The sequence below is a fragment of the Chiloscyllium punctatum genome, chromosome 30 (assembly GCF_047496795.1).
Source record: "Chiloscyllium punctatum isolate Juve2018m chromosome 30, sChiPun1.3, whole genome shotgun sequence".
Lineage (NCBI taxonomy): Eukaryota > Metazoa > Chordata > Chondrichthyes > Orectolobiformes > Hemiscylliidae > Chiloscyllium > Chiloscyllium punctatum.
The window spans coordinates 64,617,096-64,689,184 of NC_092768.1; positions in this window are offsets into that span (position 1 = coordinate 64,617,096).

The window sequence follows — 72,089 nt, forward strand, 5'->3', positions numbered from 1 at the left end:
TATGACCATTACTTTCAGTCACAATAATTTCCCCTAAACCATTTCCTTACTATGTTCTATGTTCCATGTACTCTATCATTTTCCTCCACCAGACTCGGTTTTCCTTGTATTGTTACAAAGTTCTGTGAAGACAGAACTGAAGTAGTGGCTTCATAGTTCTGCCATTTCCCTGTTCCCCATTTTCCATTCTCTGGTTTCAAACAGTCAGGGAACTACACTTGTTTTCTCATATTTCTAACATTGACATAATTTAACAAGCAAATACAGTTCACTCTTATAACCCTTATGAATATTACTCTTCAGAAAGTCATCCATTCCTGCCATAAACTGCTCAATAATTGACCTTCCACACCATACACTCACAGGGGCATAGACACTGTGCCGACAGAAATACAGTACGATCTATACTAGTCCCACTTTCCTACACCAGACCATAGCCTGGAATGTTATGACACTTCCAATTGCTGGTCCAAGTGCTTTTTAACGATTGTGAGGTGATCATTCCCCTCTCTGGAAGTAATCCCAGAACCCCACACCTCGAGGTGAATAAATGTTTAAATCATCTCTGAACCTCAAACTCTTCACTTTAAAAGTGTGCTCCTTTGTTCTTGACCCTCTCACTAAAAGGAACAGCTGCTGTCTATCCACCCCGTCCATGACTCTTATAATCTTATCTTTCTGAACCACTGACTCCTCAGATTTCTCTGCTCCAAAGTAAACAACCCGAGCTTATCCAGTCTCTCTCCATAGCGGATATGCTCCATCCCAGGGAACATCCTGGTGAATCACCTCTGCACCCTCTCCAGTACAATCACATCCTTCCTGGAATGTTGTTCCCGGAGCTACATACAGTATTCCATTTTGTCCGAACCAAAGCCCTGTATTGCTCTTATAATCTACAACGAGAAAGTGAGGACTGCAGATGCTGGAGATCAGAGCTTAAAAAATGTGTTGCTGGAAAAGCGCAGCAGGTCAGGCAGCATCAAAGGAGCAGCAGAATCAATGTTTTGGCCATTAGCCTTTTCAGGAATCTGCCCGAAACATCGATTCTCCTGCTCCTTTGATGTTGCCTGACCTGCTCCGCTTTTCACAACACATTTTTAAGCATTAACCTGTCCAGTCACATTCAGGGATGTGTGGAGAAGCACAATCTGAGCTTCCCAGTGTGCTGCCATTCATTGAGTCCTCCCCTGCCTGGTTCCTTCTCCCAAAGTGCATCACCTCATATTTATCAGGGTAACATTCCATCTGCCATTGATCTGCCCATCTGACCATTCCATCTGCATCTTCCTGTAACTTAAAGCCTTCCTCCTCACTGCGAACCAACCGGTCAATCTTTATGTCAAACGTACACTTACTTATCACACCTTCCCCACTCTCCACCTAGCCCCCTCCACATTCACATCTATATTTTGTTATGAATAACACAAACAATAAGGGAAGTAGCACTGATCCCTGTGGTACACCAAGTGATACTGGTCTCCAGTCACACAAACAGCCTTCTCCCACCACCCTCTGTCCCCTGCCACTAAGTCAATTTTCGTTGTAACTTGTCACGTTATCCATCATATTGTGAGATTTTACTTTATTTTTCAGTTTCCCAGGTGGAAATTTGTCAAAGGCCTTCCTACAAAACTAAATAATCGACCTGCTCAAACGAATTCAATCAAATCGATTGGATGTGACTTCCTTCTGATAAAGTCGTGATAATTATCCCTGATCAAACCTGATGACTCTGATTGGAGTTCGATTTTCTCCTTCCCTATTTTATCCAGTAGTTTCCTTAACAGTGATCTAATACTCAGTCGTCTATAGTTCCTTAGTCTATCTCTCCCACCCTTACTGTGAAGTGGAATCATATTAGCAGTTCTCCAGTTCTCTGGCACCTCCGCTATGGTCAGATTCTAATTAAAATATTCAGTCAGGGTCTTTCCTCCTTCGACCCTGTGATACAACTCATTCAGACATGGAGATTGGTCCAAATTTGTACAGAACAAAGCCTCAAATCCTTTCTCATGTTTTACATCAATCTGTTCAAGAGCTTCCCAGTCCACCTTCTTGAGTTTTGTACCTGCCTCCTCCTTCTTCTAAGTAAAATAGATGTGAATGTCTCATGTAACAATCCATCAATGTTCTCCAGCTTGACACACAGATTGCCACTTGGTTTCTAATGGACACTAACTGTTTGCTGATTATTCTGTTCTACTTGTCCGTGTGGAATATCGTGGGATTCTTCCTTATCTCACCTACTTGTTCTTCTTCATGTCCCTCTGTTATTCAGTCCTTTCGATGTTTCTAAGATTCACCACAATCAACTCTCATGTTTTGAAATTCGAGATTACAGGCTGAGGTTCCCCATCAGACAATCTTGCCATTTTACGGATTAATCTGGCTGATACCTTTTGCAGTTCCTCTGTAGTCAGTATGTTCTTCCTTAGATTAGGACTCCGAATGATACACAATATTCTACGTTTAGTCTCACCAAAGCTCGATGCAACTGGTGCACGACATCCTCTAACTTCCAATTACATTCACATGAATGTAAACCAAATTTTTACTTTCCCATTTGCATATGTTCTTCCCAATACTTCTCCCTTAAAATTTTCTTATGAACTTGCTGTGTGAGTTCTTTAAAAAAAGCTCATGAATATCCAACTATACGTTATCCAATGGTTCATCATTGCCTATGTCCACAAGAATCATCTTCAAACCACTCCAAATAATGTTTGACACATCTGGTTTTCCTTCCATCGGTACATTCTCACACTCCCCAGTTATGTTGTTACCTTCTAAATATCTAGTAGCATGTTCTTTGTAATCGAGTCCAACAGATACCCGACTGCGGATGACAAGATAACTGGTCTGTAGTTCACCATTCTCCAAATTCATCCTTTCTTAAACTATTGGACAATATTTATAACCTTTGCCTTATCCAGATTGGCTAAATGCCTTTAGGGAATGTGTCGGAAAATAAAGTGAAAATCCACGATGCAATCAACATGTCTATTGCTGCTTCCTCTGAAATTATTGTATGAAGTACATCTAGTCTGTCAGATTTATAAATACTCAATCCAGCTTTCTTTTCAAAAATAACCCCAACACTGATAAGAATGATCTTAGACTTTACTTACACAAGTCCCACGGTCACTTGGTATTTCTGGGAGAATTTCTGGACATTCTTCCATGAAGATAGACACAAAGACACTGTTTCTTTTCCCTGCGATTTCTCTGTTCTCTGCAATAAATTATCCTGAACGCACACCAACTGTTCCACATTTGACCTTGATTTTATTTTTTTCATACATCGATAGACGCTTTTTAGCAGTCTTTACGTTTTTCTTTCATTTGCACGCATTTTCTCTTTCTGATTTTCTTCTCAGTTTCTTGGTCAGCCTTTGCTGGGTCCGACATTTCTCTGAATCCACTGGCTTACGGCAACACTTGGCATTTTTCTAAGCTGCCTCCTTTCAGCTAATAGGTAGATGAAGGTGGGGTTGAAAGTGATAGTCAGAGAGGAAGGAGGGTGGAACAGACTGATAGGGGGGAAGGTGGACACATAGGAATGTTCAAAAAGGCGGTGCTGATTTGGAAGTTTTGTGTAGGATAAGGTGGAATTAGGGGAAATGGGGAAATGGGGAAATCCATTATGATCCCCTGTGATTGGAGGGTCCCATGGCAGAAGAGGAGGCTTTCTTCCTCCAGGCTTCTAGTGGCTTGGATTTGGCGATGGAGCAGGCCCAGGATCCTCATGTACTTGGCAGAGTGGGAAGGGGAGTTAAAGTGCTCAGCCACAAGATGATGGATTTATTCAATGTGGCTGTCCTAGAGATATTCTCTGAAATGATCCACAAGTTGACCTCCTACCTCACCAATGTAGAGAAGACCACATTGGGTTTAATGGATGCAGTAGATGAGGCATTCTGACTCCCTTCGTCACCTATCACTTTCAACTCCACCTTCATCTACCTATCACAATCCAAGCTACCTCCCCCCCCGCCGCACACCCTTCCCATTTATCTCTCAGCCCCCTTGGCCAAGAAGTTTCATTCCTGATGAAGGGCCTATGCCCGAAACATTGATTTATCTTCTCTTAGTATGCTGCCTGACTGTGCTTTTCCAGCACCACACTCTTCGACTCTGATCTCCAGCATCTGTAGTCCCCACTTTCTCCTCACACCTTCATGGCTTGCATGACTCAGATTTACAATGGTTACTTCAAATAAAACAAAAACTGTCGTGTACTCAAACAGCATAAAAGAAAAACAATACATTGTGGTCATTGTTCCCATAAGGTCCTTGACAGCAAAATTTTCAATTAGCTCTTCTGATCACTCAACACCAATTCCTAAATAACCTGATCTCGAGCTCAGTGCTCGACATAATGTAAATGTAAACCATCTCACACGTGGTTATGAAATCCAGTTTTCCCAGTATTAGCATTCAATTGGGTTAACACAGTTTAGATATAATTTAAACAGTACATTATAACTGAACTACCCACAAATGTGTATATCATTTCCTATTTTATAACATGTCCAACATTTGTATTGCAGCTTTCACTTTGATATATAACTCCCATCAATGTTTGCTCCTCCTTGTTGTTTTTGTGCTCCACCTTAATAGATTCCGTGGAACCTGAGCGACGTGGGCTCTGGGGAGATTAATGGTAGAGATCATCTCTCTAGATCATTTATGATCTTCTCAAACTTTAATTTCTCCAGAGCTCCCATTATGCTGATGGAGTAGAGAAGGACAATGATAGTCTAACAATGCTCTGTTTCCCCGAGAGAGCTGAGACAGCTCTAAGCTGGGTGGTAAAGTGTGGCTGCTGCTGTACAGGTTCTTAGTGAGATGACATCTGGAGTAGTGTGTACAGATTTAATCTCTTCAATGAAGAAAGGATGTTGTTATACTGGAAGCAACTCAGAGATGGTTCCCTCAACTGATTCCTGCAATGAAGGTGCTAGCTTTATCGAAAAGATGATCAGGTGGACCCAGTAGCCATTGGAGTTTACAAAAATTAAAGATGATCTTATTTGAACATAGATGACAGAAGGAGTCAACAAATGAAGCGAATTATGCAGATAGTGGAGGAATCCATTCCGTTCTCCAGCTTGTTACACAGGAACAACATGAGGATACTCAGTCCTTCAAGCCTGTTACATCAAAACAGGAAGAGGCTATTCAGCCCCTGGAGCCTGATATACATTTACAGAAGAAGGTCAATCAGCCACTCGAGCCTATAACAGTAAGCCATGCTGCACCAGTACCCTGTTAAACAGCAACAGGATCAGTCCATTCAGCCCCCTCAAGTGTGTAACATAGGAACTGGAAGAGGTCACACAGTGACTGGAGATTGTTACACAGGGATAACAGGAGGCCGTTCAGACCTACCGAGACTATTGCAAGGGAATTGGATAAGGATAAAAAAAAACTATCTGAGAGTTCTTTCATGAGAAAGGAAGAGGCAATTTAGACAAGTGTCTGTTGTATGGGAACAAGAGAAGACCAATCAATCCCTCTGTCCCATCTCTGGGATACATGAGGACACCATTCAGTATATCCACCTGTTATGGAGAAGTATGAGAAGACCCATCAGTCCCTCAAAATGTTACACAGCAACAGGAAGATTCCATATCTCCCAATCTTCTAAAGCATCAACTTGAGGAGGTCATTCTGGCCTTGGACATGACAAAATGGGAACTCCAAAAAGATGTCAGCCCATCGCGTTTGTACACCAGCAGGATGATGAGTCCATTAAGCCACACATGGATCTTTCACAGCAATTGGAGCAGACCTTTTAAAGCCTTGTGCCTGTTAAACAGGAATTCAAAGAAAACGTAAAGGCTGTCGAAAGGGAAGAACTTATAATAATGGTATACATTAGGGACTAAAGTGTAAAAATAAACTATTATAAATTAAGGCTAATTGTTAGAGTCCATTGTTCAGGACATTTGCAAAGTTAAACTACAATCCGTCAGAGTCAACATGGTTTTACAACGGATAAATCAAGTTTGAATTGTTTGCTTGAGTTATTTGAAGATGTCACAAACAAGGTGGATCGTGGGAGATGGAACATAACTGGTCTTCCTGAAGGCATCAGATATGTCGCTTCTACAAAGAGTAAATGGTAAGATCAGACAACATAGGTTTAGGGGTAATTTATTAGCTCGGATGGAGGATTGGTTAACCAAGAAAATGCAGTCACATAGAATAAATGTGTCATTTTATTTTGCCAAATGCAATTTGTGGGGTGCCATTGATTTCAGTACTCATGCCTCAACCATTTGCGATCGATGGTATTACTGTACTCGGTTGATGGGATAGAAAATACGATGCCAAATTTTCAGTTGACACTAACATCGGTGGGAAATTACTTCGGAATGATGATGCAAGAGATTTTAAAACTACATGGATAGGTAGGGTGAATGGGCCAACATTTGGCAAGGACACTTTAAGTGAATAAATATGGGGCTATTCAAGTTGGCCAGTATAATAGAAAGACAAATTATTATCTAAATGGAGAGAAAGTTCAAAGTGCTTAGGTGCAGAGGGATCTGGGTGTCTGCTTTTATATCACAGAAAACCTGCCTGCGGGTACTGCAAGTAATGAGAATTGCAAGCATAATTTCAGTGTTTACATATAAAAGATAGAGTAGAAAGGTAGGGAGTGTTGGTGTAGCTACGCAAGGCATTAGTGAGGCTGCAACTGGAGTACAGTTTGGGTGTCCTGCAGAATGAGGTATTTGCATTGGAGGCAATTCAGAAAAGCTTCATTAGATTGATTCCATATTTGAAATGTTTGCCTTATGAAGAGAAATTGAGCAGTTTAGGCCTATACTCTCGAGTTTATAAGAATGAAAGACGATCTCATTGAGGTCTGTAAAATGCTAAAAGTAATTTAAAGTGTAGCTGTGGAGTGGATGTTTTTCATGTGGCGCAATCTACAACAAGAGACTAGAGTTTTAGGATGGAGAGATGGCACGAAAGTGGAACAGAGGCTGCGTTGACATCAGCCTCATCGAGCGGTTGGATTCCTCACAGATGCTCCTTGTTATTATTCAACCCTTTCTGTGTTGCAGAGGAATGGGAGAGGACTGGGCATCATACAGGAGCAGGCACTCAGGATAAATCAGTCTCAATCAGTTAGAGGGAATGTAACCAGTGGAGTCACAAAGTGACCATCGCTGGGTTCTCAACTATTTACAGTCTACATTAATGATCAGAAGGATGGAACAGATATACAGATGCTGAGTTTGGTGATGTCGCTGTGGCAAGCAAAAGATTAAATTATCAAGAGAGGGTGGAGAGTATGCAAATAGATTCAGAGAGGTAAAGGCAATAGATAATAGTTTGGCAGGTGGAATTTAACATGATATAACCTGTAATTCCATATACATGAATAATGGAAGGAAATATGATACTGAAGTGGGGAGGGATTAGAGGACATAATGATATTGGGTACTGGAGGTTTCCCGCAGACCCGTTCAGACATGGGTGGTTTTGCTCCATCCCTGATTGTCTGCTCCCAGATACTCCAAGTGACCCCATTGCTCTCTGTACACATGGAATACTTTGATGTTGTTGATTGGTGGTGGGGATAATGTTTTGAAATGTGCATCAAGGGGACAGCCTTTATGCAAGATATATTCATTTCTTTCTACATGGAGACATGATGACGATGGGAATGGCTGACGGCTTCTGAATGAAGAGGCCATGACTGCTGCCAGGACCATGGGATGTATTCACCAATACTATATACTGTGATGGGCACACTGTAAAATTAATAGAGAGAGAAAGCTCCTTCGGTTCTTCTACCTCTCTCTATTGACATGGGTACTCTGCAGATGTCATGTACACCATCGGGAATCCCTCTATACTGGAAACACCCGGCAGTTCCCTGCTGTGGGAGAAACAATGTATTAACCTCATCCATTATATATATCCTCCATCACCCAATGGTGACATTGATGTTGAGATACTGGGAAATGATGGATATGTCACCCGGTCCTGCCTAGAATGTTATGGATCATCGAAGCTGAATGACAGTGTGACCCTAACAGCCACTGGCAGCACCATCCTCCCCTGGTGTGAAGCTGCAGATCGTGTTGAAGGAGGTGACACCGCTCTATGTACAATCAGTGTCCTCTTACACTCTGCTGCTGAGTTATTTGAAACTTGGGAAGCTGTTCCTGGAAAACCCCGTTTGGATACAGCAGATCCCCTTCCCCACACACACTCACTCTGTGGTTTCAGAGCTTCCCCTCTCTGCAGCCTCTGCTCCATTTGGTATTCATGTTGCAGACCCAGATGCTGTAGATACAGTCTCCATGCTCCATTCAGAGTTGGGTCACCAAATCCTCAGGTCTCCCTGAATGTCTGAGGCAGCTCACAGCACAACCTCCAGCAAACCATCCCCAGCACCTCCATAAAATTTTCAATTACAGGAGCCAGTCAGAAACCCCTTGGTACAAATGTTGTGGACCAGATCGATTCCCGCAAAATATTTTAAGAAGGCCGTTTAGACCCAAACCTTTCCTTATTTTGAATATAGATGTGAAGTGTGCGTTCCGGATACGTTGCGACTGGTCAAACCACTCGACATGAAGCCAAATATAATTTATTCAAATGCTTCAGTTAAAATACATTCAAAGAAAAGAACGTTTTGGGAATGCTTATATGTTGGAACTCTTGCACAAACAATAGGTACTGTACCTTCTTGGTTTACACTGCTTGGCACAAAGATATATTCAAATACAGATCCTTCCAACAGTTTTCTAATCCAGGAGGAAACAACATCAACAGAGATCTCAGAGAAAAGCAGCTGGGGATCATGTATTGAAACTTCCAACCCTTTTGGGATCCCCAGCAGCTTCTGAATGTTTCAGCTAAAAACAAAATGAGAAACCGTGGTCAGGGAGAGCTGGCCACTGCCCTTCCATTGTTACCACCGGTTTAATGAAACCTAAAATCTCAATTATTTACTTAAACTGATTTCAGACAGCAGTTCTGCACCTCTGCCTTTAAAAACTCTCTCCACAACAAAAAGACCAAAGAGAAAATAACCTTTTTACAGTGATAGTATTCTCACAACTCCATCTTTAATAGAATCATCCATCAATATACAAAGGTGGATTCATTTTAGACCACCTAACCTCACTCTATTAGCAGACTGGAATGAATATGCTTCACATTGACTCTGAGCTTACAAATGTTGACAACTAGTTTCGATTTCAGTCATTTTACTCCTGCCACAGAATGCCTTTGTCTTTCTTCATCCAAGTCTCCACAACGTGTCAAAACGTAGGTTTTCTCGCCCTGTCACCTGTATAATTTGAAACTGAATGGCAGCAATAATAAGCTCAATCGAAACAGACTGGTATTTTTCTCCCTAAACTTCTCCAAAAACTTTAAGGGGTCACAATCAGTGGTAAAGATTTGTCTCATGTATGTTATTCGCAATTTAAATGCTGAAATGTTGTAACGCCAACACCAAGCTCAAGGCCTCCTTCCTCATTGTGGAATAAATCTGTTGATATTTCCACTGGACACTCCAACCACACGTTACATAATGGAGCACTTCTCATCTCGCCAATAGTCCTTCTGAATGGTATAGCTCCTCATGTCTCAGCATGAAAGGATTACATACTTCTGTACATCTTAATGCTCTAACCTCTTTACCTGCTACTCCTGGCCTATGCCAGTAAACCTTACTCTCACAGGTATATGTTTTAAAAAGATCTCTCACATTCTTCTCAATCTCTCACAGAAACCAAACTTTGATTTCTGAACTCAATTATCATCATCAGCCATTTCAGCTTCTAATCTTGCCATTGTTACTCTCTGCTCTTCCACACGAGTTCTCACGACTGCAGGAAGTCAATTGTTGAACTTCTCCAAAATAAGAATCTCTCTAAGAGTGCCATAGGTTTGTTCTGTTTTTAATACCCTTACCCACCTTTCAAAATGACTTTGTTTGATCCTTTTAAACTCAATGTCCGTTTAACCAGGGACCCTTTTTTAGATGCTGTCTATTGGCTTCTGGCCCAAGCTCATATGGATTTCAGATGGCTTTCTTCACTACCCCATACTGGCCAGATACCTCCTCCGATAGGGATGCAAATACCTATCAGCTTTGTTTGGATCAACTAAATCCACATGGTCACTGGGCACTGCATTTGTTTAGCCACTTTCTCAAATGAAATTTAAAAGGCTGCCCCATCCTTCTCATCGAATTTAGATAATGCCTGGATGTATTTAAACAGAACCCTATTAGGCCATTGGTTACAATAGGGTTGCTCAACCTCACTATCCTCCTCATCCTGCAGACTTTCTACCTTCATTACCGCCGTCTATGTCAACTTTCCACCTCTAATTGCTAACATTTTAAGTTAAAACTCTCTGCTTTTCTTCTGTCCTTTCCTCTCTTTCTTCTTCATTTCCTTTTCTTTTATTTCTACTTTTCATCATAATTCAAACTGTTTCAATTCCTTCTCATGTTCAAAGTGCCTCATTTGAAATTGAATTCCAGCCGTTTCCAAAGAGTCTGATGGCGGTTCTACCAAATGCAATTGCCGAGCTATAGCTGTAATTATCTCTCATTTCCTCACAGACAAAAGCAAACCCAACTCCAGTTTGTCTGCCAATTCCTACAGCTTCCCATTCATTACCTTTTGTAAAACCCCCAACTTTACTTCTTCCACAACCAGAGAACTCTTAATGACTGAAAGAATCTTTATACACAAAACACTGTTTAAACCAACCGAATTCAATATGCGTAACAAAAGACACTAACAACTACCATACACGACCTTTGAACCCAATAGTATCCTGGTGCATACTCTCCAGTGTCTGCATGAGCTTATTCTGGATTATCTGGTTTCCTCCCACAATACAAAGATATGCATGTCCGGTAAGTTGGCCATGTTAAATTGCTCATAGTTTTCAGGGATGTGTGGGTTATGAGCCTTTGTCGGGGTAAATGTGTAATAATAGGTTAAAGGAATGGGTCTGGCTAGGTTACTCCTCGGAGGGTCGGTGTGGACTTGTTGGGTCGAATAGCCTATTTGCCACTGAAGGGATTATAATTCTAAACCCAATATGGTATTATCGATTTAGAACCAGCAAAGAGACCCCAGTTTGCTACAGACCAACCAGACTGCCTCAAACTATTTTAAGAGGGTTCCTTGGATGCCAAACCTTTCTTATTTTAAAGGTAGATGTGAAATAAGTGTTCCAAATGTGATGCTATTAGTCAAACCACTCACCATTAAGCAAAACACAACATATTTAAACACTCGAATGAAAATCCATTCAAAATGAAGAGGAATTTAGACTAATTTAACTATTGGAAACCTTAACCGAATAATGGATACCGTATCTTCTACAAATGAACTGTTCCAATATACCAGCATCCCTTAAACACACTCCTTTGCATAAAGGAACATTCAGACATACATTCTTGCATACAGTTCTCCAATCCAGGAGGAATCAGCATCAAGTCAGGTTTCAGACAGAGAAGCAGCTTGGGATAAGTTTTTAGGCCGTTGTTACTACTATTTATTAAAAACCCTAAAAGCGTCGTAAGTTATTTACTTGAGTCATTTTCTGCAGGCAGTTTGGACGTTAAGTTCTTTTATTTAAAAAAAGGAGAAAATAACTCTTTTTAAAAAGTAACAGCATTGTCACACAATTTAGATGCCTGGTCTTTTACTCTAGGGGCTTCCTCGTGCTACTGATCACAAGGTCTCCTGAGAGGGACAACTTCAGGTACAGACCAAGTTACAAGGTTGTATCTCATAACTTCTGAAACACCCCTGTCCGTGGACCATCACGTGGGACATACAGGGAAGTGAATAACAGCCTGACACACACCATTTCACTGTTTCTCAGCTTCACAATGCCAGCACTCCATACACTAGGGAGCCAAAAGCAAAGGCCAGGGAAAGATGCAGAGGGACAGAAAGATTCACATTTAACACAGAAACAGCCAGTTAATTAACTGAAAAATGTTGTGGAAATATGGAGAAAAATACAGGGCAGTGGGACTAACTGGAGAAGTGAGATCTTCGAGAGAAAATCTTACAAGAATGACAACATTGAATAAAGGCATTGTCTGATCAGCTGAAATGGTTTGTTACATCAAATTCTGAATCTACATCACAGAACACCACAAAAAACATAAACTGGGACAAGATGAGAGCCCAGCATGGAGAGCTGTGCAGACCATGCTAGTGTGTTGCTCAGTAAACTGCACTAAATGCCCAGCGTAGAGAGTATTGCAAACTTTACGATCATATGCGAACCATACTCGCATCAGATTACTGCCGACAATGGGAAGATTTGCTGTGTGTGTGTTCATCAGAAATTGAGGGAGAGTGCGTGTGTATGCGCGAGTCGCATGGTTGAATGCGAAACTCATTGTTTGAGAAGGAACGCACATGGAGGAAATTATTTTAAATAAGAACAACGGCAGGCGTTCTGTTAAACGACAGAGAGAGAACGAGAGAAGTTTCACGGACAGATGAGGTAAAGTGTTTGAGAATGTTAAAATAAAGGCAATGCCAGACACAATAGCAATATACATCGGCATTCACATGAATGACAGATGGATGGTGAGTTTGGTGTGAGGTCGAATCAGATTTGCGTCGGCAGGTTTGAAGCCGGGAGTGTCAGCAGCAGATTATTAACTTTATTAAGACGGTATTTCATAGCTCAAGGTTCAAACAGCAGATGGAATAAACCAGTGAGATATATTCTGGGCTGGTGAGTATTTCAAGTTCGAAATGGTCAGGGAATGGTGTCAGGAATCAGCTCATGGTCAAAGGGATCTCGTACAGTTGTGACTTGTCTGCTCCAGCAGCAGATATTGGCCAGGGATGGGATGGAAACAGTGGAAGGAAGTGAAGTTTGTAACCGGAACAGTAGAGAGTGACCTCCATGCTCTTAATATGTAAATAACAAAGGCAATGATACAATAAATTGTAGTTCGCAGCTGGAACTGAGTAGGTCAACATAGAGACCCATGAGTAACAATGCCAGAGCAGAGAGGGAGACAGTAAGTGAACACATTCATTGATGTAGTTATTAGTGGCCTGTAGAGTGAATATATGGATTGAAAGTTTCAACAGGAAAATAATAGTGACAAGAAGTGTAGACTATATGAAAGAAGAGTAATACAGTTATCTGGTCAGTGACACTTACCAGGAACACCAACGATATCCAGGAAATGATAATAAAATATCGAATAATGAGAAGAGTGTAATAGATCCGCAATGATAATGACAAGCAATAAAATGCAGAAAGATACCAAACATAATGTGATAAACTCCTCTCTATGGTTGGAGCATGCCAGTGTAATGTTCCCAGATTCTGATACATTTTTGGAACATTCCAATCTAATGTTCTCAGATTCTGATCTCTCCTTCCCCTCTGTCCAAATCTGCTGATCCCTATAAGTGCTGTGATGCTCCGATCATGTTATGGGATAACACATTGAACGGCGCACATTTATCATTTAAATATGGAAACCTTCCACTGGAATAATTAGAATCCCTGGAGATTGGCATTGGTCACAGTCAATGAACAAACTCTGGGAAACTGAGCAAAGGCTACAACAACGGATGAATGGGCACCGCACAACAATCAACAGACAGGAGTGTCCCCTCCCAGTTGGGGAACATTTCAGTGGTCCAGGACGTTCAACCTCGCACTTTCTGGTGACCATCCTCCAAGGCGGACTTCAGCACAGGCAGCAGCGAAAGGTGGCCGAGCAGAGGCAGATAGCTAATTTTGATGCACATAGGGAGGGCCTCAACTGGGACCTTGGGTTCATGTCACATTAGAGGTGACCACCATTGGACTATATACACACACACAGGCACTCCTATACTTACACATACATACGGACACACATGTACTCAGACATGCATACAGACACTCACACGCACCCTTACAGACACAGGCACTCCTATACACACACATACATACGGACACACATATACACAGACACTCACACACACCCTTACAGACGCACACACTCCCACACTCACACAGTCGTCCTCTCAGATACTTTGATCATTCCACACTCATGCACACACATATACACTCTCTCTCACAGACACTTACAATCCCCCACCCCAGACACGCACACACACTCCCACACTCACACATGCACCCCCTCACAGACTTAAGACACTCTACATCACTACACACACATATACATTTTATTTCACACTCACAAACCCCCCAATCCAGACAGACACAGACACACACACACAAACCGACAAAGACCCACATGCACACATTTATTTTGCGGGATGAATTTGAACCTGCAGAGTTATATTGTAATTTGTTCAAAAACTGAGCAAACAGGTTCAATTAACAAGTTCCACACATCATTTTTCATATAACTACAAAAGAGAGCATTTTCTGGGTTTGGATGGAATGGATGAGGGTTGCTGAGGGATGGATCATAAATCTTCAATTTTTTTTTAAACTTGGATATGAGAGTATTAACACAACACTGCAGGGGTCTATATATGTTCCACACTGTTTATGAAAGAGGCTGTTATAATATAACAGATCGGCTGCATAAAGAAACGTCGGGTGGGCAAGTTTCTAGATTCCTTATTGACCAGTATGAGGCTACTCCTGGTTTTAAATGCCTTGCTACCAAATCCTTTCATAACCTTGAGACAGAGCATTGAGACTGCTGCTCAACAACAGGCCGAACCAATTCTGTCCCTCTGGGCCTCTTACAGAGGGAGAATAAAAGGCCATTCAGCCCATATTAGCCGGTTGCTACTTGAAAAGGTGGTAATCTAGAATATTGGCGCATTTTGCCAACAAGGAGAAAGTGAGGACTGCAGATGCTGGAGATCAGAGCTGAAAAATGTGTTGCTGGAAAAGCATAACAGGTCAGGCAGCATTAAAGGGGCAGGAAAATTGACGTTTTATGCTTTTCCAGCAACACATTTTTCAGCACATTTTGCCAACAGAATCATTCAAAACAAAGAGATGTGTTGCTGCAGCTGTATGAGGTGTTAGTGAGAGGGCACCTGGAGTACATTGTGTTGGTTGTGTTTCTGCAACTGAGAAGGGATGGACATCCATCAGATACAGTTTAACAACTGCTCGTAATCCACGGGTTGCTGTCTCATTTAATGTCTCGGGTCTGTTACACAAGGACAGGACAGGAGGCCATTCAGCCTTTCCAGTCTATCACAGAGGGCCACGAGGAGCCCATTCAGCCACTCGAGCCTGTTACAGAGGGGCAGGATGTGTTTCGTTAACTTTCTGTTACACATAAATATTAGTTTTAAATTAGTTGTGGAATAGGAAAGACCTGATCTAAACGTTAAAGATCTAACTTTGAACAAGGCCAATTTTGAAAGTGTTGGGCGAGCCCTGTTAAAGGCTGATTGGAATACCCTATTCACAGGTAAAGGGATGGTTGGAAAATGCAAGGCCATCAAAACCTGGTTTCAGTGAGTCCAGAGGCAACGTGTTCCTTTTAGTGAGAGGGGCAAGGCTGGTGGGTGCAGGAAGTGCTGGATGGTTAGATATATTGATGCTCTGGTCAAGGTAAGGAAGGAGGCATATGTCAGGTAAACAGAGCTAAGATCAAGTAAATCCCGAGAGGTGTATCAGGGCAGCAAGTGCATAGTCAATGGGGAAATCAGGCCAGAAAAATGTGGACATGAGATGGATTTAGAAATAGGGGTAACGAGGCATTGAAGAAATTCTACAAATCCTTTAATGGCAAAAGATTAACTAGGGAGAGAACAGGGCCCCTTAAAGATCAGTAAGGCTACCTATGTGTGCAACCACACTAGATTTGAGAAATACGAAACAAAACCTTCTCCTCAGTATTTAATGTGGAGGAGATTACAAGGGTGAGAGAATGAATAAATATATAGTGATACATTGAAAAGTGTCTATATTACAAGGAGGTTTTTTGACATTTTAAAACACATAAAGGTGAACAAATCCCTGGGACCTGCTCAGTTGTATCCCAAATGATTGTGGGAAGCTCGGAAAGAAATTGGCCAGCATTTTGCTGATGTATTTGTATCATTGAATTTCACAGGTGAGGTGTCAAAAGACTGGAGGGCTGCTAAAATACTGTCATTATTTAAGAAAGTAAGGAAAAAAACAGGTAACCAATGATCGGTGAGCCTGACGTCAATGGTGACTAAAGTGTTGGAGGGAATTTTGTGGGAAAGGATGTGTATGCATTTGAAACGACAAGGACTGAAGAGGTCTTTGTACATTGGAGATCGCGTCTCACTGACTCGGTGCAATCTTTTGAGGAAGTGATGAAGATGATTGATGAAGGCAGGAGAGTGGATGTTGGCTTTATGGAATTCAGTAAGAAAACCAAAATGGTCTACATGGTTGACTGGTTAGCAAGGTTAGACTGGCTCGGATCCAGGGAGAACTCGCCATTTAGATCCAAATTTTTCTTGAATATTGGAGACAGGGCGCGACAGTGGACATTTGTTCATTAAACTTGGAGACATGCGACCAGTGGCATGCCACAAAGATCAGTAGTGAGTCCACTGCATTTTGTCACTAATACAAATCATTTGCATTTGAGTATATGAAGTATAGTATGTAAGGTTGTAGATAATTACAAATTTGTTGGTGTAGTCGACAGTGAAGAATGATCTCTCAGACTATAATGGGACCTTGTTTAGGTGAACCGAGTGGCAGATAGAGTTTATTTTATTTAAATGTGAGGTGTTGCATTTTGGCAAGACAAATCAAGGCAAGACATATCGGTAGGTTCCTGTGGAAAGCTGAAATCAAGGAGAACTCCATAGAAATGATCGAATCCCTACAGTTAGGAAACATGCTTTTCGGCCCATCAAGGCCACACCGACCCTCTAAACAGTATCCCACTGGACAAACACCTGCCTTATCCCTCTCAGCCTGCAATTCCCAATGGTAATCCACGTCCCCTACATATCCCTGGGTACGGTGCGCAATTTAGCATTTCCAATCTACCCTTACCTGTATATCCTTACACTGTCGGAGTCAAACATAGCAACCGGAGGAAACTCACGCAGACACGGGGAGAATGTACAAACTCCACACAGCCAGTCATTCAAAGATGGAATTAAACCCAGGTCGCTGCCCTGTGAGGCAGCAAAGCTCGCCTCGTGGTGCAGGTTCTCCGTTCCTTGAAAGTGCTGTCACAGGTGGGTGGCGCAGTGATGAAGGCACTTGGTGATCTTCCCTTTCTTGGTGCGTGCTTTGAGTCGAAGCATTTGCATGACATGTTAAATCTGTACAGGACGTAGGTTTGGTCACTTTTGTAATATTGCCTTTAAATCTGGTCTCCCTGCTGTCGCGAAGGCGTTGTCAAACTTGAAAGGGTGCAGGAGAGATGTAAAAGAATGTTTGCAGGCTTTGGAGGGTCAGAGTGACAGGGAGAGTTTGATTAGGCTGGGGCAATTTTCAAGTGTTGAGGCTGTGGGTGGACCTTAAAGAGGTTTATAAAATCATGAGCGGCATAGATAACGTAAACAGTCAATGTCTTTTCCCAGGATAGACGAGTCCAAAATTAGAAGACAAAGGTTTAAGGTGAGAGGAGAAATATTTTAAAAAGGGACACGAGGGACAACATTTTCACACAGAGACCGCTGTGTGTATGGATTCAACAGCCAAAAGAGGTGGTGGAGGCAGGTACAGTTACACCATTTAAAAAGCATTTGGATGGATACATGCATGGGAATTGTGTCGAGGGAGATGGGCCAATTGCTGGCGGGGGGGGGGGGAGAGAGATTAATTTCGGATATTTGGCGGTATGGATGACCAGACGGAACGATCTTTTTCCGTGCTGTACATCTCTGAGAGTCTATTGACTCTTCAGTGTATAACACGGGAACAGGAGGAGGCTATTCAGCATCTGAATTCTGCCAGTCGGCTTGTTTGCTTCATTACTGATAGTCAAATACAAAAATACATCAGTCAGATTTTGATGAAGCTTTACAGAAACAGTAGAATGGCCTTTCATCAAGAAAAGCTGGAAAGAATGTGAAGAGGCCATTCAGTCCCTCACCTCCATTCCACAGGAGCAGCAGGTGTGCACAGAGCTATTGGAGCCTGTTACTCAGGAGCAGGAGGAGGACATATATTTTTACAAACTTGGGATCAGGAGTCAGTCATTCAACTGCTTGGAACTGGGGCATAGGGACAGGAGACAGTCACTCAACTGTTCGAGACTGGGACACAGGAACAGGAGGAAGTCATTCAACTGCTGAAAACTGGGGCACAGGGAAATCTGGAGGCTAGCGAGGCCCGAGGATCCTGTTACGCAGGAACAGGAGGAGGTGACTCAGTCCCCACCAGTATGGGACACTGGGAGAGAAGGGGAGTTTGCTTGGAACAAACAGAAATATATGAATAAATTGCATTAGTGGTCCATTCAATCCTGCCGCACCATTCACTAAGACCACGTCTGATCTGATGGTGATTCCCTCATTCCATTTTATGGAGACTTCCTCTCTGCAGCCTCTGCTCCATTTGTTGGTCATGTTGCAGACCCAGATGCTGTAACAACAGTCACAATCACTCATCCAGAGGGTCGGGTCTAACTGGATGAGTCAGGACTTGAAGAGTCCAATCACAAGAATTAAAACACAAAATAAAGGCATTACCAGATGTTTAGTTCTCTCATATTCGCAATCCAAGTCACATAACCAGCCAATCCATTACATATTCAGGATGGAGCACTGTGTAGATCCGGCTAGTGTCTGCTGAATGCAACCCAGCTATGTGCAGAGTGAAACTCTGTGCAGCCCACACCAATGCTGGATCTATAATCCTGGGCTAAATGTCCAGCGTGGGCGGCTGTGCAGACCGCACTGGTTCATTAATATATAAACCCAGGCTGTTGCATTGTTCGACAACACTGTGTTAGATCACTGCCCATTGTGGGGAAATATGTAACCAATGCTGAAAGTGACAGGATGTGCAGTTCCCATCCATTTACAGCTCCATATCTCTACTGTGCCTTGTCAAGGGGTGCTGCGAATGTGAAAATCACTGCGAGGAAGAGATGTAAATGGAAACAATTTAAATACCAATAGTTCTGATTAAGGCGCATATCACTCTAGTATTTAAAGATGAAATAGCTGAGATAATAACCAATGGGATTTTGTAAATGCTGCAAACAAGTAAGAGGGGGTGGTAATGTTATAGCGGTTGCGCTATAAGCCTTCAAATAATCAGTGGGAATTAGCAGAACAAATATGCAGGGAGACTGGCAAGACTTGCAGGAGCAATAGGGTTGTCATAATGGGTGATTTTAATTATCCTAACATAGACGGGGACTTCCAGAGGGTTAAAAACTTAGATGGAACGTAATTTGTTAAGTGTGTTCAGGAAAGCTTCCAAAAACAGCATGTATAGGGTACTACAGGGGAAGGGACAACTCGACCTACTGTTGGGAAATTGGGTAGGATAGGTGACGGACGTAAAGTGGGGTGTATTTTGAGAGAAGTGACCAGAGCTGTATTAATGTTAAAATAGGTATGGTAGGGATAAAATTGGTCCACAGATTAAAGTTCTAAATTGGGGCAAGGCGAATATTGTTGGAATTAGACAGGGGATTTCAGGGCTTGATTGGAGTCGTGTATTTCCAGGTAAAAGGATCCCGGGCAAGTGGGAGGGCTTCAAAAGTGAGATAGCTCGAGTTCAAGGTCTGCATGTTCCTGTGAGGGTGAAGGGAAAGTGAGGCTGGAAGAGAGAACCCTGGATGACAAGAGATATTGAGGCTCTGACTAGAAAAAAAGGAGGCTTCACTCAGGTACAGGCAGCTGGGACCAAGGGAATCCCTGGAGGTACACAGGGGATACAGGAGTTTACTGAAGAAGGAAATCAGCAGGGCTAAAGTGGGCTATGAGATAGCCTTGGCTGATCAGATTAGGGTGAATCCAAATTCAGTATAGTAAAGAAAAAGAACAACTAGAGAGAGATAGGACGCCTTAGAATCTAAAATGGGCATACATGTGTAAAACCTCAAGAGATGGGTGAGGTCCTCAATTTCCCCTCTGTGTTTATCATGAAGAAAGACATGAAGACTTGCGACATTTGAAAGGTTAGTTGCGATATCTTGGTACTGTCCATATCACAGTAGAGGTGTTGTTGGACATATTAGAATGCACAAAGTCAGATAAATCTCTTGGTCCTGACCAGATATATCTAAGAACACTGCACGAGGCGAGAGAAGATAGTTCAGGGGCAAGGTCCCAGAGTACTGGGCAGTAGCAAATGTTGTGCCCTTATTCAGAAGTGCTGAAAAGAAAAGCCTGGGAAATATAGACCAGTAAGCTTAACATCTGTTTCGGAAACCACTAGAGAAGGTTCGGAGATATTAGGTTCGGAGGTATGCATTTGCAAAGACAGAGTTTGACTTGGAGCAGTCAGCATAGCTTTGTGCGTGGCAGATTATGCCTGCCAAATTTTGAAAGAGTTTTTTGAGGAAGTGACCAGGAAGGTTGACGAGGGCAGGTTGGTAGACATATTCTATGTGGATTTCAGTAAGGCCTTTGATAAGGTTCCACATGGTAGGCCAATCTGAAAGGTTAGATCACATGGACTCCAATGTAAACTGCCAAATTGGCGACACAGTTGGCTTGACGTTATGAAGCAAATGGCTATGGTGGAGGTATGCTTGTCGGACTGGAGGCCTGTGACTAGTGGAGTGCGTCAGTGGTCGGTGCTGGGCCCATTGCTGTTTGTTATCTATATCAATGATTTGGACCAGAGTGCACAACGCAACGTTAGTAAGTTTGCAGATGACACTAAATTAGGAGACATCATTTACAGTGAGGAACGTTATCAGAAATTGCAACAGTACCTTGATCAGCTGCGGAAGTGGGCTGAGAAATATCAAATGGAGTTTATTATTGATAAGTGTGATGTCTTGCATTTTGGAAAGTCAAATCCAGGTAGGAGTTTAATGACAAATGATAGTGCCTTAAGGCGTGTAGTGGAACAAAAGGACGTCGGAGATCAGGTGCACGGTTATCTGAAATTTGAGACACAGATACACAGGACAATGAAGAATAATGTTGGCACATTGGCCTTCATCATCGCATTGAGTAAAGAAGTTGGGACGTTATGTTGCAGTTGTACAGGATGTCGGTAAGGCTGCAGTTGGAGTATTGTGTTCAGTTTTGTTCACCTTGCTCTGGAAAGGATATTATTGAACGAGAAAAAGTGTAGAATAAATTGACAAAGATGTTTCCTGGGCTAAAGGCTCGAAGTTTTAGGCACAGATTGAACAGGTTAGAACTTATTTCTTTACAGGTTAGAACTTTGGGTTCTTGTAGAAGTGTAGCTCTTATAAAATCATGAGAGGTGTGCATGTGGCGAATAATTCAAATTTTTTTCCCAGGTTTGGTGAATCGAGTACTAGAGGACATCCATTAATGTTTGGAAATGATAAAAAATGTAAAAAGGAAACTGAGGGGCAACCTTTTAACATAGAGTGTAGCACGCATATGGACTGAGCTGTCAGTGAAGTGATTGAGGTGTGTACAATAACAACACTGAAAAGGCATTTGGATAAATACTCAGATAGGAAAGGATTAGAGGGATACAGAACAAGGACAGGGGAATGGGGTGAGTCTGGATGGACATTTTGTTTGCCATCGACCAGCTGGGCCAAATGGCCATTCATACTGGCAGTCTCGTGCAATATGACTGTAAAGCTGTGTGTTTTGGGGAGGGGACAGGGTGGGGGGTGTACACCGAGATAAAATGTCATGGAAGGATATGTTCACAGTTTCAGAATGCTGAAATGAATTCATTCCGATAGTATCATGCAACACGGGTCAGTATTTCGAAGAATTATGAGTGAAAGGGATATTGCTGTGAGTTCAGGCGATGGAGAGTTTTGGATGAGCATTTGTTCTGCAGCTTTGTAACTGGGAATGAGGACAGCAGAGTCTTCGCCTCACTGGGCTGAATCTAACAAAAACCTGTCTCAGTGACATTTTCATTGATTGTGACAGGGATTGTCTGCACGAGGCCGAGCTAGTTTCCTGGTGCTATCTAACCAATCTCACCTCATTAACTACCCACCCCACCCCATGGTGTCCCTTTCATTCAATGCCAGCCCGATTCTCCCAACTATCGTGACTGGAGGTAATCACAGTCGCCCGGATGCCCCTGGATATTCCGTGATCCCTGACACTGGTGCCATCTTTAAAAGGCCAATGGGCACACGGTTGAGCTTTCTCAGTTTGGAGCTGCCCTGCACATTTTCCCCGAGCATGGCAGCGAAGGGGAAATTACACCACGATTTGTCAACAGTAGCACGGAGGTCCTGGTGGATGGGCTAGTACAAAGGGGACCATGCTCTTCTCAAAGGGGGCCACACTACCAGACCCACCCAGCATGGTCTGAGCTCACCACCCAGATCAGTGCAGTTTCTGGGGTCTGACGAAATGACAAGTAAAACAGGACAAGCATCAATAAGGTTCCCCATTCTGTCAGGATAAGGGTCACCATATTTTCTCTGCTCCCTCACACCCGCTGTATATCTGTTGTTGCACCGATCCCCGAACAAGTCTCATGCTCCACCACTGACACTACTGCATGCAGCACCTTCCATCTCTTTCTGTTTTGCCTTTCGAATGCTCCCCACATTGTTATAGAATATTCTAGAGAATGTAAATTATGTAATGTTCCAGGTATTGTTCCAACTTATTTCCAGTTTCAGTAAAACGGCTGTGCCCCAGTGTGTAACACGAACGAGGATGGAGTAGAGATGTCCGTCTTTCAAATCACACACAATTAAAATCCATCATGAGGCCATTCAGTACTTCAAATATGCTTCAACATTCAATACGTTTGGGGGTGATCTGATGGTTTTCTCAGCTCCATGTTACAGGAACTTTCAGTCATTCGACCCCCAGGTTCCTGTTACCGAGCAGACGATTCTCAGACACTTCATACCCCGGGTTTCTTCTAGCATGTGTTCAAAAGGCATTTCCCATGGGTACGGACTCTCTTTACAATATATTTCATCTGATTTATAAATTCATACAACAGTCAGCAGGCTTTCCACAGACGAATCAAAAACATGCACTTATTTTATGGTTATCGCTATCCAATCACAATTAGTCATTCTGGTAATTTCACTGGTCTCACCTTATTGTATTCAGCCAAAGACAACTTCCAAACACTTGTCTCATGATAAAATATAATCTCTAGCAGAGAACATTTTTGTCTCAAATGCACCTTTTTCCTTGTCATTAAAATTTCTCTTGCCCTGTTTCTGCGACTGATTCTGTGTGTAACAGTTGCACAGTCTCCCACTCAGTTGGCTGGATGGTTGGTTTGTGATGCAGAGGGAGGCCACCAGCGCAGTTTCAATTCCCCAAACTGACTGAGGTTACCATGAAGGGGATGTTCTCTCAACCTCACCTATTCACCCGTGTGGGGACCTTCAACATAAACCACCATGAGTGGTCTCTCTAATAAGAGTTATTTGGGACTCTAATCTATCAATATTAGCATTTTAATTTTTTAACGATTTTTTAAATTGAAAAATATATTTTTATTATTATATTAAACCAATAACAAAACAACTCTAATAACTGAACAAAATTACACCCATGAGCATGTATATAAAAAATAAGTTAAAGTCTCTAAACGGACAGAAGAAAAACAAAAATAAACAATAAATAAAAAATAAATAATACGGCTCAGCATAACAAAGTGAAAGCTCTCGTCCTTCGATAGCATTAACTGATAAACATTCGTAGGTTCATAATTTTTCATATTAGATTCATTAGACAATATCGTCATGGCTATATAAAAGCCCTTTTTAGAGCGGCAGATAAGCCTGTATCGCGTTAATCCAAGAAGAGTTGCCATATCTTATATAAATCTTTGCTTTTCGGTGCATCATGCTGGTGAGAAAGTCCAAAGGGATATTCACCATGACGAGCTTACAACGACCCAACAAACCCGGGGGGGGGGTTTCAGGTATCCGACACAACAGAATATTTTTCCTAGCACAGGAAGTATTGGGAAGATATTACATGAGTATTGTGCAAACAAGTGTTTACTGTGGAAGAGGATATGGAAGATATAAAATGTAGGGAAATAGATGATGACACCTTGCAAAGTGTCCATATTACAAAGGAGGAAGTGCTGGATGTCTTGAAACGGTAAAGGTGCCTAAATCCCAGGACCTGATCAGGTGTACCCTAGAACTCTGTGGGAAGCTAGATAAGTGATTGCTCGCACTCTTGCTGAGGTATTTGCAATATGGATAGTCACAGGTGAGGTGCCAGAAGACTGGAGGTTGGCTAACGGTGTGCCATTGTTTAAGAAGGGTATTAAGGACAAGCCAGGGAACTATAGACCAGTGACCCTGATGTTGGTGGTGGGCAAGGTGTTGGAGGGAATCCTGAGGGACAGGATGTGCCTGTATTTGGAAAGGGAAGGACTGATTAAGGATAATCAACATGGCTTCGTGCGTGAGAAATCATGTCTCACAAACTTGATTGAGCCCCACACACTAATACCACTGCATGGATACAACACTGTGGTCAGACCCCCTCCGGACATCTCACCCTTCCCTCTTCCCCTATACCAGCATTAACAGCAGGGACACCCACTCCCATCCTCACTCCGTCCCTCCTCTTCTCCCATTCCAGGAGAAACATCCTGGAATAGGACATAAAGGGCCACGCAGGGTGTTAGAGTGCCCGATATCCGTTCCCTCACCCTCTACCTCGACATGTGGGGAGGATCCTTGAAAGATCCAGAGAGGACCAGGAAACCTTGTGTGGAGATTCTGAAACATCGACGTCCCACCAACCAAATAAGCAGCAATGTTCAGTAAAGAGCAATTCTTAATTTAAGCTTGCTGGCAGTTCCAATTTCATCTCTCTCACTTTTCAGGCTTAGTTAAAAGCATTAATGAAAGACTAAAAATAAAAACAATGTTTATGCTCTTCAGTAAAAATGTTAAAAAGAAAAAAATAAACGATATAAGTTCATTTCGAAAAATCTAAAACATGATGTTCATTCAAAATTATGGACAATCCTCGTAAATACTCGACATCATTTCTCTCACTAAATCTTCTTACCAGTGTTTGTATTCTAGCATCTGCTTCTTTAATTTCAACGGAATATCGTGCCCTGCTATCAGATGCTTACAGTAAATGTCCCTTCCTCTCTGAACTTTTCGTAAACTGTCAATATATTTCCAAACAACTGGATGTTCCACATAAAGTTAGCATTGTCATCTCCTGTGGGCAGCTTTTGCATTATTGTCTGTTTTGTCGTCATTGTTTAAAGTTCTTTCATATAAATTCCACATTCCAACTGTAAAAAACGGTGGACGCCGACCATTTCCTCTGTGTAATCTTCTACCTCCATAGTTATCCTCGAACCAGTTCAGCAGCGGTTGCAATTCATCTGGAAGTGCATCAGTCAAACGTTCAATAGCTTCATGAATGTTTTCAATGTGAATAAATGCAAGACCAATTATCATTTTAGCTCTGAAACAAAACTCTGAGTCAATGTTACACTAACTCAAGTGTCTTTTTAACATTTTTACTAAAGGGAATAAACATTATTTTTATTTTTATTGATTTGATTAATGTTTTTATCGAAGCCTGAAAAGGAATAAATATGAGCTGCGCTGAAAAGTTCTGCGCCTAAATGGGGCTGCGGCAAAATGGGCTGCACCAAACAGGCCGCACCAAACAGAATGAAGTATCCAGTAAATTACACAGAACAGGAGGACGCCATATAACCATCCCAGGCTGTTATGCAGAAGCAGGGACAGCCTGGGTAGCTGTCAGGAAATGCAGAGTAGAGATCATTACTCATTTTGTGTTTGGAAAGTTGCAACGAGTGGAATTCTTCAGGGATCTGTATGAGGTCATCAACAAATTACAATCTATTCTAATGAACCGGATGAAGGAGATGGGGCTCAGTTTGATCATACACCAGGATAGTCATTCAATAAGATGTCAAATGGAGACAGAGCATCTGCAATGGGATACAGACAGGGGGAGGGTAGAACGTCTGCAATGGAATGCATACGGGGGGAGGGCAGAGCATCTGAAAGGGGATACAGACAGTGGAGGGAAGACTGACTGCGGTGGGATACAGACGGGGGAGAGCAGAGCATCTGCAATGATACAGATGAAGATGGCAGGACGTCTGCAATGGGATACAGACAGAGGGAGGGCATAGCGTCTGCAATGGGATAGGGACAGGAAGAGGGCAGAGCGTCTGCAATGGGATACAGACATGGGGAGAGCAGAGCGTCTGCAATGGGAGACAGACAGGGGGAGGGTAGAGCACCTGCAATGGAATACAGAAGGGGGAGGGCAGAGCATCTGCGGTGGGATATAGACAGGGAGAAGACGGAGCGTCTGCAGTGTGATACAGACGGGGGGAGGACGGAGCGTCTGCAATAGGAGACAGACAGGGGGCGGGCAGAAGGTCTGCAATGGGATGCAGACAGGGAGAGGACAGATCATCTGCAATGGGATACAGACGGGGGAGAGCAGAGCGTCTGCAATGGGATACAGACAGGGGAAGGGCAGAGCCTCTGAAAGGGAGACAGACTGGGGAAGGGATGCACGCCTGCAATGGGATACAGGCAGGGGTAGGGAAGAGTGTCTGCAGTGGGATACTGATGGGTGAGGGCAGAGCCTCTGCAATGGGATCCAGACAGGGGAAGGGCAGAGTGTCTTCAATGGGACACAGCTAGGGGAAGGCAAAGCGTCTGCAATGGGATCCAGACAGGGGAAGGGCAGAGTGTCTGCAATGGGACACAGCTAGGGGAAGGCAAAGCATCTGCAATGGGATACAGACAGCGGAGGGCAGAGCGATGGCAGTGCATCTACATTGGGATACAGACGGGGAAGGTCAGATCGTCTGCTTTGGGATACACACAGGAGGAGGGCATAGCGTCTGCATGGGATACAGACAGGGGGAGGCAGAGGATCTGCAATGGGATACAGACAGTGGAGGACAGAGCGAGGGCAGTGCATCCACAATGGGATACAGACAGGGGAAGGGCAGAGCGTCTGCCATGGGATACAGATGGAGGAGGGCAGAGAATCTGCTATAGGATACAGACAGTGGGAGTGCAGAACGTCTGCAATGGGACACAGACTGGGGGAGGGCACATCAACAAGCAATGGCATACAGAGAGAGGATAGCTGTGAGCAAACCTTCAGCAGAAAAAAAGCAGTATAATATATATATGATGGAAATTTTCTATTTTGGGGAAAAGACGAAACAGCAGAAATTTATTTAAATGCAAGGAGAATGCAGAACTCAGTGGTACAGAGGGATTTGTGTGTCTTAGTACATGGATCACATCAAGTTAACCTGAAGATGTAGCAAGTGATTTGGAAGGTAAATGTCGTGATTCTGTTTCGTGCACGGGGTGTTTGATATGATCTTAGCGATGTTTTCTGCATCAGTACAGGGCATTGCTGAGATTACATCTGTTGTATTATGTGCAGTTATAACTGTCTAAACTGGAAATAAAAAAAAATTGCTTTCGAAACGTCTCAAAGATTTTTCTCTTTACTCATTCTTGGGATGAAGGCATTACGTTATGAAGAATTAACAGTTCGGCCTGAGAGTGAGGGATGTTTTCTTGACCATTTTAGACCTTGAGAAGAGTGTAGTTGGTGAATACCGGATGGATATTTCTTCTTGTGTGGAAGAATAAAACTGGGGAAATACTTTAAGAATAAGTCAGGTTTAAAGGAAAGGTCATTGGACAGAAACATTGAACTGTAAATTTTCTTCCTACATGCTGACAGACAAGCTGAGCTTTTCCAGCAATTACTGTATATGTTTAAGAATATTCATTTTAACACAGACATTGTGAAGATATGAAACGCTTATGTTTAAATTATGCAAGCACATACTAATACATCGTCAAAACAAGTAGGACCACGAATTGTTAATGAATATATTCTGCAATAACACATTGACCTGGAGTCGAGAATGCGATGCAGTCACATAATTCAGACAATATTCAAGAAGAGCTCACTGAGTCCAGTGTGGGACTGATAACGTTACTGATTTAACTTACAGACGGAAAATGTAACCTATCTGTGGAGAAACATTCTATTGCTCCCTTTCTGTTTCCCTATCGCTCATCACAGCAATGTGTGGAGTGAAAAATCGTCTTTACCACTAATGGAGGATTCCTGATGAGGATTCATTGGAATCTGCCCATTGCCTGAAGCAAAACAATTCAGCCAAATTCAACTGTTTCATGAAGAAATCCCATTGTCAGAAGGCTGTGCAAGCAGAATAACTACAGAACTAATTATCTGACACGATGGTGAGGAGAACAGACAGGAGATTCTGTGGCTGCAAATGGGAATCTGGAATGGTGTGTAGCCTCCCACATGCCCAGGGAACAGGATGTCTCAGAGCGGCTGCAGAACGTTCTCAACGGTGGAGGGGTGGGGGGGTGGGGAAGCAGCCAGAAGTCATTGTGCACATTGGTACAAAGGACAGAGTGACACAGGTAGAAATAGTGATGATATCCTGCAGAGTGATTGTAGACAGCTAGGGGAAAGGATAAACGACAGTGGTAATATCCAGTTTATTTCCACTGCTCCGTGCTAGTGAGGGTAAGAACAGGAGGATATGACACATGAAGGGGTGGCTAAAGAATTGGTGCAGGGGGCAGAGATTTTTGCATTACTGGGATCTTTTGTGGGGCAAGGTGACGTGTTCAGGAAGGACGGGTTGTACCTGAACTGGAAGGGGACCAATATCCTGACAGGCAGGTTTTCAACTGCTGCAAGGGAGGGTTTCAACTAGATTGGCTGGGGTTGGGGAGGAGTGGGATCCTCAACAGCAGGGAGGCAAGTGCGAGGCTGGAAGGAGATACAGTATTTAGAAACAGTAAAATGAAGAGACAGGTCAGGCTAGACAACGACATGGAGCAAGGAATGCCTGTTGGATTAAATTGCAACTGTTTCAATGCAAGATGGTTGACAGGTAAGGCCGATGAACTCAGGGCATGGATCGGTGCGTAGGACTGGGATATTATAGCCATTACTGAGACATGGCTAAGGGAGGGAAAGCACTGACAGCTTAATGTACCAGGGTACAGGTGCTATATGCGGTACAGAGATTGTGGAAGGAGGAGACGGGGAGTTGCATTTTTGATTAAGGTGAGGATCACAGCATTAATCAGAGATAAAATAAGTGGTGGATCATCCTGTGAGGATTTGTCCGGGGAGCTAATAAATAAGAAGGGAATGGTGATAGGATTTGGATTGTACTATCGGCCCCCAAATAGTAAACGAGGATTTAGGGGAACAAAAATATGTAGACAGACTGGGGAGACTTGCAGGGCCAATGGGATTGCATTAGTAGGAGATTTTAATTTTCTTAACACAGACGGGGAATGACACAGAATTAAGGACTGAGATGGGGAGTATTTATTAAGTGTGTTCGGAATAGTTTCCTCAAGCAGTCAGTAGAGGGTGCAACTTGGGAAGGGACGAAGCGTGACCTACCCTAAGATCTAGAGCAGGGCAAGTGACTGAGGTGACTTGCAGGAGAGCACTCTGGGACCAGTGACCATAGTTCTATTAATTATAAAATAATTATGGAGAAGGACAAAACTGCTCCACATGTTCAAGTTCAAAGCTGGAGCAAGGCGAATTTTGATGGAATTAGACAGGAGCTTGTAGAAGTTGGTTGGAGGAGTTTGTTTGCAGGCGAAGGGACCTCCTGCAAGTGGGAGGACGTTAAAAGTGAAATGTCTACAGTTCAAGGTCTATATGTTACTGTGAGGGTAAAAGGCAAGGTTGGTAGGAAGAGGGAACCTCGGATGTCAAGAGATATTGAGGCTTTGACCAGCAAAAAGGAGGCGTGGCTCAGGTCCAAGCAGCTGGGAGCGAGGGAATCCCTGGAGGTGCACAGGGGATACAATAGTTTACTGAAGAAGGAAATCAGGAAGGCGAAAAGGGGGCACAAGATAACCTTGGCTGAGAAGATTATGGTGAATCCAAAGAGGTTCATTAAGTATATTAAAGTAAAAAGAATAGCTAAATGAGAATATGACCCCTCAAAATCCAAAATGGACATGCATGCCTAGAACCGTAGGAGAATTGCGAGATTCTCAATGAATATTTCTCCTCTGTCTTTACCGTGAAGAAATACATTAAACTTGGTAGGTTAACAAAGGTCATGGTGTTATCTTGGGGTCAGTCAATATCACAGGAGAAGACGTGTTGGATGCATTAGCATGTATGAAGGTCGATACATCTCCTGGTCCTAAACAGTTGCATCCAAGAATACTGCAAGAGGCTACAGAAGAAACTACGGGGACGCTGGTTAATATTTATGCATCATCATTAGCTACAGGTTAGTTTCCAGAATATTAGAGAGTACCAAATGTTGTGCCATGATTCAAGAAGGGAAGCAAAGAAAAATCTGGGATCTATAGACGAGGAAACCTAACATCTGTGGTAGGTAGGTTACTTGAGAAGACTCTGAGGGATGAGATATACATGCATTTGGGAAAATACGGTTTTTTTTAGAACTAGTTTTTGATTCAGATTCCCTACAGTGTGGAAACATGCCATTTGCCTCAACAAGACCAAACGACCCTCCAAACAATAACCCACCCAGTCCCATTTCCCTACCCTTCACTTGGAGGTCGCCACTGATGATGTTACCTAGCCAGGTAATGAAACGTCTGGATATCAAACCTACAGCTCAGCGAGCAAACCTACACCTTACACTATGGGTAACGTAGCATGACCAATTCACCTGACCTATACATCTTTGGATTGTTGGAGGGAAATGGAGCACCCAAGTGAAGCACACACAAACACAGTGAGAATGTGCAAGCATCACACAGAGTGTCACCCGAAGCTGGAAGCAAACCCGGATCCATGGCACTATGAAGCAGCAGTACTAGCCACTGAACCACCATGCCAACCTTGCTTTATTTAACACAGTTCAATGACACAGGGATAAAATCTATTCTGCCCTTCATCCATGATGCACGTTCCAATATCACATACCATGGATATTTTATTCTCCACTGAAAATGTCATATTTTATTATTTATTAGTTTATTATTATTAATTTAAATAATTATTAATAGTTGTTTTTCGACTGGAAAGATTGCATGGCTTTGTGACTGAAAGATTATGCCTGTAAAATTTGTTTGACCTCATTGATGAAATGAGCAGGAATGTTGATGAGGGCAGGGCGGTAGACATAGTCTGTATGGTTTTCAGTGAAGCCTTTGATAGGTTGGTCTGGAAGATTAGAATAGCATGGAATCCAGAAGGAGCTGGCAAATTGTACACGCAATTGTCTTCATGGTAGTACGCAGAGGATAATAGTGGAAGGATGCTCTCGGACTGGAGGCCTGTGACACATTAAGTGCCTCGGGCTCGCTGCTGGGCCCATTGCTGTTTGTTATGTATAACAATGATACTCTTGCGAATGTACAAGGCATAATTAGGAAAGTTGAATATGACACTAAAATAGGTGGTATCGTGGACAGTGAGGATGTATGTCAGAAATTGCAGCAGGAACTTGATCAAACTGGAGAAGTGGGCCGAGGAATATTTTGACTAAGTTAGATCAAGGTAGGAGTTTCATGCTGATTGTTAGGACCTTAAGGAGTGTAGTTGAGAAGAGGGACCATGGAATTTATGTCCACCGTTCTCAAAAAGTGGGGTCATAGTTAGACATGGGAGTGAAGAAGGCTTTTGCCACAGTAGCATTCATCGGTCAGAACATGGAGGAGAGCAGTTGAGAAGTTACGTTGCAGGTATACAGGACGTTGGTGAGGCTGCACTTGTAGTGCTGCGATCAGTTTTAATCACATTGCGATCGGAAGGCTGATTTTATTTTTGAATGTGTGCAGACGGATTTTGCAAAACTGTTGTCAGGACTCAACAGTATGAATTATAGGGAGAGATTGGACAAGCGAGGACATTTTTCTTTAGAGCATAGGAGACTGAGAGGGATCTTATAGAAGTTTACATGGATAGAATTGAGGAATTGAAGAGGAGAGGGCATCAGTTTAAGGTGAGAGGGGAATGAATAAAAGGGAAACTGATGGAAAATGTTTTACACAGAGCGTGGTACACAAAGGGAATGAGCTGCCAACAGAAGTGGTTGAAGCATTTATATTAACGATATTTAAACGGCATTTGGGCAAGTGCATGGATAGGAAAGGACAAGAATTCTATGGGCCAAGTGCTGGGAAATGAGTTTAGTGTAGTTGGATATTTGGGTTAGCATGGACGTTTTTGGGCCAAAGGGCCTCTCTGCCTCTCTCCATGATGTAGGACTTCATGACCCTACAAATAGAACAGCATTTGGGTCAAACTCTCATCTTTCCTTTGGTCATCAGTTCGAATCATATTTGGACAATGTTCTTTCAAGTTAACTTTGCTTTTCAGTTTGCTGTCAACAATACGTGTGTATTTGTGTGTGTGTGTGTGTGTGTGTGTGTGTGTGTGTGTGTGTGTGTGTGTGTGTGTGTGTGTGCGCGCGCGCGCGCGCGTGCGCGCGATTCTCAGTATTTTTCAAAGGGAAATATCTATGTACATATTTGCAATATCCTCTCGTCATTCCTCTTTCCATCATAGTTTGAGCAATTTTGTTTTGGTCATAAACGTGTTGGTTTAGTAAGTTAAAGAAATCTGCCTAACTTGTTCCTAACACTGATCCTGGCACACTCTGAGAACTATATCATTGGCCATATCACCAAACTAGTTATAAATATTTTTTGTGGCCAGTGGAAGATTGGGGCTAGAAAAGGGTGCAGTAAGCCAAAAAATCACAGGGAGCTATCGACTCAATCAGCCAGTGTCAGTGTCGAGGAGTTCGTTGGAGTGGATTCTGAGGGATAGGATTTACATCTATTTAGAAAGATAAGGTTTGATTAGGATCAGTCAATATGGATTTGTGTGATGGAAATCATGTCTAATTAATGTGATTGAGTATTATGAAGAAGTGACAAAGAAGATTGAAGAAGACACTGCGGCATACATTGTCTACACAGACTCCAGCAAGGCATTTAATACGGTACCTCATCGAAGATAGATTACTAAAATTAGGTTATATGTAATCTAGGAAAAGCTAACCAACTCGATACAAAATTAGATTGAAGGTAATAGATTGTTTTCCAGACTGGAAACCTATGGTCAGCGGTGTGCTGAAAGAATCAGTGCTGAGCTCACTGCTTTTCTTCACCGATATGAACAAATTTGATGTGATTATCAGAGGCATGGTTAGTAAGTTTACAGATAACATCACCAACGCGGTGCAGTGGACAGTGAAGAATATTATCTCAGAATATAACGGGATCGTTGACCAACAATGAGCCAAGGAATGGCAGATGGAGTTCAAATTAGATATTTGTGAGGTGTGGCATTTTGGTAAGTTAATGCAGGGCAGTGCCCTGGGGAATGTTGCTGAACAAAGAGATCTACGGGTGAAGATCCATAGTTACTTGAAAGTAGAGTTTAGGTCGGTAGAGTGGTGAGGAACGTAGTTGGCATGCTTGCCTTCATCGGTCAGAACATTGAGTATAGGAGTAGGGGTAGCGAGTTGTGCTTGTATGTAGGTGAGGACACTTTAAGAAGACTGCATACATGTCAGTTGATTCTGCTAAAGGATGGATGTTGCTAAGCTTGAAAGTGTGCAAAAAAGATTTACAAGGATTTTCTGGATCCTGAGGGTTTGAGCTACAGGGAAATAATGAACAAGTTGAGGCTTTTTCCCCTGGACTGTCAGAAGCTGAATGGTGACATGACAGAGGTTTTAAAAAGTCCTTAGGGGCATGGATAGTTGGAATGGACAAGATCCTTTTTCCCAGTGTAGGGGCGTCCAGAACTAGACGGCATCGGGGAAGGTGACAGGGAAAAATCTTAGAAGGGACCTGAGGGGAAACCTTTTCATACAGAGTCTGGTGGGTGTACTGTCAGAGGAACTGGTGAAAGCGTGTACAATTACACATTTAAAATGTATCTGGATAGGTACATAAATAGGAAAGGTTAAGAGGGATGTGGGCAAATGCTGGCAAGTGGGAAGAGATCTGTTTAAGATGCCAGATTGGTGTCGACAATTTGGACAAAACGATCTGTTTCCACTCTGTATGATTCTCTTATTCTCACAGCGGGATGAGGAAAAATTCTAAAAGGGCCTTTCGAATGGGAATTCTCTTCCCCGGAAGTTTGTGGTGCCTCTCTGATCACAAGTACTCACAGCTGAGTTAGTTAAAGATTTGACAGAGAAGTGAGTCACGGATGATGGGACACAGGCAGGAAAATGCGGATGAGACCACAATCTGATCAGCCACAATCTTAATGCCTGGTGGAGAAGGCTCAAATTCTCTAATGACCTACTCCTGCTTCTCAGTCCCATGTTTCTGTGCTCCATTCAACCCCTCAAATCTGCTATACAGGAGAAGCTGGAGTCTATTTACTCTTATAGCATGGTGCACAGAAACAGAGGAGACCATTTCATCCCTCTGGACTGTCCCACTCGGTTATGGAGATTTGCAAAATGTAATTGGAAGACCCAGGCTAGATATGAAAGAGGTCGGTCATCTCTCTTTACAGAGCTTCCCTTCTCTGTAACTTGTGCTTCATTTGTTGAACATGTGGTCGACCCAGATTCAGTGTGAACACAGCCCCCAAATCTCATCCAGCGATGGCTCACAAAAATTAGCTGGTCTCCCTGATTGCAACATTCCATAAAAGACTTTCCAGAAAAATAACACCTACTAACTTTCCAATAACAGAATGGGAGAGCATCAGAAACAGGGGCAGGTCATTCACATCCCAAGCCTGCCTTGCCCTTCACTCAGATCAAGGCTGACCTGCTCCAAGTCTCAAATCTTCCTTAATATCCAAGTCTTCTTGAAAACTTCCATAGAATACAGAAGAAAGAACAGTACTGATGTGGAGATGCTGGTGTTGGACTGGGGTGTACAAAGTTAAAAATCACACAACACCAGGTTATAGTCCAACAGGTTTAATTGGAAGCACACTAGCTTTCGGAGCGTCGCTCATTCATCAGGTCATAGTGGAGGGCTCAATCCGAACACAGAATTTATAGCAGAAATTTACAGTGTGATGTAACTGAAATTATACATTGAAAAATTGATTCTTAAGCGTTTATCTGTTAGAATACGGTGATAGTTTGACTTCTTTCATCTGTAAATCACAAAACCTTTTTTTAAAAGTTGCATTCTCAGGTTAGCTGTAAACAATGGTGATAGCTAGACAATATGTCGAAGGTGCTGGCCCCCTGTGTTCTCTGTCTATGCCATGATGTTTAGTTTGATTCTAATCTAAAAAGTGAGATAATGGAGTTTTATATGAATTAATGCAGTTTTTGAGCTCAGAATTCTACATGCATGCAGTTAAAACCTTCAGCCCTCGACGTTGTGCCATTTATCCTACTCTAAGATCAGACTAACCTACATGCTTCCATTCACCTTGTTCCTTGTGCCTATCCATGAGTGTCTTAAGGGGTATGGGTGGGTTGCATTTCGGCGAGTCGGTGTGGACTTGTTGGGCCGAAGGGCCTGTTTCCACACTGTAAGTAATCTAAATCTAAGTATTTGACTCTACTACCACTGCTGGCGGTGCATTCGACACACCTACTACTCTTTGTGTAAAGAATCTACCCTGATATTTCCCCTAAACCTTCCTCCAATTAACTTAAAATTATGCCACCTACTGATAGACATTTCTGTCCTGGGAAAATGTTTCTGGCTATTCACTCTCTCTATGCCTCTCATCATGTTGTAAACCTCCAGTGAGAAAAGCCCTCACTCCCTCATGGTTTCTTCATAACACCTGCTCTCCAGTCCAGGCAGCATCCTGATAAATCTCCTCTTTACCCTCTCTAAAGCTTCCTTATCCTTCTTATAATGAGGCGACCAGAATTGAACACAATATTCCCTGTCCGGTCTGAGCAGGGCTCTATCGAGCTGCAGCATAACCTCGCGGTTCTTAAACTCAATCCCCCTGCAACTGATAGCCAACACACATACGCCTTCTTAACAACCCGATCAACTTGGGTAGCAACTTTGTGGGATCTGTGGACACGGACCCCAAGATCCTTCTGTTCCTCCACACTGCCAAGAATCCTCCCTTTTACCATGTATTCTACAATCACAGTCGAGCTCGCAAGGTGAATCATTTCAGTTTGAACTCCATCTGCCGCTTTTCAGCCAAGCTCTGCATCCTATCGATGTCCCGTTGCAACCTGCAATAGCCCTCCACAATCTGTACCACTCCAACCACCTTTGTGTCATCGGCAGACTTACTAGCCCACTCTTCAACACCCGTTTCCAAGTCATTTATAAAGGTAACAAAGAGCAGAAGTCCCAGAACTGATCCCTGCCGGACACCACTGGTCTCTCTCAGTGATGTAGCTCTCCGTGTAATAGAATTCCTGACGTTCACTGTCCTCTGTTTGAAGAAAACGTTCTCTGCTTCTGCACCATGACCTATTGAGATGAGAAAAAGAGGTAACGCAGGGGCTCAGGTAAGAGAGACCGGCCCTGAACTCAAGGCAGTATTTGACTGAGAATGATATCAAAGAGCCTGAACAAAATCGCACTTACTGAGAATTAATTATGACGTCTACACTTTTTGGAGTCATTCATTGCACAAGGGAAGATGATTATCACTGGTGGGCATCAATCACCTCAGCCGTGGGACACATCTGCAGGAGATCCTCAGCGTAGCTTCCTCAGCCCAGGTATCTCCAGTTTGTCATCATAGAATCCCTACAGTGTGTGGAAGGAGACTATTCAGCCCATTGAGTCCAAACTGAGCAGTTTCAGTTCCCTACAGTGTGGAAACAGGCACTTCGACCCAAACAGTCCACACCGACCCTCCAAAGAGTAACCCACACAGAGACATTTCCCTCTGACTAATGGACCTAACATAATGGACAATTTAGCATGGCCAATTCACCTGACCTGCACATCTTTGGATGATGGGAGGAAACAGGAGCACCTGTAAGAAACTCATGCAGACAAGTGAGGAATGTGCAAACTCCACACAGACAGTTGCCCAAGGCTGGATTCGAACCTGGGAGCCTGGTGCTGTGAGGCAGCAGTGTTAGCTACTGAGCCACTGTGCCAGCAGAGAGGGGGCATTCACTGAAGTCTACAAAATTTTCAGAACAAGTTGCCCCTCTTCAGGTCTTGAAACAGTCTGTGACCATGTGCAGCAAGACTTGGACAACATTCAAGATCGCGCTGTTAAAGTCTGGGTAACATTTATGTAACAGAACTGTACATTTCCAAAGTAAAAGGAGGAGTTCATTCAGCAGCTCAATCTGGTTTCACAAGAAAGTGGTGAAGCCATTCATCCCATCAAAATTACAGGGCAAGAAGAAGGATAGACCATTCAGCCCCTCCTGCCTGTTGCACAGGAAGGTAGGAGTCTGCTCTCTCCCACTGACTTTCTAGATGACAGCAGCAAGTCAATTCCCCACACCCGTAGTGCATCCATTCTGTGTTGAAAATGCCGCGGTCTCCTCAATTTCTCTTCCTGGCTGAGAAAGCTCTTACACAGTCGCACAGTAACAGTTCCTCTCTCCAAAGAATCCGTTGACAATGGAACATTACCTTCCTCTACATCTCAGCGACTATAAGAATTGCTGATGGAGTTGATCACCACACTCAGAGACGAGAGATAGAGGGAACATAACTCACGGTAAACAGGGACATCCCGTAATAAATATGATATTCAGGAATATGTGAAAAGGGGAAATGGTAGAACAACTTCCCATTCTGTTTTCCTTTCAGTCCATCATCAGCAATCTTTTTGCTTGCTTTTCCTTTCTCTGTCTCTTTCTCTCTCTCTCTCTCTCTCCTTCTCTCTCTCTTACACTGTCACTTTCTCTCTCTCTTGCTGGACATCATCCACTCAACACAAACCTCCCGCTCACTCTTCCTATCATCCCTGATATAATAATATTATTTCTCAGTTGCATTCAGTTTTGATAGGTTCACTGAACTCGAAACCTTATTTGTGTTTTTTTTTTCGACAGACTGCCATACCTGCTGGGATTCTCCAACATTCTTTCAGACGGTGGAGAATTTTATTTCAGATCGCCAGCATCCCCATTTCCTTGGTTATTTCACCTTTAATGTTGCTGTTTTGCGGGATGCTAGCATCACTGGCAAAACCAGCATTTGTTGTCCATTCTAACGGCCCTTGACCACGCGGCCATTTGTCAAGGCAATATGGAGGCAACCACATTGTTGTGGATCTGAGGTGACACTTAGTTCAGACAGGGCACTCATGTTAGGTTTCTTTACCAAAGGTTATCAATAAAATAAGAAAATAAATCCTGATGGTTTATGGTTGCCATGAGTGAAATTAGGCTTCATTCCAATTTTTGATATTGGAATTTAAATTTAATCATCGGCTGTGGTAGGATTTCAGACAATGCTTTTAGATTCATAACCTGTGCCTCTGAATTACACTGTCAGTGACATTATTACTCTGTTTAAGAGTCCCTGTTATGAAGTTACTGTAGAGACAAGAACAAGTTTGGGGTCAAACTATTTGTAATTGGGAGAGAGGTCAGAAGAGAACTGGAACCATATAATCTGTTGTTAACGAAGGGGTAGATGATGGCGAAGTCAGCAACAGAACTCAGGTGGAGTTGGAGATTGGAGATATTATGTAGGTGGGTGTAGGTAGCTTTGATCAAAGAGAACATGGAGGCATAAAACAGTTCACGGTAGAAAGGAGACTCAAGGTTCCGAGCAGTCTTATTCATTCACAGATGTTTATGATTATGTATTTTGGAAATGCATGAGAAGGAAGTGGCATTTGTGACTGAAATTTTATGTATTTGTTAAATATAATTAACCAGAATAGCAATAACATTCCGCATAATTTATAGAATTGACAGAGATAGACTTACCAGGAACACCAATAATAGCGAGGACGGGATAGTACCCAGCTTGAATTATCATCAGTACGGCTCGTATCCGCAACTCTAACCATGGCCAATCCTGAGAAAGCCAATAAAGACCCCAGGATAAACTCCTGTCCATTGTTGTGACATTCAAGTCTAATGTTCTCAGATTCTGATCCATTGTTGGGACATTCTAATGTTCTCAGATTCTGATTTCTCTCGCTTTCTCTGTAGCTGCTGATCCCAATCTTGTTGAGGTTGACTCTGTCCCGAATACTATGGCATAACAAGTTGAAAGACGTCCCTAATTATGGAAGAAGAAAATGCTCCAGTGACCCAGTTAGGTCCAGGAAGACTGATATTAATCACAGTCACTGAACAAACAGCTCCAGTTAACCCCATTTCACGGCAACTCTGATATATCATAATAATACTTAGTGTGGGTGGGATTTTGATATCGATGATTATTGGGTTAATGGCACATCTCCAGTTGTAAACATAGAGGTGAGGGAGAAACATAATTCTTTCTCTTCACAAGCTCGATGATTCTGCTGTGTTTTGGCAGTGTAGTAATTGCTGGGCTCCCGAGGCCTTCTGTGTCTGATCACCAGGCCTGCTGCATCTTTTCGTTTTATTTATTTATGTTTAACTTTGACTTTTGTCTGTCCAGCATTTAACGGCTTAGGTGGGTTTAGGCATTTTTGAGAGATACGTACAGAACCATAGACGATGTAGATACAGTCCATTCCTTGTGTTCTTGCAGCCGCGGCCTGGTCCTGTGGAGTGATGGTCAAACTCTCACAGAACCAGGATTCTTAGTTTTACATTTTGCCAGTTATTGCTGGGTCTCAGCAGAGTTGGAAGGCAGTAAATCTCTCCCGGGTGCTCCACATTGTCTCTGTGATTTCTCTCGGAACTGTCTTTTGATGTTCTTTCCTCCTGGATTGGAGAACTGCGTGTCAGCTAATCTGTTTCCTGCATTTGTTTTTTGACATTTGTGTGTTTATTGGATGATAGCATATTGGAGCAATTACTGTATAGTAGTTAAATAAACTATCATTCTGCTAAGTGTTCCAACAGAATTAAGTTATTGCAAGTTCCTCTTCCTTTTGTTGTCTTTTACTGACAGTCTTCGAATAAATTGTGTTTGGCTTAATGTCGAATATTTTGACAAAGTAAATTCTATCTCAAACACAGCACCTCACATTTACCAGCGGAATGGGATGAGCTGGCGGACTGATAATCTTGTCAGGAATTATATCGGCTACTCAATCCACCTCTCAGATCCAGCCCGGACACGCATAAGCCCAGATGAGGTACCTGCTCAGCATGAAGCACTGCGTAGACCAGGCTACTGCACTGCTCAGCAATCCGTCCAGGATCGAACACTGTTTAGAGCTCATAAGTTCACTACTTAGGTGTCCAACAGTGCAGTGATATATAAACTTGGACTAGATGATCTGTTCAGCACAGGGTGCTGTGAAGAACACACAAAGGCATTGTTTGATACACACGGACTGGATATCTGTGCAGCATGGGGAGCTGTGCAGTGAATAGCAGTGAATTTATCTATTAATTTGGAGCAGTTACCATCCCAGCATGCGCAGCTGTGTAAACCAATCGCTGCGTTGCTGTGTAACATTGTGTTAGATCACTGCCCAGCGTGGGGAAACTTGCAGCTCATGCTGGACGTGACAGGATGTGCAGCACCTCTTTAGTTACAGCTCCATATCTCCACTATAGCGTGACACAGGAGTGATGTAGGTGTGAAACTCACTGTCAGAGAGAGATGGCGGTGGAATCAGTTTAAATACCAACAAATGGGAGGATTTTGGTTAAATGAGAGGGAGAGATTGAAAGAGAATTTCAGAGAAGGATCTGATAGTAGGTTTAAAAATTGTGAAATGAAACCATTTCGATAGCATCTTGCAATATAAGCCACTGCTTCTAGGATTGATGAGGGAGCAAGATATTGGTGTAAGTTAAGATGATTGAGAGTCTTGGATAAGCATTTGTCCTGCAGCGTTGTAAGTGGGAGTAGGATCAGCAGAATCTTCGACTCATTGGGCTGAATCAAACAATAATTTGTCTCAGTGCCATTTTCATTGAATGTCACAGAAAGAATGTCTGCACGAGGCAGAGCTAGTTTCCTGGTGTTGTCTTATCGAACTCACCTCATTAACTACCCACCGCACCCCATGGTGTCCCTCTCATTCAACGCCAGCCAGATTTTCCCACTCATCGTGGTTGGAGGTGCTCACCATCGCTCAGATGCCCCTGGATATTCAGTGATCCCCGGTACTGCTGCCATCATTAAAAGGCCAATGGGCACACGGTTGAGTTTCTCAGTTTGTAGTTGCCCTGCATAGTTTTCCCGATGTTGTGGCTCTGTTCGCCAACATGGGAATTTGTGTTGCAGACGTTTCGTCCCCTGTCTAGTGACATTCGCAATCCTTGGGAGCCTCCTGTGAAGCGCTTCTGTGATGTTTCCTCCAGCATGGCAGTTTACCCGAGCATGGCAGGTAATCGTAAATTGCACCACAGCTTGTCGACAGGGGCGCCGAGGTCCTGGGGAATAGTCTAGTACAGAGGGGCACCATTCTCTTCCCAGAGCATGGTCTCAGCACACCACCCAGCTCAGTGCAGTATCTGCGGTCCGAAGAAAAGTCCAGCAATACAGGAAAAGCATCAATATCCTTCTTCACTTTGCCAGGATAAGGGTCACTGTATTCTCTCTACTCTCTCACACTCACGCTGTCACCACTGCAATGCAGCACGTTCTCTCTCCCTCTCTCTCTCTCTCTCTCTCACACACACACATATACACACCTCTGCAATACTCCCACATGGTTATAAAATGTTCTTATGAGTGCAGTTTCTAGAAATCTCTGGATGATGTCGTTTGTACAATGTTCCAGATAATTTTAAAAATAATTCAAATTCAGCAAAATGTTCATCCCCCCGTATGTAACGAATCAGAGGAAGAAGTAGAGTTTTACTTTTTTAAAAAAATCACTCAGGATGAAAATGCATCATGAGGCCATTAAGCCTCTCAAAGATGCTCCACTATTCAGACTAAGGGAGCACCTAAACACTTGAACTTTCTCTTCTTGAAGACAGGCGTCACTTTGAAGTTTCGCCAGTTTCACTGGACGACTCCTGCAATCCCGAGAGTTATGGAATATTTCACATAGTGCCACCAGTCACTCTGTAACCACTTCGAATAAAGCAAACTATGAATTGCTGATGGGCTGCTTACACTTGGTCTTTTCTGTTTGAGAAAAGCCTTGTTTGTTTTGTTTGAGACAGTGCAAAACTTTCATGTGACTACAATTGTGTTTATAATATTGAAACTCTTCGTGCATTCCCCTGCGAGGAACGATGTAAAATACTGTTTTAAATTCTCTGCCTCTTCCTTGAAACCAGTTCTCCAGCCACATCCTCCAGTGAGTTGTCCCAAATATTCTTTCCTGCCTTCCTTCCAAGGGTCACACACACATCATGAACGATTTTTATTCAATATGGGAAAACTCCTGTGGCTAGTTTCTTTTCATATTTCTTGCCAGTTTTGAAAAGTTTTTCTTTGTATTTTGGTTTATGCAATCTGCTTCTTGTTGCAAAAGTAAACTTCCCAAATGTTGCCAACGCTACAGCTCACCAATCTGAATTCTTTAGTTTGCGATTGATTAGTATCCTTCACAGCCTTTGTGCACCATGGATGTTTCATCTTCACATCTTCATATCATCTTCTTTTTCACCAGAGCCAAACATTACGGAGAGTTATTAATCAGTACCTGCTTAAATGACCCCTCCCCCCAACACACACACACACACATCTACTTACCCTCATCTGTGTGTATTTTCACACTCCAGATATATGACAAATCTGAATTTGAATTGCCTGGCTCTTTTCAATCATTGAGGGGGAACCTACGTATGTGGCTGAACACATGATCAGCTGAGGGTGACTCCACTCTCCCAGTTTCCCTGGCACTGTCATTTCTGTTCGACAATGCTACATTCCAGTGGGAAGCTTCCTACATGACATCCTTTTCTCTCAAACAGAAATCCCCTCACTCTGGTGTACTGAGCCTTCAGCTGTGACTGTCCCATCTCCCTCGTTTCTGCTCTCACTCCGTCCCCTCCTTCCCAGAACAATGATAGATTGCCCCTTGTCCTCACTTCCTACTGCACTAGACTCTGCATTCAGAGAATCATCCTCCCCCACTTCCACCACCTCCAGCAGGACCACACCATCAAACACATCTTCCCCTCCCGCCAACTGTCAGAAATTCACAGAGACCACTCCTTCTGTGGCACGCTCCATTACCCTGAACACTTCCCCACACCCCCATGGCACCTCCCCATGTAAATGCAGAAGCTGCAGCATTTGCTTATTCATCTCTTCCCTCTTCACTGTCCAAGGCTCTAAACACACCTTCCAGGTGAAGCAACATTTCACTTGTCCGCTTTCAATCCAATCTCCAGTCATTGCTGTTTTCAATGCAGTCTCCTTTACATTAGTGAGCCAAATAGAAACTGCTTTGAGGAACATCTTCACTCTGTCTGTTTGAATGATCCTGACCTTCTGATTGCTCACCATTTCAATAACCTACATTGCTCTCAAGATAATGAGAATTCTTTGAGGAAGTAATGAAGGGTTGGACCAAAAACAGTTACCTATTTGAACTTCCAGAAGGTCTCTGATATGGTACCGCACAGGAGGCTGCAGAGTAAGATAAGGACCCATGGTGTTAGAGGACAGGTACTAGCATGCATAAAAGGTTGGGTCCCTTACAGGATGCAGAGTGAGGATAAAATTGTCCCTCTCAGGATGGTAGCCGGTGACTAGCAGTGTTCCACAAGAGTCAGTGTTGGGACCACAACATTTCACTTTAAAGGTTAATGATCTGAGGGGCGGGACAGAAGGCATTCTGGCTACGTTTGCAGATGAAGCAAAGACAGGTGGAGAGGAATGTAATATTGAGGAGGCAGGGAGTCTGCAGAAAGATTTCGACTGTTTGGGAGAGTGGGAAAAGGAGTAGGAGATGGAATACATTGTGGGAGGGTATGAGGTCATGCACTTTGGTAGGAAGAATACAGGCATGGACTATTTACTAAATGGGGGAAAAAAAATCAGAAATCTGAGTAACAAAGGGACTTGGGATTCCAAGCGCAGGATTCGCCTTAGATAAAATTGCAGGTTGAGTCAGTAGATAAGAAGGCCGATACAATGTTGTCATTCATCTTGAGAGGAGTAGGATATAATGCTGGTGATTCTGAGGCTTTCTAAGGCTCTGGTCAGACCACATTTCCAGTATTTTGTGCCTCATACCTCAGGAAGGATGTATTAGACGTGTTGTGTGTCAAGAGAAGGTTCACCAATGAAAAGTTTAACACATGAGGAACGCTGGAGAACTCTGGGTTTATACTCGATGGAGTTTAGAAGGATGAGGGGTGATCCAACTGAAGCTTACAGAATACTGAATACCTGGATACAGACAAAATTGGGAGGCCGTTTGCACTGGCAGGAGGACATAGGCTTAGAGCAAAGGGAAAACCCATTAGAAAGGGGATAAGATGAAACGTCTTTAGCCAGAAAGTGGTGAAATTGTGGAATTCCGTACCACAGAAGGCTCTAGAAACCAGATCATTTGGCACCAACGATATAGCCAGGAAAGGGACTGAGGATCTGAAAAGTGACTACAGAGAGTTAGTTTAGAAGCTGAAGAGTAGGACGAGTAGAGTAGTGATCTCAGGTTTGCTACCAGTGGCATGAGCTCGTGAGATGAGGAAGTGTCAGCGGATGCAGCTTTACACTTGGCTGCGAGGCTGGTGCAGGAGGGAGGGCTTCAGATACCTAGACCATCGGGATACATTCTGGGTAAGGTGGGACCTGTACATGAAGGATGGGTTGCACCTGAATTGGAGGGGCACAAATGACCTGTTTGGGAGGTTTGCTCATGTGATTCGTGCGGGTTTAAACTAGTTTGGCAGGGGGTAGGAATCAGACCACATGTCTGAGAGGGGGTTAGTTGCAGACGGGACAGTGACAGGGATTTATTGAATCTATCAGGAAGGTTTCTCACGCGATGAAACAAAGGGATCAGTTAAAGCGCGTCTGCTTTAATGCAAGGAATGTCCGAAATAAGAGTGACAAACTTAGAGCATGGATCAGTACTTGGGGCTGCGATGTCATGGCCATAACAGAGACGTGGGTTTCACAGGGGCAGGGATGGTTGCTTGATGCTCCATGGTTTAGAACGTTTAAAAATATTTAGGGGCGGCGCGGTGGCACAGTGTTTAGCACTGCTGCTTCACAGCGCAAGAGATCCGCGTTCAATTCCCACCTCAGGGAACTGTCTGCGTGGAGTTTGCAGATTTTCCCCGTGGGTTTCCTCCGGGTGGTACGGTTTCCCTCGATAATCCAAAAATGTGCATGATAGATGAATTGGCCATGTTAAATTGCCCGTAGTGTTAAAAGGAGGGGTAAATGTCGGGGAATGGTTCTGGGTGGGTTGCTCTATGGAGTGTTGGTGTGGACTTGTTGGGCCGAAGGGCCTGTTTCCACACTATAAGTTATCTAAAAAAAGAACCCGGTGGATGGAAAACGAGGAGGGGGTAGTAGCATTGCTAATCAGAGAGTGCGTCACAGCTACAGAAATGAAGGTTGTTGAGGAAGGCTTGTCCACTGAGTCAGTACGGGTGGAAGTTAGGAACAGCAAGAGAACAGTCACCGCATTGGAGGATTTCTACAGACCACCTCATAGCAGTAGAGAGATTGAAGATCTCATAGGCGGGCAGATTCTGGAAAAATGCAAAAGTAGCAGGGTTATTGCTATGGATGATTTCAACTTTTCCAATATCGACTGGAACCTCCTAAGTGCAGATGGTGTAGATGAATCCGTTTTTGTCAGATGTTTTCAAGAGGGTTTCCTTGCTCAGTATGTAGACAGACCGACGAGGGGAGAGGCTATTTTGGATTTGGTCCTCGGCAACGAGCCAGGATAGGTGTCAGAACTCACGGTGGAAGAGCACTTTGGTGAAAGTGATCACATATGCCTCACATGTAGCATCGTCTGTGAGAGTGAAAGGAGCAGTTTCCGATGGGAAGATATTTACTTGTGGAAAAGGAAATTATGATGCTATCAGACAGGAGTTGGGAAGTACAGACTGGGAGCAATTGTTCCACAGAAAGGGCACAGCAGACATGTGGAGATTGTTTAAGGAGCAGTTGTTGCGAGTGATACACAAATTTGTTCCTCTGAGATAGGTAAGAAAGGGTAAGATTAAGAAACCTTGGATGACAAGAACAGAGGAACGTCTCGTAAAAAGGAAGCAGGCAGCTTAGGTAAAATGGAGGAAGCAAGAATCTAGCACAGCTTTAGAGGATTACAGGCTTGTGAGAAAGGAGCTCATAAATGGACTGAGGAGAGCCATGATGGGGCACAAAAATAGGCATGGAAAGAAGGATTAGGGAGAATCCAAATGCATTTTTCTCATAGGTGAGGAATAGGAGAATTATCAGGGAGAATGTAGGGCCGATCAGGGATAGTGTAGGGAACTTATGCATGGAGTCTGAGCACATAGGGGAAGCCCTAAATGAGTTTTTTGCTTCGATTTTCACCAAGCAAAGGAAACATGTTGTAAATGAAAACTTAGAGGAGCTGGGTCAGATCACTCTTGATCAGATCTAGATTGATGAAGTTGATGTGCTAGCAATTTTGGAAAACATTAAGATTGATAAGTCCCCAGGGCCAGACCAGATTTATCCTAGGCTGCAACGGGAAGCGAGAAAGGCGGTTGCTAAGCCGCTGGCGAGGATATTTGCCCCCTCACTCTCCATAGGAGTCGTACCAGAGGATTGGAAGGAGGTGAATGCTGTTCCTTATTTCAAGAATGGTAATAGGGACGCCCCTGGCAATTAGAGACCAGCCAGTCTTACGTCTGTTGCCAGCAACGTTTGGAAAAAGTTCCAAGGAATCGGATTTATGACTATTTGGCAAAGCATTGTGTGATTAAAGGCAGTCAGCATGGCTTTGTAAGGGGCAAGTCATGCCTCACAAATCTTATTGATTACTTTGAGGAGGTGTCAAGACAGGTCGACGACGATCGAGCAGTGGATGTGGTGCATGTGAACTTCAGCAAGGTATTTGAGAGGGTTCCCCATGGAAGGCTCATTCATAAAGTCAGGAAGTATTGGATACAGGGAGATTTGGGTATCTGGATTCAGAATTGGCTGGCTGGGTGCAGTCAGACAGTGGTTGTAGATGGAAAGTATTCTGCTTGGAGGACAGTGTTGAGAGGGATCCCACAGGGCTGTGTTCTTGGGCCTCTGCTCTTTGTAGTCTTTATAAATGACTTGGATGAGGAGGTTATGGGTGGGTTAGTAACTTTGCTGATGACACAATGATTGGAGGTGCCGTCGATAGTAAAGGGGGCTTCTGTAGGCTGCAGCGTGACATAGATACGATGCAGAGCTGGGCTGAAAAATAGCAGATGGAGTTCAACCTGGATAAATGCGAAGCAATGCATTTTGGAAGGTTAAATTCGAATCCTGAATATAACATTAAATACAGGATTCTTGGCAGTGTGGAGGAACAGAGGGACCTGGGTGCGCAAATGCACAGATTCCTCAAAGTTGCCACCCAAGTGGATAGGGTGTCAAGAAATTATATGGTGTTTTGGCTTTCATTAACAGGGGGATCAAGTTTAAGAGCCGCAAAGTTTTGCTGCAGCTCAACAAGTGCCTGGTGAGACCACACTTGGAATATTATGTCCAGTTGTGGTCGCCCTACGAGAGGAAATACACAGAGGTTATGGAGAGGGTGCAAAGAAGGTTTACCAGGATGCTGCCTGGACTGCTTTACGAAGAAAGGTTGAACGAGCTTGGACCTTTCTTTCTGGAGACAAGGAGGTGAGAGGAGATCTGATCGAGGTGTACACAATAATGAGAGGAATTGATACAGTCAATACCCAGAGACTTTTTCCCAGGCAGGATTGACTAGTACGAGAAGTCATAGTTTGAAGATATGAGGAGGAAGGTAAAAGGGAGACGTCAGAGGTAGGTTGTTTACGCAGAGAGTTGTGAATTTTTGGAATGCATTGCCAGCTCTGATGGTGGAAGCAGAGTCATTGGGGACATTTAAGCGACTGATGAACATGCACATGGATAGCAGTGAGTTGAGGGGTGCATAGGTTAAATTATTACATTTACATTAGGATTATATCTTGGGACAACATCGTGGCCCAAAGGGCCTGTTCAGTCCTGTACTGTTCTATGTCCTATGTTCTATTTAGCATATTTAAAACAGATTCAGATAAGTTTTGATTGACAAGGGGATCAAAGGTTACTGAGAGGAAGCAGGGAAATAGGGTTGAAAATCTGTCAGTCGTGATCGAATGCCGGAGCAGACTTGATGGTCCTAATGGCTTCATTTCTGCTCGTATAGAGTTGTGGCCTTATAATATTTCGGTCCTGGATGGCACCGTGTCTCAGTGGTTTGCACTGCTGCCTCACAACATCAGGGAACTGGGTTCGATTTCCTCTGGGTGTTCTTGTTTCCTGCCACAGTTCAAAGTTGTGCTGGTTAGGTGAACTGGCCATGCTGATTTGCCGATTGTGTTCAGGGATGTTGATGCAGGGTGCAATAGACAAGGGTCTATGTATAGCATTGTGGTAGAGAATGAGATTGGTTCGCATACACTTTGGAGAGTCAGTATAAACCTGGTGGGCTGAAGGGCCTGTTTCCACACTTTAGCGATTCTAAGAAAATGCAGGTTGCTGCAATGATCCAATGAAGCACAGCCCAAGCTCAAGTAACACCTCACTTTACACTTTGTTACGTTACAGTCTGTAGGAGTTAATATTCAATTCCATAAATTCACAGCCTGAACCCATTATGGCTGCTCTCAATTTTCCGTCCACACTCCCTCCTGGGCTCCCTAAGTTCGTGTCTTGTTTATGTTGCATTCAACAGAGAAAACAACTCTAATATTTACACATTAGTTTAAAACCATTATACATCTGTGTCTCCTTCACCACAATTTAAAGCCCATTTGTCTTTCACACTGGGCTTCCAAACATTCTTTCCCACCTCTTCCAAGATACAAAAACACTCACTTTCCAATCCTTTACACTTCTAAAGAAGATTTTCACTGGATTTGAATCATTAATATTGTTTCTCTATCTCTGCAGATGTTGCCAGACCCACTGAATTCCTTAACAAATGAAAAGTTACAGAACACATTTTCAATATAGCTTACTGGATGCTTTGAGGAAGTCACAGAACCCGAAAGATTAACTCTGCTTTCACTGCACAGATGCTGTCAGACTTTTCAGTGTCTTCAGCAATTTCTGTTTTTGAATAAGTTTCAAACATGTGTGTCAAAGCTGCTCAAACGCCCTGACCAACATGGAGCGCCATACACCGGGAAGTGAATTATAACGCAAGGTATACAAATTCATTTGTTCTGAAACTACATAAGGCTGTCATCACCGACAAATACAGAGCTCTTAAACATGGTCATGGAGAGAAACAGAGTGAGACACATTCGCTTTAAACAGAAGAATGGCATTCCTGGAGGGGAAAATATTCAGCTGAAATTGTTAAATGCTTTTGAGGAATGCGACAAATTGGAGGCATGGCATCATGAAGATACCCTAACCTGATGAGAATTTTTTTAAAAATGGAAGCGTTTCCACATCAGAAACCGGGATAGGGCACTGTGTACAGGGGAGAAGGGTGACCGGGTCCCCATGCGATTTGAGGGCAGGCAGCGGAATTGTGTTGCCGATATTGCAGCTAACACTGGGCTTTCATGTGATGCTGCAAATCATAGCAGCTCTAGCAGCAGCAGCAGCAGCAGCAGTAGAATTATATTCAACCACAATATAATCTCTCAGTCTACCATGACCATGAAGTCGATCTCCGGTTCTGTGATGAGTGTGGGTGAACATGCCACGGTCAGAACTATGTGTATCTAAACCTAATGACAACCCATTCAAGCTACCGCACTTACTGCTTACATTAACAAACAGCAGAGCTAACATCTGATAGAGAGGGCGTCATGATCCCAAGACGGTGACCATTTCTTTTAAAACCAGCTATGAATTATTGCTGGCCTGTCTACTCTTACTCTTATCTGTTAGAAAAATCCTTGTTCCTTTTGCTAGAGACGGTTCAATAACTTCCCTCCTATTACCATTTTGTTGACATCATTGAAATACTTACTGTACCTTTCCCTGTGAGGAAAGATGTAAAATATAGGTGTAAATTATCTGTCTCCTCCCTGCAGCCAATTCTTCAGTCACACCCTCCAATTATCCTCAGTATGCTTTCCCGCTTTAATTTCTACCTAAGGTCACACACTCATCTTACACTTTTTTATATGCTCGGAAAAGCTCGTGCTGCTTGTTTTTGTATTTCTTGCCAATTTACTACATCATGTCTTTTCTCCGCTTTTCCTCCCTCTCTAGATTGATACAGTCATGTAGCGCACAAGCAGACCCTTTGGTCCAACTTGTCCATGCTGAGCAGGTTTTCCAAACTAAACTAGCCCCATCTGATTGCATTTCGTCCATATGCCTCGAAACTGTTTCCATTCATATGTTTGTCCTAATGAGTTTTAAATGTTGTAGCTGGACTTGCATCTCCCACTCTTCCTCCGACAGCTCATCCCATATACACACATCACCCTCTGTGTGAAAACATTGATCCTTCGTTCATTTCAAATCTTCCTTCTTTCACCTTAAAGCTATGCTTTTTCTGGTTTAACTCCCCCATCCCGTGGAAAAGACCTTGGCTGGTCACTCTATTCATACCTCTCCTGATTTTATAAACTTCTACAATGTCATCCGAGAACCTCCTGCACACTATCAGACACTAACTTCACGAACGAGCACTTAAAGATAAGCACTGCAAATTTGAAACAGTATTCAAATGACAGGTAAATAACACTCAGCCCAAGCTTCATACTGAGATTTGTCTTTCTCCATGTTACAATACTAAGGCAGCAGGAAACTGTTACGAGTACCAGTAAGAGGTCAAACACCTGAATTGCTTTGTCCAAATCGTGTGATGATCTCTGCATTGAAAGCGCATCTCTGGCCTGAACCATATCAGAAGGGGAATTCTTGTACCACACATTCAGCGTCGACCTTTCGCAGAGTGAGATGAAGGCTGAGTATACTTTTTGAAATTTGGATCACAGTGTGAATTCAGTGCAAAAAGGGAGAGGTGTTTTCAATAAGGTTTATGCCAGGAAGGAAACTTTCCAGAGTGAGATGCGAGTGGGACGTGTAAAACAGCATGAATGAAAAAGCTGAGCCACACTGAGACCAGAGCAAAGTGGTAGCACAAAACGCAGCTTGATGCTACAGCAGAGTAGGTCGACATGATCAAAGAGTTTCAGGTTAAGTGGGTAGGGGCCATAATATGCGAAAATGTACTCTGTAATTTGAGAGGAAGGACCTGGAACCAGGAAGGGGAGACGAGCAGGGAAGAGGATGGAGCAGAAATGGCAGTGTTTTCTGGGGGGTAAATCAGGAAGCACAGCTGAAATTCATGCCTCACATCAACTTATGGTCGCTGAAATAAACATCCAAAATCTGGCCATCAATAGTAACCTTGAGAGCATTTGTCAACCATGTGTGGTTCACCTGATTACTGAGTTCTTCTTTTGAACAGAAACAATAATTACTGAGCGGTTTGGGATATCTGTTTGAATATCTGCTCATGTGTACTCACTTTACTTCCTCTGGGTCTATTTTCACATTCCGGTTCAGACCAGATGTGAGGCAGAAATCCTCAAATTAGATGCCTGGTTCTTTTCAATCATTCGGGGGGAAGTTCTGCATGTGGTCGAACACATGATCAGCGGAGGCTGACTCCATTCTCCAAGTTTTTCCACCTCTGTTATTTATGTTTGATGATGCTACATTCCTGTGAGTTGCGTCTAACGTGACCTCATTTTCCTTCAAACCAGAAATGCCCGAACTCTGGTGGACAGGGCCTTCAGCTGTCACTGTCCCATCTCCCAGGATGTTGCCCTCAATCCGTCCCCTCCATCCCAGAACAATGATAGATTCCTCCTTGTCCACACTTCTTCCTGAACTATAATCCACATTCACATAATCATCTTACGCCATTTCCACCTTCTCCAGCAGGACAGCACCATCAAACACATCTTCCCTCCCGCCCACTGTCAGTATTTCGCAGGGACCATTCCCTCTCTGAACCCTCCATCACCCCGAACACTTCCCCACTTCCCATGACACCTTCCCATGCAATTGGAGAAGCTGCAACACTTGCTCATTCACCTCTTCCCTCCTCAGTGTCCAAGGGCCCAAACATAACTTCCAGGTGAAGCAGCATTTCACTTGTAACCTTTCAATCTGATCTCCTATCATGGCTGCTCACAATGCAGTCTCTCTATATTGGCGAGACCAAACATTAGATTGCTTTAAGGAACACTCCCACTCTGTCTGTAGAAATAACCCTGACCTTCTCTTTGCTTTCCATCTCAATAACCTACCTGGGCTGCTGCAATGTTCCAAGGAAGCACAACCCAAGCTCGAGTAACAACTCACTTTACACTTTCGTACGTTACATCCTATAGGATTTAATGTACAATTTCACAACTTCAAAGTCTGACTCCATTATATTCTGCAGTTTCCGTACATTCTCCCTCCTGGCCTCCCTATGACCTTGCGTGGTTGTATCTTCTTTATCGTTCACTCAATCGAGAGAATCCCTTTTCCCCATTCACATTTTAATTATTAGGTTATTTCACATGATCTTCTCGTTCTCCACGACTAAAAGCATGTTTGTCTTTTGCCACACCCTCTTTTACCCGTCAACCCACTCCCCACAAATGTCTAGGGATTATAAAGCTCATTTTCCAATCCTTTTCAGTTCTGAAGCAGTGTCGTTCTGGACTTGAAATGCTAACTCTGTTTCTCTGTCTCTGCAGATGATACCAGACCTGTTGAGTTTCTCTAGAAATGAATAGGCTCAGAACAAATTTTCAATTAAACAAATAATTATGGATACTTGAAATAAAATGCAAAAATTGCTGGAGAAAATGGGAGCTGTGTAGAAGATTCACTGATCCTGAAAGATTAACTCTGCTTTCACTGCACGAGATTCTGCCAGATCTGCTGAGTTTCGTCAGCAATTTCTGTTTTTGAACAAGTTCCACAGATGTGTGTTAAAGTTGCTTAAATGCCTTGCCTAACACGGAACGCTGTGCATGGGAAGTGACTGATAATGCAAGGTGCACAAATTTCTTGATCTGAAACTTCATAAGGCTGGCATCTCTGACACTGCAGAGCTCTTAATCATGGTCAGGGAGTGAAACAGAGGTGAACACATTCACATCAAACACAGAAGATGGCATTGGGGGAATGGAAAAGATTCAGATGCGTATGTGAAGGGGTTTGAGTAAAGTAACAAATTGGAGGCGTGACACCAGGGAGAGTAGAATGAGAATAGGAAAATGGAAGTGTTACCACATCAGAAACCAGTTTAAGACATTGAGTACATGGCTGATGGATGAATGGGTCTTGGTGTGAACTGGGGGATAGTCAGTAGAATTGAATGGAACATATTGGAGCTCAAAGTACACATTCATGTGGTGCGGTAGAATCACAGCAGCAGCAGAATTGTTTTCAACTACAATCCGTAACATTTTCCCCAGGATAATCCCTCAGCCTACCATTACCATCAAGCTGATATACGGTTCAGCGATGAGTGCGGGTGAACATGATAGGGTCGGAACCATGTGTACCTAAACTTGATGACAATCAATTAAAGCTACCGCACTTGACTGGTTACATTCGAAACAGCAGGACTAACATCTGATACAGAGGGTGAAATGATCCCATTACTAACAGATCAGATCGAAGTTGTGCAGTGCTGTCACATCCAGACATAAATGTCGATGGACTATTAAACAACTCACTGGGGGAGAGGACTCCATAAATATCGCCATCCTATATCACGAGACAGTCCTGTACATCAGTGTAAAAGACATGGTTGTATTATCTGCACCTTCCTCAGCCAGAAGTATTGAGTTGACGATTCACCTCACCCTCGCCATGCTGCCCGCAGAATCACAGATGTCAGTCTTTAATCGATCTGATTTGCTGTATGTGACATGAAAAATCAGCTGAACACAGTCGATATGACAAACGCAATGGGCCCTGACACCATTCCTGCAATGGGACTGAACACTTGTGCTGCACAACAAGCCGTGTCCCTGGGGAAGCTGTTTCGTTCCAGCTCCAACTCTGACATCACCCTGGCAATGTGGAAATTTACTCAGCTATGTCCAATCCCATAACAAGGGAGTAACTACAGTCTAACTATTTACGACGCCTTGAGTCCCGTCGCGATAGTCACATTGGTGGGAGTTCTTTATGACAGAGCTGTCAGGCAGCACAGAAGTAACCAGCTCAGTGTGGTTTCAGATAGGTCCCCATGTGGAGATGGTGCAGTTGTGGAAAAGTCACTGGATTACTAATCCAGACCAGGCTAATGCTGTGGCAGCTGGTGGACGTTATAATTAATAAAATATCGAGATGTAAAACCTGGAGTCATTAACAGCCGATGTCGATTGTAAACACCAATTTCCTTCCTCAATGTACTTTCAGGAAGTGAATCTCCCGTGCTTTCCTGGTCTGGCCTAAACATGACTCCAGACACACAGACATGTGAATCCCTCTTCAATGGTCTCGGAAACGGACAAGCAAAACACTCTATTTTATCAAACTGTTCCGGGGTCTTAAAGGATAAAACTTTACAGATCACCCGGCACCAGCCTCAGTATTGGAATGGGAAATAATACCGTGTTGACCCTGCAGAGATTTTCTTCCTAACATCTGAGAGTTGGTGGCAGGATTTAAAGAGCTTTCCCACAGACTGCACAGAAACATAGGGAAAGGAGTAGGTCATTCAACACACTGAGCATCCTCCATTCTATTTCATGGTGAAAATCTCCTCAATTCAGTTTTCCCCACAAAGTGTTCGTAACCTTTAGTATGTTTAAACATCGGAACATATAAAATCGGATCTATTGTAATTGCTTTGGTCCATCAAGTTTGATCCTCCATTCAATATACAGGCAGTTATCCAATAAAGGTGTGTTTATTAAATGCAATTTCGCTGCAACACAATTAGTGAATTGTGCCCCTTTCTTTATAAAGCGAGCTCCCGTTCACTGTTATGGGTGACCGTCTCTGGCACCAGCTGAACAGCAAATCCCAGCCTCAGGATTCCTCTGCCTGCCAAATGCACCCTCAGTGTATTCAGCTAAAGGAGGAATATAATCCGCTCTGCAAGCCTTGCAACTGAGCCTGAATATGGGATTTGTAGTCTACATTTAGAAGGAAATTAATTTCAAATCGGAAGGGGAATATCTTGGAGAGAACTGGAATTCCGCATCGGCATCACGTGGTCAGTCAGTTCGCCCGCTTTCTGAAGAAGATCTTGGTGAAAGGTGCAGGGCTGTAGTCAGTGACTGTAGTGTTAAAGTCTGACATTTACTGTCCTAATTCATTACAATATACGGTTTAAAGATTTATGCAGCCTTGGTTTGGATGGAATGGATGAGGGTTGCTGAGGGATAGACTATAAATGTTTTAATCTTTTTAATCTGTCTTCCCTGTATGTGGGAGTATTGTTGGTACAATGCACTGTTGTATAAGATTCACCCTGTTTAAAAAAGGGGGCAGGAATAAAATAACAGACGGGCTGCATAAAATGTTTGGTGGAGAAGTTTCCAGATCCCTTTGTCTAATGCTGCTCCAAGTTTGAAATTCCCTGTTATCAAGTCCTTTCTTAACCTTGTGACATCATTCAGAGTATCCAAACTGCTGCTCAGGAACAGGGAGAAACAGGAGGTAGTCACTCAACTGCTCGATTCTGGGACACAGGGACAGGAGACAGTCTTACAACTGTTCGAGATTGGGACACAGGAACTGGAGGGAGTCACTCAACTGCTCGATACTGAAAAACAGGAACAGGAGGCAGTCACTCAACTGCTCGAGACTGGGATACAGAAAAATCTGGAAGCTAGTGAGGCCCCAGATTTGAACAGGAGGAGGTGACTCACTACCCACCAGTCTTGGACACTGGGAGAAAAGGGAAATTGGCTTGTTACTAACAGAAATATCTTAATAAGTTGTGTGATCAAGCCATTCAATCCTGCTCCAACATTCTTCAAAACCGTGGCTGATCTGATTGTGATTCACTCATTCCATTTTACAGAGATTCCCCTCTCTGCAGTCTCTGCTCCATTTGTTGGTCATGTTGCAGATCCAGATGCTGTAACTACAGTCACCATGTTTCATCCAGAATTGGGTCACCAAAGTCTCTGGTCTTCCTGAATTTCAACAGCAGTTTAAAACACAGCCTCCAGGAAACCATCCCCAGCACTTCCACGAGCGTACAAAAACTAGAGTTAAGTCAAATGTCAGTAAAATGCAAGTGAGAAGACTGGTCTGAATCACGAACAGTTGTGGGGATTCCTCATGTTACTGAGCACATGAGCAGCAGAGAATGATTAACACAGGCATTCAATGGATAGGCACAAAGCAAGTTACAACGATGTGCCTCAAAACTGCTAAAACCCCACTCTCCAACATGGAGTACAGGGCAGGATACTGGGACACACAGAGAGACAACACATGCACACAGACACACACGAACACACAGACACATTATTTCTTTTGGATATAACTAGATAAGTTATGCTTAATGATGGGATCAAGGCTTCTTGTGAGAAGGAAGGAGAATTGGCTTGAAAAGCATGTCAGCCATGATCAGTCGCTCAGTAGACTGGATGGGCCAAATGGCCTTTTATTCTGCTGTAATTATTTATGGTCTACGGTACATGCATTTGTCTGTGTTTGTGCGCATACTTGTATGTGCATGTGTCTGTATGTGTGCCCGTGTTTTTGTGTCTGTGTTTTTGTGTGTTTGAATGTGTCTGTGTGTACATGTCTGTGTGTGTGTATGTGTGAGTGTGCTTGTCTGTGTATGTATCTGTGTGTGTGTGTGTCTGTGTATGTTTGTGCTCCTCTGTATTTTCAGATATGGAAAGGTCAATGTACATTTTTTTTTAAATTTCTATTCTGTTGACATTCACCTTTCCATCATAGTTTGAGGAACTTTGTTTTCATCATGAATTTGTTATTTTAACAAATGAAGGAACTCAACCTGACCTCTTCCGAGGATGACCCTGACCCAATGTGAGACCTATAACATTGGCCATATCATCAACCTGGTTACACCGATAATTTGCTGTGACCAATGGAAGAGTGGCAGTAGAAAATAAAACAATTACCCAACAACCCAAGGAAATCTGGACCAGTGAGCCTGACATCAGTGGCGGGTGAGTTGTTGGAGGGGACTCTGAGGGATAGCCAATTGCATGCATTTTCAAAGGCAAGAATTGATTGGGGATAGTCACCATGGCTTTTTGCATGAGAAATCGCGTTGTACGCATTTGACTGAGTTTGTTAAAGAGGTGACAAAGCAGATTGATGAAGGCAGTGTTGTAGATGTTTTCCATACAGATTGGAACAAGTTGTTCGACAAGATTCTGCATATTAGGCAAGTTAGTAAGGTTAGGTCACATGGGAACCAGCGCAACCAAGCCAATTGAATACAAAATTAGATTGAAGGGAGGAGACAGAGGTTGGTCGAGGATTGCTTTTCAGACTGGAGGCCTGTTTTAAGTTACGAGGGGAAATAATTTAGAGGGAACTTAGATACAATGTTTTCATACAGAGGGAGGTATCCATATGGAATTATCTCCCAGAGGAAGTGGTGGAGTCTGGCATCTTGATGGGTATCTGAACAAGAAGGTTTAGATGAATATGAGCCAAATACTCTCAAATCAGACTCGATCATAATGGGATGTCTGGTCAGCAATTACACATTAACATGCTATATGACTCTATAACAAGGATGAGCAGAAATTCTAAACAGGCATTTCAAGTAGGAATTCTCTTCCCCACAAGTTTGAGATGTCTCTTTGTTTATATTTACTCAATGCTGAGTTAGTTAAATATTGGACAGATAAGTGATTCTTGGTTAATAGCACACAGACAGGAAAGTGGAGTTGAGACCACAACTTGATCAGCCACAATCTTAGTCCCTGGTAGAGAAGGCTCAAAGTGTCCAATGACCCACTCCTGCTCCTCAATGCCATGTTTCTGTGTTCCATTCAGCCCATCTATCCTGCTATACAAGAGCAATTAGAGTCTACATATTCCTTTCACAGAAACAGAGGAGACCATTCAGCCCCTCAAAACTGTCAAATCCTGTTTGGTCTGGTTTTAAAATGTAGTAGGAAAACCGAGGCAGGGCTATGAAAGAGGATTCTCATCACTCCTAACTGAGCTTCCCATTTCTGCAACCTGTATTTCGTTTGTTGGTCAAGTTGTAGACCCAGTTTCACTATGAATACCGCCCCCATTCCTCACCCAGAGATGGTCCAGACAGTCTGGCAGCATTCAATAACAGAGCTTCCAGGAAAATAACAGCCTCTACTTTCCAATAATAGAACGTGAGGAGGCCACAAACAGGGATATGTCATTCATCCACGGGCCACCCACCCCCCTCGCCCCCCCCCCCCCCCCAAAACACACAAGCAGATCTTCTCCCACAATCAGATCATAGGTCTAATATCCTCTTTCGTGTCCAATTCGTGTCTGAGCCCTCAACTCTGACTGGTCAAAAAGCACTCCCTGCCCCACACTGTGCCCAATTGATATGAGCAAAAGACGTGAACACAAGGGCTCAGGGAAGAGTGACCAGCCCTGACATCAAGGCATCATTTAACTAAGGACGGTCTCAAGGAGCCTGACCAGGATCGCACTTAATGGGAATGCGTTGTAAACTTCCCTGGTTAGATTGATTTAAAGCATAACGCACAATGATTGTAGTTTGTGTACAAAAATCCATGTAGTCCTAGACAAATCTGCAAACGTTCCTCAAGGTAGCTTCCTCAGCACAAACATCTTCAGCTGCTTTATAACTGTCTTGCCCCCACGATAAGATTAGAAGTGGGGGGTGTTCACAGAAGATCACACAATAGTCAGGAAAAAAATGTCCCCCTTCAGCTCCTGAACTAGTCTGTGTCCATGTGCAGCAAGACCTGGACAACATTCAGGCGTGTGCTGTTGAAAATATCGGTAACATTCATGCAACAGTGCTGCTGGACACTGCACATTTCCACAGATAAAATGAGGAGATTATTCAGCTCCTCACGCTGGCTTCACAGGAATATGAGGAAGTATTTCAGCTCAATGAAATTATTGGAGGAGTGTAGAGATAGCCTATATAGTGCGTCCAACCAATTAGGCAGGAAGTGAAGGAGTCACGTGTTATGGGCGACAGCAGAGCTCCTCAAAAATATTTGAAGGCGTTGGCCTCGACTCTATTAATAATTAAGTGTTCTGATACATGTACTTGGCAAAAAGGAAAGATCAGACACAGGTTCTCAGATGCAATTCTCCAATCGAGGAGGGAAAACAAATCAAGTGAAAATTTAGAGAAAGTTGCAGCCAGGAGACTTCCACTGAAGCTTCCAACTCTGTGGAGACCTCAATAGTTTCTGGTGTTACTGAGAAACCAAAACACTTCCTGTAATGTGGCTGCCTGAAATGCACACAGTATTCTATCTTTGGCCTAACCAATGGCATGTTTAACTCATATTTTGTCGCCTCGATGAATAAACACTATGCCTACAGTCCCGTGTGATTTCTTAATTGGCTATTATACTGTCCAGTCACGTTCACGAATGTGTGGAGAAACACCCTCTGACATTCCTAGTGTTCTGCTATTCATTGAATTCTTCCCTGTCTGGTGACTTCTTACAAAGTGCATCACCTCATATTTATCAGGGTTCCATTCCATCTGCCATTGATCTGACCATCTGACCATTCCACCTGTATTTTCCTTTAACATAAGGCCTTCCTCCTCACTGCCAACCACCTGGCCAATCTTTGTGTCAAACACAAAATTACTTATTATGCTTAGCCCCCACCCCCCACCAACCCCTCCACATTCACATTTACATCATTTATGATTACCACAAATAATTTGATACCCTGCACTGCTCGCTGTGGTACACCACCAGACACTGGTCTATCTCTACCACCTTTCCAGTAACTTGGGACCACATAGCTGTTTTCCAGTCCTCTAGCATCTCCCTTGTGTGGTCAGATTCGACCAAAACATTTATGTCAGGGCATTTCCTCTCCTGTCTCCAACAGCATCCTGCGATACAACTCATCTGGGATTTACATTATCCAAAACCATCAATCCCAACTTGCATCTTATATCAAACTGTTCGAGAGCTTCCCAGTCCATCATCTTGAATTCTGTACCTGCATCTTCCTTATCTCAACTAAAACAGATGTGAAGCTCTCGTGTTACAGTCTATCAATGATCCCCAGTTTCACATACTGATTACCCCCTTGGTTTCTAAATGGATCCGAATTTTACCCTGGTTATTCAGCAATGGAGGAGACCTGAACCATGCTCGAACTGATCTCAGCCAAGCTGCAGAAGCATGACCAGGAGATCCAGCATCTCGGGCCACATGTCGGGGAGGTGGAAGAGTGGAATGCGCCTTAGGAAACCATGGCAGAATCCTCAGCTGTTCGGGTCCAAGCCCTAGAATGGTAGGTCCAGGCCTTAGTAGAGATGGTTAAGGACCGCGAAAATTGGAGTTGTCAGAAGAACATCAGCTTGGTCAGGCTGCCGGAACGGGAACAAGAAAGCCAGCTCGTCAGCTTGTTGGAACAATGGCTCACACAATTTTTGAAACTGGAAGTCAGGGCAGACTGGGTGAGCATCAAGCGGGCCACCGGGTCGCAGTGTGCAGGCCCGGATCGGACCAGTATCCCTGTCCGGTTTTTGTGCAACTCCAGCACGATAGAGAACAACAGTTGCTGGAAGCTTCTTGAGCAGTGGGGCACGTCGTATAATTAAGGGGAGAATTTAACTGATGCATGGACCCAGAGGTGGCTAGGATGTCGAGGGGTATGGGAGGTTTTTCCCCACCACCCAGGCAGCTGGTGGACCTGAACAGGAGCTGGGTTGGTCTATGTGTGAGATGTCTTCACCCTGATGATAGGGACTTCATCTTTTTTTCTAACCCACATAAATGATTTACGAGGATTGGCATGTTGTTTGCCCATTGGTCTTTTTATATTAGATGCTGTCCTTTAGAATTGGGAACGATTTCTGATCATGTGGCAGTGTACATGGAGGTCAAGGATGGTGGCGATGGGACAGGCCCACGGCACTGGCACGTGGATCATTTCCTCCTGAAGAATAGAAAATTCACTGAGTAATTTTGGGGGGAAATTTAATTTGTTTTGGAACATGAACTTGTGCACCACCAGTAATCCGACGGTGCTCTGTGAGACTGCCAAAGCCTATACAAGGGCTTTGATTATTTCTTACTCGGTGACTCAGAAGCGGCAGGAGGGAGAACAGCAGCGTATGCTTGAGGCTCGGCTGAAGAGAGCTGACACATCATATTTTGTCTGACCGTCTATAACTGAATTGCAGCGGATTATGGCCCTCCGGACTGCTCTGAATGCTGCACTCGCCCAGAGAGCAAAGAGAGAGATTTCCTTTGCGAAACAGAAGGTATTCGAGCATGGTGATAACCAGGTAGATATGAGGCGTCCTTGGCCAGAAAGAAGATTGCTGTTATTATCACCCACGATCCCAAAACGATGAATGCAGCATTCAGGAAGCTCTACTCTGGGTTGTTCCATTCAGCGGGCTGGGAGGACAGATTGGTGACGATGGAGTCCTTTATTAAGACATTGGGACTCCCAGGTGTAAGTTCAGAGCAGGCATCTCTTTAGAATGCCCCTCTCATAATCAGAGAGATACAGGAGACAATGAGGCAGCTCCAGAGTGGTAAAGCCCCCGGCCCAGATGGACTTTCAGAGTGAGATTTAGAAGAGAAGCAGTTCATAGACATACTGGTTGGGTCGGTGTTGGATATGTACAATTATTCGTACAGTCAGCACTGCCACCCATCCTCTTTGAGAGAAGGAAATATTCATCTTATTCTCAAGAGAGGCAAAGTCCCAGAGGATTGCACTTTGTATGTGCCTATTCATTATTAAACGTGGGCTTTAAAATTTTGTCGAAAATGCTGCTTTGAAGGTCCATTGTGAAAGAGGACCATTTTTATTCGGGGCCGTAGGTCCTCTGATAATATTAGAAGAGTGGTAAATATGGTTCCAGTCTGCCAGCAAGGTTCGATTCCAGGTTCGCTAGTCTCCCTGGATGCAGAGAAAGCACTTGACTGGATGGTGTAGATGTGCATCTTTTATGTCCTTGAATGGTTTGGTCTTGGAGGGGTCTTCGCCAGGTGGGTGGCAGTGTTATATAGTGATCTGAAAGCAGAGGATTTCACTAATGGTATAAGGTCTGACAATTTTAGTATTGACAGTGGCATCCAACAAAGTTGCCGCCTTTCACTGTAATCATTTACATTAATGATTGAGCTGGTGCCATCCCGGGGGAAGGGGGGGGGGGGGGGGGGGGGAGGGGGACGCCAACATCACTGGCAAGGAGGTAGGACCAGGAAGGAATAAGATCAGATGGCGTTCCTCACTTTCTAACTAACCCAATGATATCTGTGTCCTGTTTAATACGAATGATTAATTTATTTGTATCTTTCTCAGGGTATAAAAACAATTTTATGAGATCGGAGGCCATCCCTGTTGAGGGTCTTATTGGAGTACCCGACCTTGGGGTGGAATCTGATTCCCTTCCAGATGGTCACAAGGAGGTTTAGGTGTTTTTATCATCCAAGCATTCGATTAATTATATAAAGCTAACTTCGTGCAGTTGCTAGAGAATATAAGACAGAATCATCCAATATTCTGTTTGGGTTAGCTCTGGTTAAAATGAATGTCCTTCCTTGTTTATGATACCCCATGCCAATTCTCTCTTTGACGCTGCCCAGACAGGCGCTACGGAGGATTAACAGTTGGCTTTGATCTGTCTTCTGGCGTCACAGATGGCCTCCTATTAACCTGGACAAATTGCAACTTCCACAGTGAATGGGGGCGTGTAGATTTTCCATAGTTAAAGAAATACCAACCAAGTTCCTTGCTTTCCGATGTGGCTGATTGGACTTGTCAGGACCCATGGTCACTTTAGCTGGACATCGAGGCCTTCTAGGCAAATAGTCTCCTCATTAATCTGTTGTTCATGGACAAGATGAGGACTGTTATGGAGAATTGCAGAAACCGATTGTCCCTAACACAGTGAAAGCATGGAGAAATGTGGGACAATTTGAGGGCACTTTACAAAACAAAAACTTCGGCTTTCACTCCCATTGTAGGATTGGTAGGATTCCAGCGGGATTTATGGATTCTGGCTTTAGGCTCTGGGAGTCCAGATGAGTTTCCTATTTGGGAGAATTTTTTGACAGGGAGGTCATGATGAATTTTGAGCAGCTGAGCCAGGAATATGAGGTATCTGGGAGGGACCTCTTTTGTTACTTTTAGCTCCAGGACTTGATACAGAAAAAGACTATATTAATAGTTCATCTCTGTAAGTCAGATATGGAGACGAGAGTTCTTCAGAGTACAGGCACTGTCTCGTTCAGCGTCTTCTGTCATTTATTAGGAGGTAGTTCCTCAAAGGACATTGACCCTGTTACAACAGCAGAGGAAGAGGCTATTCAATCCCTGGAGACTTATATACAATTACGTGAGGAGGCCAATTCGCTCCTCGAGTCGATAACACTGGGCCCAGAGTAGGCCATGCACACCAGTATCCTGTTATGCAGCAATAGGATCAGTCTATTCAGCCTCCTCAAGTCTGTAACATAGGAACTGGAAGAGGGACTGGAGATTGGTGCTCTGGTATACCAGGAGGATATTCAATCCCATCGAGCCTGTTGCACGGGAATTGGAGAAGGATGCAACCTATAAGATTTCTTATGGGAAAGGAGAAAGAAGTTTACCTCACATATCTCGTGTATGGGAACAGAAGAAGGCCAATCATTCCCTCAGTCCTATATCAGGGATGCAGGAGAGACCGTTCAGTATCTCCATCCTGTGATGGAGGAATATGATAAGGTGTTTTCAGCTCCTCAAACTGTGACACAGCAACAGGAAGGTTGCATAAGCCCTCACGACTCTTACGCATCAACAGGAGGAGGAAAGGCAGACCATCGAGACTGTGATGTGGAACACCAGAAAGACATCAGCCCACCGACTTTGTGCACAAGGAAGAGAATGAGTCCATACAGCGACTCAGACCTCTTACAGAGCAATCCGAACAGGTCATTTCACGCCATGTGCCAATTACACAGGATTGGAGCAAACAAAGAGATTATAGAGCAGTAAGAATTTAGAATTATCACCGACACGATGGAATATAGTAGTGAGAAAACTGTTCAAATTTAAGAAATATTGGTAAAGTCCATTATTCAGGGATTTGCAAGACATTTGCTAAGTCAAACCACAATCCATCAGAATCAACATGATTTCGATCATGGGGATTCGAGAGATGAAATATTTGGACTTCCAGAACGCATTGAATAGCTCTGCACAAATGATTAACCTGCGGAATAAGATCGTTTATGGGTAAAAGTAATTTATCAACTTGGTACAGGCTTAGTGAAGCTACAAAATGCAGTGAGATGGAAAAATATGGGTAATTTTCTGTTGGCAAAATTCAACTTTTAGGAAACTATATGTCTTGGTCCCCATGCCCCAATTATTTACAATCTATAGTCTTAAGTAGTTGAGAGGATAGAACATGTTATAACCAATTAACAGATGACACTAACTCAGGTGAGAAATTGCAATGAAGATGTAAGAAGTTAGAAAATGTATATGGATAGGTTAGGGCAACATTTGACACAAGAAACTGAACAACGAAAAGTATGAGTGTATCCGTTTAGATTAGTGTCGCAGAAAGGCAAATTATTATCCAAATGGAGTGAAACTTCTAAATGATTAGGTGCAGAGGGATCTGGCTGTCCGCATCCATTCGACAGAATACTCCGATGTAGGTACAGCAGATAATGAGAAAGGCAAGTGCAACTTTGGCATTTATTTCTAAAACAATGGATTATAAAGGGCGGTAGGTGTGAGATCGCAACTGAGTACTGTGTGCAGTCTTGGTGTCCTGACTGTAGGAGGGATGTATTTGCCATGAAGGCAGTTCAGAAGTGGTTTACTCGATTTACTCCAGAGATGTGGAGTTTGTCCTCTGAAGAGAGATTGAGCAGTTCAGGCCAATACTGCCTGGAGTATAGAAAAATGAGAGGAGATGTCAGAGGTCTGGACGATGTTAAAGGTGATTTACAATGTAGATGTGAAATTGATATTTCCTCATGTGAGACAATCTCGACCGATCCGAAAACCACAGTTTTAGGATGAGATGGGGGAGAAGTGAAGCAGGGGTGAGGAGAACATACGTCTGTCACAGGGTTGGGAATCAGTATAATTCACTACCCCAGAGTGCAGCAGGTGCTGGGATATTGAGTAAATGAAGGAATATGGAGATCGGACAGGAACGTGGAACTGAGGCCACAATGACATCAGACATGATTGTATTCAATGTCGGAAGAGGATTGAGGGGCTGGATTGCCGAATTGATGCTCCTCGTTCTTATTCACCACTTCGAATGTGTTACATCTAAATGGGGAGGACTGGTTATCAGACAGGAAGCAGGCACTCTGGAAAAATTAACCTTAGTCAGGTTGACAGAACGTCACCAGTGGAGTGACCAGTGCTGAGTCCACAGCTGTTTACAATCTGAATCAATGATCAAGAGGAGTGGAACAAATGTACTGTAACTATGTATGCCGATTAAACTAAGATAAACAGGAAACTAAATTATCAAGGGAAGGTGGAGAGTCTGTAATTGGATATGGACAGGAGAAGTCAATGGATTAAAGTTTAGCAAAGGGGATTAAAGATAATATATAATCTGTCATTTTCTTTAGGAAGAATAGTAGGTAGTATGTTACTGAAACGAAAACATACTACAGGACTTAGTGATGCAGTGTGTACTGGAGGGTTCATTCTGACCCGATCAGACACGGGAAGTGTTTCTCTATCTTCCTGATGTTCCCAGGGACCCCACTGCTCTCAACCACCATATATATCCTCCTTCTCCAAATGGTGATGTTGATGTCGGCATACTGGGAGATGATGGATCTGTCACCCACTCCTGCCTGGAAAGTTCGGGATCATAGAAGCTGAGTGAAACAGTGACCCTAACAGGCACTGACAGCACCGTCCTACCCCTGGTGTGAAGCTGCAGATCGTGTTGAAGGAGGTGACACTGCTCTGTGACCAGCTCCTCGTTCAATCAGTGTCCACACACACTCTGCTCCTGAGTTAAATGTAACTTGGGAAGCTGTTCCTGGAAAACCCGGTGTGGATACAGCAGATCCCTTTCCCCAAGGACACTCATTCGCTGGTTTCAGATCTTCCTCTCTGTGCAGGCTCTGCTCCATTTATTGTTCATCTTATAGATGCAGGTGTTGTAACTACAGTCCCTATGGTACATCCAGAGTTGGCTCACCAAATCCTCAGGTCTCCTTGAATGTCTGAGCACAACCTCTGGCAAACCATTCACTAACTTTTCATTAACACGAATCAGTCAGAAGCCCCTCAGCTACAAGTTAGATGCCTGCTCTTTTACAATTATACTCGAGAGATTTCCTCGTGTTCCTGACGACACAATCATCTGAGAGGGACAAGCGCAGGTGTTCAGTGGACACGCACAGTCCAAGGTTCAAAGGCGTGTCTAAAGCTGCCCGAACCCCTGTCCATCGATCACCACATGGGGCACACTGGGAAGTGAGCAATAGCCCAGGACACACACACACCTGTCCATGGATCACCACATGGGGCAGACCGGGAAGTGAACAATAACACAGCACAGACACCCCTGTCCATGGATCACCACATGGGGCAGACCGGGAAGTGAACAATAGCCCAGCACAGACACACCCCTGTCCATGGATCACCACATGGGACACACCGGGAAGTGAACAGCAGCCCAGCACACACACACCAATGTCCATGGATCACCACATTGGGCACACCGGGAAGTGAACAACAGCCCAGCACACACACACCAATGTCCATGGATCACCACATGGGACACACCAGGAAGTGAAAAATAGCTCATCACACACACACCCCTGTCCATGGATCACCACATGGGACACACCGGGAAGTGAACAATAGCCCAGCACAGTCGCACCCCTGTCCATGGATCACCACATGGGACACACCGGGAAGTGAACAAAAGCCCAGCACACAACTCTCCGTTCATGGATCACCGCATGGGGCACACCGGGTAGTGAACACTAGCCCAGCACACACACACATCCCTCTCCATAGATCACCACATGGGACACACCGGGAAGTGAACACTAGCCCAGCTCACACACCTCCCTGTCCATGGATCACCACATGGGGCACACCGGGAAGTGAACACTAGCCCAGCACACTCACACATCCCTCTCCATAGATCACATGGGACACACCGGGAAGCGAACAATAGCCCAGCACACACACACCCCTGTCCACGGATCACCTCATGGGACACACCGGGAAGTGAACAATAGCCCAACACACACAACCTCCCTGTCATGGATCACCACATGGGACGCACCGGGAAGTGAAAACCATCCAAACACCCCCCCGTCCATGATCACCACATGGAGCACACTGGGAAGTGATCAGCACACTGGGAAGTGATCAGCAGCCATGCACATCCTCCCCCCTCCCCCCCCCCCCCCCCCCTCCGCCCATGGAGCAGTGCATGAGATACACCGGGAAGTGAGCAACAGTCAAACACATACCTCCTGTCCATGGATCACAACATAGGCCACACCATGCAATGAACAACAGCCCAGCACACACATCCCTGTCTATGGAATATGACATGTGACACACCCGGAAGTGAGCAACAGTCAAACACACACCCCTGTCCATGGAGTACCACATGAGACACACCACGAAGTGAACAACAGCCTAGCACACACCTCCCTGTCTATGGACTACCACATGGAACACACCGGGAAGTGAACAACAGCCCAGCACACACACCCCTGTCTATGGAGCACCACATGGAACACACCGGGAAGTGAACAGTAGTCTGACACATACCATTTCATTGTTTCTGTGCTTCACAATGCCAGCTGTCGATGCACTAGGGATCCAAATGTGACCCACAGCCGGGACGTACAGGAGACCACGAGCCATACGTTTTGCACATTGTTTCTGAGCTTCATAATGATTTCCCCGGTATTCCAGGTATATGAGCACCAACGGCCAGGTTAAGGTACAGAAGGACGGATATTCATGTGATAATTGGATGATTACTTGTTCGACAAGTTCAGTAAACGTGGCTCTTCTCAGACAAATGGGATTAACCAGATGAGTAGTACTATCTCAGGTCCAATAACAAAAATAAGAATATAAAGTAAATGTGGTGACAAATCAGCTGAAATCCATGTCACAGAATCAGACACCATAATCCAGATGATATATCTGTGCAGCATGTAGCAATGTTCACACCAGGCTAGTGTACTTTTCAATACAATCCACCAATCTGTGCAGACCACGCCAGTCCATGAACTGCATCTCCAGTACTGGGAGCTATGCATTGAACAGCAGTGAATTGTTATGTAAACCAGGAGCATTTATCCTCCCAGCATGTAGAGCAGTGTACGCCACCCCAGGGCATGGATCTGTAAACCAGGAGCAGTTACCCTACCAGCATGTATAGCTGTGTACACTGCCCCAGTGCATTGTTCAGTAACACTGTGTTAGATCACTGCCCAGCGAGGGGAAACCTGCAGCCCATGCTGGAAGTCATGGGATGTGCAGCTCCAATCCATTTGCAGCTCCATATCTTCATTGTATCAATGGATATAGAATATCTCAAGAGGAAGGAGGAAAATGACTTAGGGTTAAGTAGGCAAGGATCAGACAAGGGTCTAGAGGGTTACAAGGTAGTCAGGAAGGAAGTGAAGAATAATCTCAGGAGAGCGAGAAGCGGGCATGAAAAAGACTTGGTGAGTAGGATTAAAGTAAAATTTAAGATGTTCTTTATTTTTGTGAGGAACAAGATGATTGCTTTAGTGAGGGTAGGGCTCATCAGGATAGTGGAGGGAACTTGCGCCAGGAGTCGGAGGAGATAGGAGAACATAGAACATAGAACACTACAGCGCAGTACAGGCCTTCGGCGCTCCATGTTGCGCCAACCTGTCATACCAATCTGAAGCCTATCTAACTTACACTATTCCATGTACGTCCATATGCTTGTCCAATGACGACTTAAATGTGCTTAAAGTTTGCGAATCTATTACTGTTGCAGGCAACACATTCCAAAGCTCTCTCTTTAGGTCTTTCCTGGCTACCTTGTAACCCTCAAGTGCACTAACTGAGCCTTCACATCCCATCCTAACATAAGTCACCGTCTTCCTCTTGACCAGAGATTCCACTTCATTCGTAAACCACCGCTCCCGCACTCTACAGCTTCCTCCCTGCCTGACAGGTACATACATATTAAGGACACACAGTAGCTTTTCCTTGAATAAGCTCCACATTTCTAATGTGCCCATCCCCAACAGTTTCCTTCCCCATCATATGCTTCCTAAATCTTGCCTAATGGCACCGTAATTGCCTTTCCCCAGCTGTAACTCTTACCCAGTGGTATACACCTATCCCTTTCTATCACTAAAGTAAACGTAACAGAATTGTGATTGCTCTCACCAAAGTGCTCACCTACTTCCAAGTCTAACACCTGACCAGGGTCATTACCCAGTATCAAAACTAATGTGGCTTCCCCCTTTGTTGGCCAGTCTATATACTGTGTCAGGAAGCCCTCCTGTGCACACTGGACAAAATCTGACCCCTCTATAGTACTCGTACTATAGTGTTCCCGTTCAATATTTCAAAATTTGAAGTTCCCCATTACATCCACCCTGTCTCTGTCACTCCTATTGAGAATCATCTTTGCTATCCTTTCCTCTACATCTCTGGAAGTATTCGGAGGCCGATAGAAAACTCCCAAAGGGGTGACCTCTCCTTTCCTGTTTCTAACTTCAGCCCATACCACCTCAGTTTACGAGTCCTCAAACATCCTTTCTGCAACTGCAATAGTGTCCTTGACAAAAAATGTAACACCTCCTCCTCTTTTACCATCTTCTCTGTTCTTACTGAAACAACTAAATCCTAGAACCTGCAACAATTATTCCTGTCACTGCGCTAAACATGTCTCCAAAATGGCCACAACATTGAAGTCCCAGGTACCAACCCATGCTACAAGTTCACCCACCTTATTCCAGATGCTCCTGGCGTTGCAGTAGACACACTTCAAACCAACTTCTTGTTTGCCGGTGCCATCTTGCGCCCCTGAAACTTGATTTTAGACCTCCCTACTCTCAACCCTTTCTATACTTGAACTACAATTTTGTTTCCCATCCCCCTGCTGGATTAGTTTATACCTACCCCAATAGCCTTAGCGAATTCCACTCCCCCCCCGGGGATTGATACCCCTCTAGTTCAGATGAAGCCCATCCTGCTTGTAGAGGTCCCACCTACCCCAGAAAGAGCCCCAATTATCCAAGAATCCAAAACCCTCCCTCCTGCACCATTCCTGCAGCCACGTGTTCACCTTCTCTCTCTCCCGGTTCCTTGCCTCACTAGCACGTGGCACGGGCAAGAAACCAGAGCCAACAACTCTGTTCGTCCTACCTCTAAGCTTCCATGCTAGCTCCCTGAATTTCTGCCTTTAATCCCCATCTCTCTTCCTACCTATGTCATTGGTGCCTATGTGGACCACGACTTGGGGTTGCTCCCTCTCCCCCTTAAGGATCCCAAAAACACGATCAGTGACATCTCGAACTCTGGCACCTGGGAGGCGACACACCAACCGTGAGTCCATCTTGTCTCCCCAGACCCTCCTATCTGTCCCCCTAACTATGGAGTCCCCAGTGACGACTGCTCTGCCCCTCTTCCCCTTTCCCTTCTGAGCAGCAGGGACAGACGCTGTGCCAGATCCCTCTACCCTACTGCTTTCCCCTGGTAAGTCCCCCCATAGTATCCAAAACGGTATATTTATTGTTGAGGTGAATAGCCACAGGGGATCCCTGCACTGCCTGCCGGTTCCCTTTCCGTCCCCTGACTGTAACCCATTTACCTTTTTCTAGTACCTGAGGAGTGACTACCTGCCTGTAACTCCTCTCAATAACCCCCTCTGCCACCCGAATGATCCGAAGTTCATCCAGCTCCAGCTCCAGTTACCTATCGCAGTTTTCAAGGAGTTGGAGTCAGATGCACTTCCAGCAGATCTAGGCAGCAGGGACACTGGTGATGACCCTTACCTCCCACATTCTGCAGGGGGAACATTCAACTGCCCTCACCTCCATTCCCACTGGGCTAAGTTCCCAAAGAGAATGTTGAAAAAAAAAGTAATAAAAAAACTCGTTAACATTCCAAGCTGTGGCACAGGTACTTTGTTTTTGGTTAGAGGAGGAGGGTGGGTGCTTTAACAGATTATAAGGCAAGGTGAGCTTTTCTGGGTGTTTGGTTTAATTCACAAACGGGTTCATTGCTGTGTCATAACAGCACACTTGGAACATTGTGTTCAGTTCTGGTCACCTTGTTATAGGAAAGATGTAGAAGCTGTAGTGCGGGTGCAGAGGAATCCCTACGGTTCAACAGAAATTTTGGCACACACCACACGATCGAGTGAAATATTGAGGAAGTCACCACGCGAAAAATAAATACTGGCAAATTCTGCATTTCTGTATAAACGTTGGTGTGTCAGTGTTTGTGGTGTGTCTGTACTGATGCCTGTATATCTGTGTATGCACGTGCATCAGTGTATTGGCATTTCTCTCTGTGTGCTTTAGTATCTGTGTGACTGCACCAGTCTCTATGTGTGCCTGTGTATCTATCTGCATATCTTTGTGTATCTGCGTGTCTCTGTGCGTATCCATGCGCACAGCGGATCTGCCAGCCTCTGTGGTATTTAAAGTGATGCAATGTCCGCCTCTGCTGGTCTTCACACTTTACTGCA